The sequence below is a fragment of the Budorcas taxicolor genome, chromosome 11 (assembly GCF_023091745.1).
Source record: "Budorcas taxicolor isolate Tak-1 chromosome 11, Takin1.1, whole genome shotgun sequence".
Lineage (NCBI taxonomy): Eukaryota > Metazoa > Chordata > Mammalia > Artiodactyla > Bovidae > Budorcas > Budorcas taxicolor.
Genome location: NC_068920.1, coordinates 118,247,853 through 118,319,941, shown reverse-complemented (window position 1 = coordinate 118,319,941; position 72,089 = coordinate 118,247,853).

Genomic DNA, 72,089 nt, shown 5'->3' with positions numbered 1-72,089 from the left:
CCTGCAGTCACCTAGTCTAGGACAAAGGAGGCATGAGTATACAAAGAAGAAAAGACACTCTCAAGGAGAAACGACACTCTCTTCAATAAACAATGCTGGGAAAACTAGACAGTTACAAGTAAAAGAATTAAGTTAGAAAAATCTCTAACACCATACACAAATATAAACTCGAAATGGATCAAAAACATGAAATGATGCTTAATATCACTGATTATTAGTGGAATGCAAATCAAAACTACAGTGAGGTACCACTTTACAGGTCAGAACGGCTGTCATCAAAAAAATCTATAAGCAAAATGTGAAAAGGGCACTCTTCTACACTATTGGTGGAAATGTAAATTAGTACATCCACTATAGAGAACAGTATGGAGATTCCTCAAAAAACTAAAAATAGCACTATCATATCACTTAACGATTTCACTTTTGGACATATAACTGGAGAAAACCATAATTAAAAAAAAATATGTATACCCCAATATTCTACAGCACTATATATAATAGCTATGACATGGAAACAACCTAAATGTCCATCAACAGAGGAATGGATAAAGAAGAGATGGTACATGGTACACATATATACAATGGAATACTAATCAGCCATGGAAAGGAACAAATTAGTGCAATTTGCAGATGTGGTTAGAACTAGAGACTGTCATACAGAGTGACGTAAGTCAGAAAGAGAAAATTAAATATTGTATAATATTGCATATTTGTGGGATCTAGAAATATAGTAACGATGAACTTATTTGCAGAGCAGAAATAGACAAATGTCAAGAACAAACTTATGGATATCAAGAGGGGAAGGAGGGATGGAATGCATTGTCAGATTGGGATTGACATATATACACTACAATTTATAAATAGATAACTAGTGAGAATCTACTATATAGCAATGAGAACTTTACTCAATGCTCTGTGGTGACTTAAATGAGAAGGAAATGATAGCCTTAGCACTCAATCTTACTTAGTCAAGACTAGTTTCTACCTCCATCTCAAAATAAAATTATTTGTAGTGCAAATGTCCCTTCTTTAAATTCAAAAACCCTTGATTTTTAATCCCTAAGAGAACTATATTTGGGTTTCTACCTGAATCTGTCTGACAGGGATTGCAATTCTTTGATCACAAATAAATACTTTCTGCTTGATAATTGTCTCCTAAGTTTATTTAGATTGACAATTTTAATCTAATAAGTCTTGAGAATTTTATCTACTATAAACTTGTATGTTTCCTGCTATTTACAGAGCTGGAAGAATACTCTGGATGGATTATTGGGATGAATTGCTTGAATCTTACAAACTCAGCTTGGGTATACAGATTAAAACCTAGAATTCGAAGATGCTAAGACTATCATTCATACTTATCTTAGTGAATAACTCAGTAAAATGAAAGTCTGTTTTTAAATACATAAAATGCAAGATAGACAAAGTTTACGTTAATAAAGCATTCTATGCCATTTAAATGATATTGATTGTGGAAGTTGATGTTAGAAAATAATTTTTGATTATTAATCATTGTATTTTTAATCTAATTCTAAAAATCATTTAAAATCATAATTTAATAAAAACAAACCAAATGTTAACTAACATTTTGGCCTTTAAGCATCTGCTAGTTTAACATTATAAAATGCAAATGATTTTTTCACTCAATTGGAAATTTTCCTTCACTCTAAATCACCATCAACAAAACTATATATATGCAGAAAAAAACCTGTAGCAAAAAGAAAATTATGTTGTAGAAATTATACAGTGATAAATAAGAAAAATAGAAGTTAAGAAGAGGGCTTCTATTTTAAATTGGTATCTCAATACTAGCTCCTAATTTAACCTAGGCCAGATTTTGTGAAAATACTCCTTAAGCCTATGGAAAAAATTATAACCAAAGAAATTTCTAAAAATTTTCATTTTTAAAGGGGGAAATGATACTAATTGAAACTTGTATACTTCATTGTGCTAAAGCCTTTGACTGTGGGGATCACAACAATCTGTGGATAAGTCTTAAAGAGATGGAAATATCAGACTACCTGACCTGCCTCCTGAGAAATCTGCGTGCAGGTCAGGAGACAACAGTTAGACCCAGACATGTAACAACAGACTGGTTCCAATTTGGGGAAGGAGTACATCAAGGCTGTATATTGTCACTCTGCTTATTTAACTTCTATGCAGAGTACATCATGCAAAATGCTGGATTAGGTGACTCAGGAGCTGGAATCAAGATTGCTGGGAGAAATATCAATAACCACAGATGTGAAGAAGACACTACACTAATGGCAGAAAGCAAAGAGGAACTAAAGATCTTCGTGATGAAAGTGATAAAAAAAGCTTGAAAGAGCTGGCTTACAACTTAACATTCAAAAAACTAAGATCATGGCATCTGGTCCCATCACTTCATGACAAATAGATGGAGAAAATATGGAAACAGTAACCAACTTTATTTACTTGGGTTCCAAAATTGCTATGGAAGGCAACTACAGCCATGAAATTAGGAGACATTTGCCCCTTAGAAAATAAACTATGACAAATCTAAACAGCATATTAAAAATCAGAGACATTACTTGGCCAACAGAGGTTCATCTATTCAAAGCTATGGTTTTTCCACTAGTAATGGATGGATGTGAGAGTTGGATCATAAAGAAGACAGAGCCCAAAAGAACTGATGCTTTCGAACTGTGGTGCTGGAGAAGACTCTTGGGAGTAGTACCTTGGGCAGCAAGGAGATCAAATCAGTCAATTCTAAAGGAAATCAACCCTGAATATTCATTGGAAGGACTGAAGCTGAAGCCCCAATACTTTGGCCACCTGATATGAAGAGCTGACTCTTTGGAAAAGACTTTGATGTTGGCAAAGATTAAGGGCAGCAGGAAAAGGGGCAACAGAGGAAGAGATGGTTGGATAGCATCATTGACTTAGTGGGCACGGATTTGAGCAAACTCCAGGAGTACAGACATGAGGCTTTTCATAGCTGTCCCTTCTTTACCTAATGGAAAACACAAGTATATATAACGGCAATTCCTTTATGCTACAGTAGTAGACAAATCTGTTGTCTGGACATTCTTTAAGGATAATTTAAAACAAGATAAGCTACAACAACAACATTGATTCCATGGTTAAGGGAAGAGAAAAATAAAAACTTCATAATTTGAAAGTGATATTATCTCTGAATATCAATGAATCGAAACTTCAGAAGGAAAACAGAAAATTGATATATCAAATAGATGGTAATAGAGCGTGATCCCCATGAATCAGAAGCAGAGCATAAAACAGAGAAAATAGACTAATTAGGAAAATTAGTCTAAGTAATAAATTTAAAAGGGAACCAAAAAAGGAAGAATCATAAAGAAAGTAAAAAACAATAGCAAAAATAGAATCATTAATACAATTTGGAGACAACAGACATATTTCAGAAAAATGATACAGATAAATAAACATTTAAAAAAAATAAATTAGGTTAATGAGATGGAATAGGTTCAGTTCAGTTCAGTCCAGTTCAGTCCAGTCGCTCAGTCGTATCCGACTCTTTGTGACCCCATGAATCGCAGCACGCCAGGCTTCCCTGTCCATCACCATCTTCCAGAGTTCACTCAGACTCATGTGCATCGAGTCTGTGACATACTAAAGACAACAGTATACTGAAAATTAAAGTTTACAAAAGAAAAGATGAAAAATTAGAGAAGCAGAAGTTAAAAAGCAATGCTAAATTAGAAAATGATATTTATAATTATGGAAAAGATTGTACATATTAGTTGAAAAACCCATTGTCTTTTGGATAGTCTGTTTAACCCATCAACATATCATTGAAACTGAGCCCCTAGGGCTGCCCAAGTACAAAGGCCCTTCCATGGCTCCTGTCTTTGGTGTGCAGAAAATCTGGTTTCCCAAGCCTCTCTGAGTCACAAAAGAGCAGGCTTTCAGTTTCTGGTGCACATTTCTAGTTACTATAACTGACACTAGCAGGAAAAAGCTAACTACATGATAGCCAGCCTGTGTCCACAACATAAGCTGCTCCATCTTGAGCTATAGTCAATCTATGGTTAGCACAATTCCAAGAACTGGATTCAAGAGAATGGTAATAACAGTATTGCTCACAATAATCTATATGTTGTGGGCATCAAAATAATTGCAGCTTGCTTTGACCATATATGTAAGTGGGCAACTAAAACTGTCAGCAAGTTTATTCTACAGACCTATGTTGGCACCATTCACTCTAAGAATACAGTACCCTGTGTCACCATAAAATTACTGAAGCCAGACCTTTGCCCCAATCCTATAGAACAGAATGTTGTCAGACAAGTGAGGATTTGTAATCAACTTTTCAGCCCATTTAGTGTTTGCCTATTCTGTCTTTCTAAAACCTTAATTATACAAATGAAATCTCGAGGTAACATTTAACCTAACTCCTGATGTATGCTCTACTGAAGGCACACAATGCATTGCCTAACTTGTTGATTCTCTTCCTAGATTAAAAGAAGTAGCAATGAAGAATTAAGTAGCTCAAGAGTGACTAGCTCTCACTCCCATTATCCCCCATCAATCCTGAGAGCAAACCATACAGACAAGATAATATCTGAAGAAAAATCACGGGGAGCCTGCATTAATGGAAACAATGCAGAAACTGACCTCCTGCTTCAGTGTATCCTTTCAATGTACCTTAGTTATATCCTTTTCTTAAAACCAATAGTCTATGCATGGACTGGACAGGGGTGCACACAGAGTGGTAGCATTATGTACATTTTTTAACTTCCTTTCTTAATTCAGTTCTTTTTTTTATCCTTATCACAAAATCCTATCTTAATTTAGGCTCTAATATAAAATGGGTGCCTTTACTTTCAAAAGGAAAATTTAAAAGACAGTAGTGTTATAATCCCCAAATTTCTAAACTCTGTGTATGAAAATGGTTTGTTAAATGATTGTATCCTTTATTAGTTACATATTTGCATTTATATTGAGACCTCCATGCTTTCCTTATATGCTGCACAATTGCCATCTCCCTAGAGGTACTAGGGATCTCTTCAAGAAGACTAGAAATCTCTTCAAAAAAATTACATATACGAAGGAAACATTTCATGCAAAGATGGGCACAACAAAGGATAGAAATGGTATGGACCTAACAGAAGCAGAAGATTTTAAAAAGAGGTGGCAAGAATACACAGAAGAACTATGCAAAAAAAAACTTCATGACCCAGATAACAATGATGGTGTGATCACTCACCTAGAGCCAGACATCCAGGAATGCAAAATCAAGTGGGCTTTAGGATGCATCACTACGAGCAAAGCTAGTGGAGGTGAAGGATTTCCAGTTGAGCTGTTTCAAAACCTAACGGATGATGCTGTGAAAGTGCTGCACTCAGTATGCCAGTAAGCTTGGAAAGCTCAGTAGTGGCCACAGGAAAGTTCAGGAAAAGGTCAGTTTTCATTCCAATCCCAAAGAAGGGCAAAGCCAAAGAATGTTCAAACTACCACACGACTCCCCTCATCTCACATGCTAGCAAAGTAATGCTCAAAATTCTCCAAGCCAGGCTTCAACAGTACATGAACTATTAACTTCCAGATCTTCAAGTTGTATTTAGAAAAGGCAGAGGAACCAGAGATCAAATTGTCAACATCCATTGAATCATCAGAAAAGCAAGAGTTCCAGAAAAACATCTACTTCTGCTTTATTGATTACACCAACGCCTTTGGCTGTATGCTGCTGCTGCTGCTAAGTCACTTCAGTTGTGTCCGACTCTGTGCGACCCTATAGACAGCAGCCCACCAGGCTCCCCAGTCTGTGGGATTCTCCAGGCATGAAAACTGGAGTGGGTTGCTATTTCTTTCTCCAATGCGTGAAAGTAAAAAGTGAAAGGGAAGTCACTCAGTCATGTCCGACTCTTAGTGACCCCATGGACTGCAGCACAGCAGACTCCTCCATCCATGGAAGTTTCCAGGCAAGAATACTGGAGTAGGGTGCCCTCTCCTTCTTTGCTTTGACTGTATATATCACAACAAACTGTGAAAAATTCTTAAAAAGATGGGAATACCAAACCACCTTACCTGCCTCCTGAGAAATCTGTATGCAAATCAAGAAGCAACAGTTAGAAAGAGACGTGGAACAATGGACTGGTTCCAAAATTGGAAAAGGAATATGTCAAGGCTGTATCTTGTCACCCTGCTTATTTAATTTATATGCAGAGTACATCATGAGAAACACTGGATTGGAGGAAGCACAAGCTAGAATCAAGATTTCCCAGAGAAATATCAATAACCTTAAATATGCAGATGACACTGCCCTTATGTCAGAAAGTGAAAAGGAACTAAAGAGCCTCTTGATGAAAGTGAAAGAGGAGAGTGAAAAATCTGGCTTAAAACTCAACATTCAAAAAACTAAGATCATGGCATCTGGTCCCATCACTTTGTGTCAAATAGATGGGGAAACAATGGAAACAGTGACAGACTTTATTTTCTTGGGCTCCATAAACTGCAGATGGGGACTGCAGCCATGAAATTAAAAGATGTTTGCTCCTTGGAAGAAAAGTTATGACCAATCTAGAGAGCATATTAAAAAGCAGAGACACTACTTTGCAAACAAAGGTCCATCTAGTAAAAGCTATGGTTTTTTCAGTGCTCATGTATGGATGTAAGAGTTGGACTATAAAGAAAGCAGAGTGCTGAAGAAATGATGCTTTTGGACTGTGGTGTTGAAGACTCTTGAGAGTCCCTTGGACTCCTAAAAGAAGTCAGTCCTGAATATTCATTAAAGGGACTGATGCTCAAGCTGAAACTCCAGTAATTTTGCCACTTTTTTTCAAGGAACTGACTCATTGAAAAAGACCCTGATGCTGGGAAAGATTGAAGGGGAAGACAAAGAGGATGAGATGATTGTATGGTATCACCAACTCAATGGAGAAGAGTATAAGCAAGCTCTGGGAATTGATGATGGACAGGGAAGCCTGGGGTGCTGCAGTCCATGGTGTCACAAAGAGTTGGACATGACTGAGTGACCGAACTGAACTGGAGGTACTATCATAACTCTGATTAACCTTTATCTTAACCATGATCTTCCAATGCACAGTTGACAAAAATAGTGCTATTTTATCTCATGCTGATAATAACACATACAGAATCAAGATTATATGTTTGTGTTTTTAAGATTCCTCTTTGGAGGCTAATCTGAATTACTACTGACAACTTGGACTCTGGGGCTTCTACTTAGGCCTGTCTCCAAAGTAGGCATATTGATTGAATTTCATAAGCAATGAATACATACGATTTTTTTTTTCTTGTTCATTTCTGTCTGAAATAGTAACATCTCAATGTTTAAAATCTGAGGAAAATCTTTCTTAAATATGAAAAATCCACATTATTCATCTCTTCTGCCATTTTTCATGTTTCTCAAAATAGTGTCCCTTCATTCTTTCTCTTGGTCACTTACTCTCAGTTTATTTACTTCCTGATCCCTCAGGGAAAACTCATGAATTATATCGGGAGGAAACATTTTCTAATCATAATATTAAGAAGGGTTTTGCTTCTCCATCAGTTGACTTTTCCCTGTTAATTTTTTAATGCCTTGTAACACCACTCTTATGGCAGAAAGTGAAGAGGAACTAAAAAGCCTCTTATGAAAGTGAAAGTGGACAGTGAAAAAGTTGGCTTAAAGCTCAACATTCAGAAAACAAAGATCATGGCATCTGGTCCCATCGCTTCATGGGAAATAGATGGGGAAACAGTGGAAACAGTGTCAGACTTTATTTGGGGGGTCTCCAAAATCACTGCAGATGGTGAATGCAGCCGACTAAGGTCTGTCTAGGCAAGGCTATGCTTTTTTGTGTGGTCATGTACGGATGTGAGCGTTGGACTGTGAAGAAGGCTGAGTGCCGAAGAATTGATGCTTTTGAACTGTGGTGTTGGAGAAGACTCTTGAGAGTCCCTTGGACTGCAAGGAGATCCAACCAGTCCATTCTGAAGGAGATTAGCCCTGGGATTTCTTTGGAAGGACTGATGCTAAAGCTGAGGCTCCAGTACTTTGGCCACCTCATGTGAAGAGCTGACTCATTGGAAAAGACTCTGATGCTGGGAGGGATTGGGGGCAGGAGGAGAGGGGACGACAGAGGATGAGATGTCTGGATGGCATCACTGACTCGATGGATGTGAGTCTGAGTGAACTCCGGGAGTTGGTGATGGACCGGGAGGTCTGGTATGCTGCAATTCATGGGGTCGCAAAGAGTTGGACACGACTGAGCAACTGAATGAACTGAAGCACTCTTACATATTTTGTGAACCAAAACAAATGAAAATTAATGAAAGCATATAAAAGACTGGAAGGAAAATCTGTGTGATTCGTTAGATATGGTGGAACTGATAAAAATCCTACTCTACACAAAAGTGAAAGTTTTAACCTCTCCATTGAGTCTGACTCCTTGAGACCCCATGGACTGTAACCCACCAGGCTCCTCTGTACATGGAATTCTCCAGGCAAGAATAATGGAGTGGTTGGAGTGGGTAGCCATTCCCTTATCCAGGGAATGATCTTCCCTACACAGGGATTGAAATCATGTCCCCTGCATTGCAGGGGGATTCTTTACTGTCTGAGCCACTAGGGAAGACCAATCTACACACATGTGAATGTTGCCATCATCAGTAGCAGTAACCATTAGGTGATATCTTTCCCGGTCATCAGTTCAGTTCAGTTTGGTTCAGTCGCTCAGTCATGTACAATGGTTTGCAACCCCATGAGTCACAGCACGCCAGGCTTTCCTGTCAATCACCATCTCCTGGAGTTCACTCAGACTCACATCCATCGAGTCCGTGATGCCATCCAGCCATCTCATCCTCTGTCGTCCCCTTCTCCTCCTGCCCCCAATTCCTCCCAGCATCAGAGTCTTTGCCAATGAGTCAACTCTTCTGTGGCCAAAGTATTGGAGTTTCACCTTTAGCATCATTCCTTCCAATGAACACCCAGGACTGATCTCCTTTAGAAAGGACCAGTTGGATCTCCCTGCAGTCCAAGGGACTCTCAAGAGTCTTCTCCAACACCACAGTTCAAAAGCATTAATCCTTCGGCATTCAGCTTTCTTCATAGTCCAACGCTCACATCCATATATGACCACTGGAAAAACCATAGCCTTGACTAGATGGACCTTTATTGGCAAAATAATGTCTCTGCTTTTCAATATGGTATCTAGGTTGGTCATAACTTTCCTTCCAAGGAGTAAGTATCTTTTAATTTCATGGCTGCAATCACCATCTGCAGTGAATTTGGAGCCCCCAAAAATAAAGTCTGACACTGTTTCCACTGTTTCTCTATCTATTTCCCATGAAGAGATGGGACCAGATGCCATGATCTTTGTTTTCTAAATGTTGAGCTTTAAGGCAACTTTTTCACTCTCCTCTTTCACTTTCATCAAGAGGCTTTTTACTTCCTCTCTACTTTCTGCCATAAGGGAGGTGTCATCTGCGTATCTGAGGTTATTGATATTTCTCCTGGCAATCTTGATTCCAGCTTGTGCTTTTTCCAGCCCAGCATTTCTCATGACGTACTCTGTGTATAAGTTAAATAAGCAGGGTGACAATATACAGCCTTGACGTACTCCTTTTCCTATTTGGAACCAGTCTGTTGTTCCATGTCCAGTTCTAACTGTTGCTTCCAGATCTGCATATAGGTTTCTCAAGAGGCAGGTAAGGTGGTCTGGTATCCCCATCTCTTTCAGAATTTTCCACAGTTTATTGTGATCCACACAGTCAAAGGCTTTGGCATAGTCAATAAAGCAGAAATAGATGTTTTTCTGGAACTCTCTTGCTTTCTTGATGATCCAGTGGATGTTGGCAATTTGATCTCTGGTTCCTCTGCCATTTCTAAAACCAGCTTGAATATCTGGAAGTTCACGGTTCACATACTGTTGAAGCGTAGCTTAAGAATTTTGAGCATAACTTTACTAGCGTGTGAGGTGAGTGCAATTGTGCGGTAGTTTGAGCATTCTTTGGCATTGTCTTTCTTTGGGATTGGAATGAAAACAGACCTTTTCCAGTCCTGTGGCCACTTCTGAGTTTTCCAGATTTGCTGGTGTATTGAGTGCAACACTTTCACAGCATCATCTTCCAGGATTTGAAATAACTCAACTGGAATTCCATCACCTCCACTAGCTTTGTTCGCAGTGATGACATAGGATAATAATTAATCACTCTGAATCTTTAGTGTACGTATATGTAAAATAGACCCACTACATTAACACAACCATTGGTTGTTGTGATATTAGTACACTTAGTCCAGTAGCCATTATAATAAACCTGAGAGGCAAGAGCTAGATCCTTCTAGTTTTCCCCTCTGACTTCTATTCATACTAAGCCTCAAGTATCTTTTCATTTCACCTTTTTTTTTTATTTGATTCTTCCTCTGAATTCATTCACTTCTGCAGAGAACTCCTTTCACTCATTCAACAAATCTTTCTTAAATGTTTATCATGTGATCAGAACTATGGAAAGAGGTGTTGAAGTTCGAGTGGTATGAAATTCAGGACACTAACCTGTGTGTGACAGTCTGAGCCACAGTCAGACCCTGCTAGTGACAATCGACATGCTTGTTCTAATTCATCACTTTTATTTCTTCTCTGTCAAAATAAGATATATAAAAGGCTTTGTCTTCTTGGGAATGTTAACTACAACTTCCATCTCTGATGTGCTTAATCACTCAGTCATGTCTGACTCTTTGTAACTTCATGGACTGTAACCTGCCTGTCTCCTCTGTCCATGGGGATTCTCCAGGCAAGAATACTGATGTGGGTTGCCATGCCATCCTCCAGGCAATCTTCCCAACCCAAGGACTGAACCCAGGTCTCCCACCTTGCAAGTGGTTTCTTTACTGTCTGAGTCACCAGTGAAGCCATTAAAGTTTGCTGGTTTCAGCCAAATCTACCAATCAACTTGTGACAATTATACTTTATCCTGGAGAAGAATAAAAGACATTGTAGTTTTGAGCAGGTGATTAACACTTTCAGTTTTGTATTTTAGAAACATTTACCTGGGGCAGGTAAATTATAGAAGGGGCAGGACAGAAAGGTCATATATATATATATATATATATATATATATATATATATATATATATAACTTAAAAGTTGCAATTTTTGTATTGTTTGAAGACCTTAATGAAGACTACAGCCCAGAAGACAGCTTCTCAGATACCACAGAGAAACTGATCTGGAAAGGTAAGGGGGAAGTCAGGATATACAGAAGTTTTGTTGAAAAAAAAAAAATGTGGTTGAATATCAAACCATTATTGCTAATTACAAAACCTGACAACAAACAAACACAGCTCAAGTTCATGATGTTAGTGCTTATCTTTTCATGGGAATGTAAGAATGGCTTATTGAAAATTATTCCTTTGATATGCATCTTAACTGTTAGCTTCCTTGATGGCTAAGTTGGTAAAAAGTCTGCTTGCAGTATGGGAGAACCTCATCCTCTGGAGAAGGAAATGGCAATCCACTCCAGTATTGTTGCCTGGAGAATTTCATGGACAGAGGAGCCTGGTGGGCTTCAGTTCACAAGATCACAAAGAGTCAGACACTGAGTGGTTATCACCTTCTTCCTTAACTGTCTATGGTTGATTCCTTTGTTATCCTGAATTTCCCCTAGAGCAAACCTGGGGGTGGCTGCAGGGTCTGAGGGCTTGAAGGAAGACAGCACCTGTTTTTTACCAGAAAGGCAGGCAACATTTGTGTTTACTGAACTGACAAGCAGGCAACTTATTATTATTTTTTGGCCACACCTTGAATAGTGACAGCTGAGTGCTGTGCTCAGCCATGTCTGACAGACATGGACTGTCACCTGCCAGGCTCTTCTGTCCATGGAATTTTCCAGGCAAGAATACTGGAGAGGACTGCCATTTATTACTCCAGGGGATCTTCCTGATCCAGGGATCAAACTTGTATCTCTTTCGTCTCCTGCATTGGCAGGCAGATACTTGACCACTAACACTATGTGGGATGACAGTTTAGCATATGTACCCTAACCTACTCAGACACTAGCCACTTCAGCCTGCTGATCTGATTTGTTTCCTCATTTTATCCACTCACTCCTGACATGCATAGTGGTTTCAACCAAAAGCTAGATTATATTAAGACAGATTGTATTACCCTAATATTATCTCCACACAAAGTGGCTCTGTCTCTTCCCTTTCCTAAAAACTGCCTGGTAGTAATTTCCTGATTTATTTCACAGACCCAGGAAATGGTGTGTATAGAAACATTTCCCTCACAACTTCAGGAATCTCACTGAGGATGTTGGAGTAGTTTCCACCTACTCTTGCCAACATAAATTCCCCTCTACTGTTATAAGAGTTTCCACGGGATAACACTAGTTACAGTAAGAGTGAACAAGTAGTTATTGAAAATACCTTCTTTCTCCCATAAAATGAAGACTGTGTTAAATAGTGTTCTTTACTTGTTTTATTTTATGCTCACAACAACACTGATTGGCATATTCTGACTTTAAACTGAAAATGTGTACCCCAGATAGGTACTTGAACTTATGCGCCCAGGACATGAATCTGGCCAAACTCCACAGTATTTTAACTGAGATCGCATACATGGGGTCAGGACTTACTAAAACCCAGATTCTTTGATGTCTCATTGCAGAACGAATTTAGTGAGAACCAAAGTGATAGGTAAGAAGTGAATTTATTTAGACAGAACACACTTCACAGATGGTGTGTGTCATCCTAGAATGCAAGAGTGTCCCTCAGAAGGCATGGCTACTTTTCATAGGCTGTGTGGATCACAATAAACTGTGGAAAATTCTGGGAGAGATGGGAATACCAGACCACCTGACCTGCCTCTTGAGAAATCTGTATGCAGGTCAGGAAGCAACAGTTAGAACTGGACATGGAACAACAGACTGGTTCCAAATAGGAAAAGGAGTACGTCAAGGCTGTATATTGTCACCCTGCTTATTTAACTTATATGCAGAGTACATCGTGAGAAATGCTGGACTGGAGGAAACACAAGCTGGAATCAAGATTGCCAAGAGAAATATCAATAACCTCAGATATGCAGATGACACCACCCTTATGGCAGAAAGTGAAGAGGAACTAAAAAGCCTCTTGATGAAAGTGAAAGAGGAGAGCGAAAAAGTTGGCTTAAAGCTCAACATTCAGAAAACGAAGATCATGGCATCTGGTCCCATCACTTCATGGGAAATAGATGGGGAAACAGTGGAAACAGTGTCAGACTTTATTTTGGGGGGCTCCAAAATCACTGCAGATGGTGACTGCAGCCATGAAATTAAAAGACAGTTACTCCTTAGAAGGAAAGTTATAACCAACCTAGATAGCATATTCAAAAGCAGAGACGTTACTTTGCCAACTAAGGTCTGTCTAGTCAAGGCTATGGTTTTTCCTGTGGTCATGTATGGATGTGAGAGTTGGACTGTGAAGAAGGCTGAGCGCTGAAGAATTGATGCTTTTCGACTGTGGTGTTGGAGAAGACTCTTGAGAGTCCTTGGACTGCAAGGAGATCCAACCAGTCCATTCTGAAGGAGATCAACCCTGGGATCTTTGGAAGGAATGATGCTAAAGCTGAAACTCCAGTACTTTGGCCACCTCATGCAAAGAGTTGACTCATTGGCAAAGACTCTGATTCTGGGAGGGATTAGGGGCAGGAGGAGAAGGGGACGACATAGGCGGGAGTTGGTGATGGACAGGGAGGCCTGGCGTGCTGCAATTCATGGGGTCGCAAAGAGTCGGACACGACTGAGCGACTGAACTGAACTGAACTGAACTGAAGTCAGATAAATATTCCAACTATTTTGAGGAACAGGTGGGGATTTCCAGGAGCCGGATCACCTCCCACTTTTTGGTCTTTGATGGTTGGCCTCAGAACTGTAATGGTGTCTGTGGGTGTGTCATTTAGCTTGCTGATGTGTTACAATGTGTGTATACTGAGACTTAAGGTCTAGTGGAAATAGACTAGTTCCCCATCTTGGACCTATTTTGTTCTTATCAGTTTATGTCATCATCTTTTTATGACAGCAATTTATGTTGTCATCTTTTAAAGTTTGTGCCCTATCTGCTTCCCTCCTATTTCAATTCTCCACAATTTATTTTTGCATTCTATCACAACTGCCTTAGAGGAAATCTTGAATCCTACTATTAATACTATTGAGAGCCATTTGCAAAAAAAAAAAAAACCTCAATATGTTCAGTGATTAAAAAGAAACATATTTAATATAAAAACCTTTAAATTATAAAATGAAAGACAGATTTAGCTACTATCCCATAAAATGATAAGAACCAGAAATGGTCTCATGGACGCCACGTTGAAGCAAAGAGAACTAATAGTATTTTGGCGTGATTATTTGTTTTTATATTAGATTTGTATCATACTACTTTACATTTAGAATTCATTTTTTATTATTTCTGATGAAAATTTTACTTCCATGATCTGAGTTTGCAGTGATGACTAGAAGAGTATGTCTATTTCTCTCTCCTCCTCTATTGTTCCTCTGGTGCACAGAAAATGAGCCCATTTCTGTTTAGCTCTTTTTTCCTCCTAGATGACTTAGAAAGTATGTCTAAAATAGTTTTTATATGATTTCACCTGTTCTCATTTCTGGTGAGTCTTCTATCTTTCATTTTGTGAGGTGTTGCTAGGCAATGTCTAAACTATCCTTTATTTCTTGTGATTCCTTAGCTTCTCCATGTTACAGAATAAGTTTTGAGTAGAGGACACAGAAACACAATTTGCCATTTTTACCCCGTGTTTGCATCTCTCTTGATCCCAGAATAACCAAGCTTAATATGAAGGGAATGGGGTACTATTTGTTTAAAGATTTATTAGCAAAAGTTCTACCTAACAGTTCAAACATAGGGAGAAACATAATTACATGAGTGGATTGTCAGCTGCCTCCTGATGCCTCTGTGTCTCACGGGACAGAATAAAAATGACTGGCAATTATAGTTCAAATTTCAGAGGGAATTGTTTTGATAGCTTTAGCAATAGCTTTCTTATTTTTTATAAAGTTATGTTCATAAATGAATGTCTGTGGTAATTTGTGCAATATTACACTTTGTTAGCAGTAATTACTACTTAATATAATCTATGTGACATAATGACATAAAAAAGCTTTCTGAGACATACACTATTTCAGGGTAAAACCTCATGAAATATTCTTATTTATGAAATATTTTGTGGCAATATTTTATCTACTTTATTTTTAGCAATAGTTTATTTCCCTAGCTATGACATATTTTTCAAATTTAATTACTTTATTGCATAAATTTAAAATCAGAAATTATCAACATTCAATAGTTATACAATTTCAGAGCATAAGAATCATCCATTTTCTTAAAAATCTGTTTGGATATGCAAATTTAAATAGAAAAGTACTCTTGCAAAGAAGTGTCTATTTCAGAGAATATTAAAAATATGTAGTATAATTTTTTATAAAGGTTTATATTTTCTCTGTTCAGTTCAGTTCAGTCCAGTCACTCAGTCATGTCCGACTCTTTGCGACCCCATGAATCACAGCACGCCAGGCCTCCCCGTCCATCACCAACTCCTGGGGTTCACTCAGACTCACGTCCATCTTCTCTGTTAACCTTACACAAACAAAAAATTCAATTAGCTTTAAAAAAGACAAAGCCTTACATGTGTGGGCATGTATCCTGTTTAAAAGAAGAAAAAGAAAAGAAAAAGTCTGTCTATTTAGAGTTGTTTAACATGTTTTTCAGTTTACTGAAACTGGATATTTCACTGGATCATGGAAAAAGCAAGAGAGTTCCAGAAAAACATCTATTTCTGCTTTATTGACTATGCCAAAGCCTTTGACTGTGTGGATCACAATAAACTGGAAAATTCTTCAAGAGATGGGAATACCAGACCACCTAACATGCCTCTTGAGAAATCTGTATGCAGGTCAGGAAGCAACAGTTAGAACTGGACATGGAACAACAGACTGGTTCCAAATAGGAAAAGGAGTACGTCAAGGCTGTATATTGTCACCCTGCTTATTCAACTTCTATGCAGAGTCTAGCACTACAGTTTGAAGGAATCACTTCTTCAACACTCAGCCTTTTTATTGTCCAGTTCTCAAATACACACATGACTACTAGAAAAACAATAGGTTTGACTATATGGACATTTGTTGACAAAGTAATGTCTCTGCTTTTTAATATGCTGTCTAGGCTTGTCATAGCATTTCTTCCAAGGAGCAAGCATCTTTAAATTTCATGGCTGCAGTCACCATCTGCAGAGATTTTGGAGCCCCCCCAAAATAAAGTCTCTCACTGTTTCCATTGTTTCTCCATCTGTTTGCCATGAAGTGAGGGGACCAGATACCATGATCTTTTTTTTTTTTGAATGTTGAGTTTTAAGCCAACTTTTTCACTCTCCTCTTTCACTTTCATCAAGAGGTTTTTTAGCTCCTCTTCACTTTCTGCCATAATGGTGGTGTCATCTGCCTATCTGAGGTTATTGATATTTCTCTCAGCAATCTTGATTCCAGTTTTTGATTCACCCAGCCTGACATTTTGCATGATGTACTCTGCATATAATTTAAGTAAACAAGGTAACAATATACAGTCTTGATGTACTCCTTTCCCATTTTGTACCAATCCTTTGTTTCATGTTTGTTTTAAATGTTATTTCTTGACTTGTATACAGGTTTCTCAGGAAGCAGGTAAGTTCACCTGGTATTTTTGTCTCTAAGAATTTTCTACAGTTTGTTGTGATCCACAGTTTCAAAGGTTTTCGCATAGTCAATGAAGCAGAAGTAGATATTTTTCTGGAATTCTTTTGCTTTCTTTATGATACACTGGATGCTGGTAATTTGATTGCTGGTTCCTCTGCTGTTCTAAATCCAGCTTGTACATCTAGAAGTCCTCATTTCACATACCCATTGAAGCCTACCTTGAAGGATTTTAAGCTTTACTTTGCTAGCATGTGAAATTAGGGCAATTGTATGGTAGTTTGAATATTCTTTGTCATTGCCCTTTTTTGGGATTGGAATGAAAACTGACCTTTTCCAGTCCTGTGGCCACTGCAGAGTTTTCAAATTTGCTAGCATATTGAGGGCAGCACTTTAACATCATCATCTTTTAGGAATTGAAATAGCTCAGCTGGAATTCCATCACCTCCACTAGCTTTGTTTGTAGTGATGCTTCCTAAGGCCCACTTCATCTTGCATTCCAGGATGTCTGGCTCTAGTTGTCTGGCTGTAAAGTACATTGTAATCAGAAGGTATTGTTAGTTTAGATAACTTGGAGAACTTAAAATTAATGAACTAAGAGCAAGGGGTTCACTACAAGGGCTACATTATTAATAATTTATTTTAAAGTTCCATTAACTGATTCTCTTATAAGGCAAAAATGATCGGAGTGTCTTTGGTATGACTGTATTCACAGATAACGTCTAGGGGTCTCTTAAACAGACTGTAGCCAAACTTAGTAGAAGAACCCGTAGGTATAAATAGACCAAGGAACAAACCAGGCTTACTTAATCTCTAGTCCCAAAGTGCAGAAAAAGAGAAGTAAGCACTAACAAGTTCATACAGGAAGAGAGTCCCTAAGATCAACCTACTAAAGCCCGTTTGTAGTTTTCTCTTTCCGCTATTTCTCAGTGTATAGATAGAACTGCTAGATAGAAGGCATTAAATTCATCAGGTATACAGTGAATGTGGTGACTATAGAATAACTGAAATTCTCTCTGTAAGTAAAATATTCAGTCTCATTATTAGTAGTAGTTTGTCACTCATGTCCAACTCTTTGCGACCCCGTGGACTGTAGCCTAAGAGTACTGGAATGGGTTGCCATTTCCTTCTCCAGGGGATCTTCCCAACCCAGGGATCGAACCCGGGTCTCCCACATTGCAGGCAGACGCTTTAACCTCTGAGCCACCAGGGAAGCCCTACAGTCTCATTACATCTTACCAAACTTTTAATATGCCTAAATAGGTCAAATTGTCTCTGCTTTTTATATACTATGATGTAAAACTCACATAAGAGAGACATTTTTAAAACAGTAAAAGATGGAAAAGGGTTTCTGCAACCCCCTTAAGGCTTCTAATATGTATGAAGAGACTCTCCAGATAGAAGTGAAAGAAATATGTAGGGGGAAAAGCAGCAAGATTTATTAATGACAGAATGCCAGAACACTCGTGGACTTTATATTCATTACCTAATGGAGCTGTGATGAAGACTTGGGGGCACCGAACTTTCTCTTCTGTGCTGATTCCAGATTTCAGTTTATGAAACAGGAAGAGACCTGGAACAGACTCTACCCTCAGAGCACTCAGAAAGAACCAATTCTTCCAACATCTTGATCTTGAACTTCTAGCATCCAGAACTCTTAGAAAATAAATTTCTTTGGTTTAAGTCACCCAATCTGTGGTATTTGTTATGGTAGCCTTAGTAAATTAATCTAATGATGGTAAACTCATATAATTGAATTTGTTATTCTATCAATATTATCAGAAAAGAGGAATTTGCTGAAACTTTCAACACAGAATGTAAAGTACTGATCAACATACAACCTCGTATCTCTTTTATAGTTTAAGGGAAAATATATGTTTTAATAGGAAAAATTATAAGTAGCAGAAAGCTTTTTGATTAAAAGAAGGTAAGTTCTTTATTTAGGGAAAAAGTTTTTACCTTCTTATAGGGAACAAACAATTACTGAGAAATAAGCTAGTTTTATATCTCATATAAGAAGATACTCAAGATATGTTCTTAAAATAATATATAAAATAAATCACATTTGCTTTAAATTAAACAGAAAAAATGATGATATTTTCAGTTCTATAAACAGTTGGCTAAATTTGTAACAAGTGACAGTAATATAAGTATGGTTTATAGTATAACTATACTATGGCTAGAAATGCTAGTATTATTAAAAATATATAAAGTTGACTATATTCTAAAAATAAGATGATTTTTATCACCTACAGTTATTTTATGTCTATAAATTTTTCATGACATATAAGTGTACTTTAATTGCAATCTTGAAATGTTACTTAGATGGAGCTGAGTGATTAAATACAGAAAATAATTGTATATAGTGAATGCTTATTTTGATTTTTCCAGTTTTAAAATATAGATGATGTTAAAATATAAATCTTGTGTGCATTACCCACTGCAACTGAGCTCAATTCTTTTCTAGTGTCATTTTGAGTTCCCTGTTGCTATAGTTGCTGCTAAGAAAATACATTTTTCTAAAAGATTTATAAATAATGATTGCAATGTTTTTAGCTCTTTGTAGTGAAATACAATATCCGATGCCTCTGAGAAGAATATAAATCCAAGCACTAGGGAGCCATTCAGGTCACACTTGAGTCTTGTTACAAGTAGCACAAGAAAAGTGTCTCACTGGTATCCATTAATGTGTACTCTCCTGCCCACTCAAAAGATAAATTCCATGTATTTAGGTTCAGAAAGCATATATAAGACTGTCTTTAAGTTTTATATCTGCTTTTGTTACTCTAACATCTTGTCAAACAGAAAAAGACAGCATTTATTAACCCTTCTCTTTTCTAACATTACTTACTCTAATCATTCTTCTAAATGCTAAGTTAAAATATTTAATTTATGTGAACATGTTTTGCCAAGTGCAGTCTTAATTTTCTGAATATTAGGTAAATTCTAATTTTTTACTATAATAAAGAATCAAAGTTACCTATATTTGATAAACTGATATTCATTATGTCTCTTCATATGAGAGGAAAATTAATATTCAAAGGTCATTTCCTCCTCATTTCCTTCCAAACAAGCCACTATTTACTAACTGAATAATTGTTTGCTCTTCCACATTTAGTGTATGCTATCTGAAAGAGAAAATGCACCAAAAAAAAAAACCAAAACAAAACAAGAAAACAGACGATGCCAATAAAAATAACATAAAAGACTAGCATTCAGGAAAAAGGAAAAATTGAATGTTTCTGATATACACACACAAATAAATACACATATCTGATATAATGTCAGCAGTATATACACATTGATTATGTAGATTGTCCAGATTATGAAGCAGTAACAAAATCAAATTTGCATGGGCTGAAAAAACAAAGGTTTGTTTTTTCCTCACATTTATACTCAACTCTGTTCAGTGAAAGAGTTTGCTTTCCTTAGCCACTTGGGGACCCCTAAGACATCTGAAGTTCCATAGTCTTATGACACCTCCATCTCATCATGAAATTTCAGAGTTCACCGAGGGCTTCCCTGATGGCTCAGTCAGTAAAGAACCCGCCTGCAATGCAGGAGATGCAGGTTTGATCCCAGGGTCGTAAGATTCCCCTGGAGAAGGAAACAGCAACCCACTCCAGTATTCTTGCAGGGAAAATCCAATGGACAGAGGAGCCTGGCGGGCTATGTATTCCACAAGGTCACAAGAGTTGGACATGACTTAGCCATTAAACCATCACCGTGGTAGGGGAAGAGGTTAGTGCTGCAGGCACTCACATGAGCAATTAAATGCTTCGGCAATAGTACATTACTCACAGTTGGTCAAATCACCTTGACTAATTAAAGGTGATTAAGTAATATTCCTTCCGTATGTCCAAAATGAGAGTGAATGTCTATCAATAAGCATTTGAAAGATCAATCACAATGTTTTGCACAACTACCTCATATGCAGATGACACCATCCTTATGGCAGAAAGTGAAGAGGAACTAAAAAGCCTCTTGAAAGTGAAAGAGGAGAGTGAAAAAATTGGCTTAAATCTCAATATTCAGAAAACCAAGATCATGGCATCCAGTCCCATCACTTCATCGCAAATAGATGTGGAAAAAGGAGAAACAGTGTCAGACTTTACTTTTTTGGGCTTCAAAATCACTGCAGATGGTGACTGCAGCCATGAAATTAAAAAACGCTTACTCCTTGGAAGGAAAGTTTTGACCAACCTAGATAGCATGTTGAAAAGCAGAGACATTACTTTGCCAACAAAGGCCCATCTAGTCAAGGCTATGGTTTTTCCAGTGGTCATGTATGGATGTGACAGTTGGACTGTGAATTGATGCTTTTGAACTGTGGTGTTGGAGAAGACTCTTGAGAGTCCCTTGGACTGCAAGGAGATCCAACCAGTCCATTCTGAAGGAGATCAGCCCTGGGATTTCTTTGGAGGGAATGATGCTAAAGCTGAAACTCCAGTATTTTGGCCACCTCATGTGAAGAGTTGACTCATTGGAAAAGACTCTGATGCTGGGAGGGATTGGGGGCAGGAGGAGAAGGGGACGACAGAGGATGAGATGGCTGGATGGCATCACTGACTCGATGGACGTGAGTTTGAGTGAACTCCTGGAGTTGGTGATGGACAGGGAGGCCTGGCGTGCTGCAATTCATGGGGTCGCAAAGAGTCAGACATGACTGAGCGACTAAACTGAACTGAACTGAACTGAACTGATTCATTCTCTTATTACTTCTCTTATTCTTTTTTTTATGTTTTATTTATATCTTGACCAAGAGTGTCAGTAATAATGTTGTCATTTTTATGTTAATAGATACCCGGGGATTTCTTCGGAAGGAATGATGCTAAAGCTGAAACTTTAGTACTTTGGCCACCTCACGCGAAGAGTTGACTCATTGGAGAAGACTTTGATGCTGGGAGGGATTGGGGGCAGGAGGAGAAGGGGACGACTGAGGATGAGATGGCTGGATGGCATCACTGACTCAATGGACGCGACTCTGTGAACTCTGGGAGTTGGTGATGGATAGGGAAGCCTGGCGTGCTGTGATTCATGGGGTCGCAAAGAGTCGGACACGACTGAGTGACTGGACTGAACTGAACTGAACTGAACTGAGATACCTATATTATCACCTTAGTGGTTTCCTGATTTTCCATTATATAGATTTCAAAAAAAAAAAAAAGTTCCGTTTTATCCATTCACCCATTTCCCTGTTTTTTCTTTTAATAGGTTGAAATATGGGTCACCGTGCTTGGTACATGGTATATCTAATGAATCATACATTTTAAAATTCTCCTTCTGGTCTTGCATATGTTTGCATATGGCACACCTTAAGTTCTCAAAAATGTTACCTCTTATTATTAATACTTTTGGTCATAATAACTTTTTCTTATTTGAGTTTCATTTTTAGTATATATAGTGAAAATTCTTCCATTTCTTCTTTGATGTTTTTCCCTCCTGATTTACATTTTGTTACTATTTCTCCAAAATGTCATATTTTCCAATAGAATCCCATGATAATATGAAAACAAAAGGAATTAAGTACACAAGCTCACAGTGTATTCATTGTGTGAAATTTTTTTTTTGTGCAAAATTTTTTAATAAAAATTTTCCTCTTGACAAAATGTGGTAAATTCTGAAAGTATACTGGACTTACATGAGATCTGGATTTAGCTTACAATTCTGTTAATAACTAAGAATGTGTTTTTAAGAAATAATCTATTAGAGTTAAATATTTATTATATCATTCAAATAAGTCAGTGAGTAACAAAAGTAGCTAAGATATATTATGATAAATAGAAAAATGTAGAGATCATGTTAAAATATAAGGGACTCTTAATACAGGTTTATTTTCTTCTTTTCCCCAAATTTTCTCATTCTGAAATTTTAAAGCACACAGAAGCTCTGTTAAATATTTATATGTGAATAGTGTTATACTGCTTTTAAGCTTTTGATCTTTACTGGCAAACACATAAGTTGATATCAGTGGAAGTAATAAGACACACTTATGTAAGTATAAAGGAATTTAGTTGTATGATTTTTTAAAATTTTGAATTTATTTTTCCTTTTATTTAAAAGAACAGTTTATTTTTATTATGTATCTTTTCATTATGTTATTTTTATAATAAAAATATCTTTTTATTTATTTTTCAGTAGTTTTACATTTATAAAACACTAAGATTGAACTGAACTGAAGATAGTAATGAAAGTTTCCATATAACCTGCACCCAATTTTCTCTATTACTAACTTCTTATACTAGTGTAGTAAATTGGTTACTATTAATAGATTAATATTGATACATTAGTATTAACTAAAGTTCATACTTTATTTAAACTTTCTTAATTTTCAACCCATGTCCTTTTTCTGTTCCAGGGTCCCATCCAACATAGCACATTGCATTAGTCATCGTGTGCTATTCAGCTTCTCTCACGTTTGCTTTTCAAAAGCAAAATCAGAGCTCCTCCATGGCTCCTGGTAAATTAGTTTCTTCTGCTTCTAATCTTGTTTCCTGGCCCCATACACAATGAAAAGTTTAATTTTTAAAGTATGCTTCCTAATGCTGTTCTCTGTAAAATTAGAAGACAACGGGAAAAAATAATAGTCCAACACTCAAAAATCCAAAGCACTAATTTACCTGCTACATACTTAGTTCATGAAGTTTATATAACAATCCAATAAGGTAATCTGTATGGAGTCTGCAGAATCCTCATTTATTTATTTATTATTATTACTTATGATAGAAGAAAGCATGCATTCTTGCTCTTTTATTCCAAGTTTCTTTTGTGATTCAAATTTACCTAAAGGGCAATGTAATAGAAAAATATTTGGCAAGGCTTCAAGGAAAGTTTGTATAATATACAAACTCTCTTGGCATTTCACTTTCCTCTTTATCATTTGCCCTACCCCATGATTTTTATGTGGAATATCAAAATTCATTTTGATTGATAGAAGGATAGACTCTATTTTATATATTATGGATGAAAGTCAACAGCTAAATTGGAATAAGAACATAGAAGTAACAAAGACCATTTTTTATATTTTTGTAGCTTGTATAAGCCCCAACAGTCTAGCTCCATAATTTTTGTGTTTTGAAAAAATAATTTTCTAATTTTGTCAGCACTAGTCAATTGTGTGACTGCTGCCATTAACTAAAATCCTAGTTGTCATTCTAAATTAAATCTTAAGAATAAGGCCTGGTACTTTGATATTTTTAGTAGATATTGTTATGAAAACATCTACCAGTTCAGAAAATTAAAGCTACCAAAATATAAACACCCAGAATATATTAAAATTTGTTTTTCCTTAATAAAAAATATTTACATTAAATATTTTTATACAGAATGAACAAAGTGGGTCATCAGCCATTTCCCCATACACATGACGAAAAGAGAAACATTGCTGTCTCCAGGACAATAGTAACTCACAAGCCAAAATACAAGATATGGAAAAAGAGGAATACTTCAAAAGAAAAATAGAAATTGGACAATACATATCCTCTAAGAGCAATTATTGAAACCAAGAAAAAATAATTTAAAGTAAGCATAATAAATATATTTAACTAAAAGAAGGAAAGTATTACCAAGTTAGATATGAATGAAATGAAGAAGACAGTGGGAGAGATAAAATGTGGAATGAAAATAGTTAAAAAAATGAATTTGTGAGATGAATGATCACATTGAGATAAATTTCACAAAAGATGGTGAGAGTAAAGTGATTTAGAAAACAAAAGAAAATTTAAGTTTAGAGGATAAAAAGCATAAATATCCCAATTATATGGTTATCTTACAGAGAAAAATAAAATTAGAAAGGTGAAAATAGTGTGGTATTAACGGAGTAAAAATTGCCCAGATTCAAATAAATTTCATAGATCTTAGACTAAATGGTTTACAGAGCACCTTCTAGGTGAGAGAAGGAAAAATTTAACTTAAATATATAGTAAAGCTTTCATACACTGATTACAAATTAAAAATTGTTAACCTTTTTTTAAGCCATACAATATTGTTGATTATAGCCCTCTCCAGCAACCGCCTATTTGTTCTCCTTATCTATGAATCTGTTTAATTTCTTTATATTGCACACTCTGAATAGGGCACCTTTTCTACCTTATTCAATAGATTAGAATATAAAGCTATCTATGGGCTATGATAGCAGAAAAAGAGCAGGTAACCCAGCAATAATGCATTCCCACATGAGGTGTGTCTTACACTGAAATAGGAAGATGCCCAGGCTGAATGATCACTGGAAAATCAGGGCTCAGAGATGTTTTGGGAAACAGACAGAACATGGAAGAACACAAATTTGAAGAAATGTAAATAATTGAGTATAGCTGGTGCATTTTGAAAATCCTGTCACTGTAGGGAAAGCAAGAAGAAAAAGAAGCTAAAATTATAAGTAGGGCCATATTGTGAAGTGAATTCGATGGTAATACTTCCAGTGGTCATGTATGGATGTGAGAGTTGGACTGTGAAGAAGGCTGAGCACCGAAGAATTGATGCTTTTGAACTGTGGTGTTGGAGAAGACTCTTGAGAGTCCCTTGGACTGCAAGGAGATCCAACCAGTCCATTCTGAAGGAGATCAGCCCTGGGATTTCTTTGGAGGGAATGATGCTAAAGCTGAAACTCCAGTACTTTGGCCGCCTCATGCGAAGAGTTGACTCATTGGAAAAGACTCTGATGCTGGGAGGGATTGGGGCAGGAGGAGAAGGGGATGACAGAGGATGAGATGGCTGGATGGCATTACTGACTCGATGGACATGAGTCTGAGTGAACTCCGGAAGTTGGTGATGGACAGGGAGGCCTGGCATGCTGCGATTCATAGGGTCTCAAAGAGTCGGACACGACTGAACGACTGAACTGAACTGAACTGACCTTAGATGAATACCTTTCTAATTCCAAATCTCCTTAAGATGGCATACCAAGTTTTGTTAAAACATGTCTTCTAACATCCCTGTGTAAATGCAAATAAATATGCTGTGTAAATTAGCCAATTATTTTATTCATTCATTATGGATTAATTCTTCATATGTGGAGCATCATCATGCATATGTATGAAAAGAAGGAACATTGCTAATGTACATCAATTTCTGAGAACATTGGACCATATAAACTGAGGTTGAAACAATGCACATAAAATTCAGTTGTTTGAGATTTTAATTATTGCTTTATACTCAGAACTAGTTAATTCAGCACTGATACAACATCAATTGTCTAGTTTTCTTCATTGACTAACATATGAATTAGGCTATTTTATTTACCTCTTGTTAAATTTCTTATTTTTTTAATATTATAAATTCAAATCCTACATATATACTACAGAAATTGAATTATAAACAATATTTTTGTTCTTTATTCTCCAGAATATGTTTAAAAGCATGCTTGAACTTAATTTAAATTCTGAGTGAGACTTACTCTTTCGTCTAACTTCATATGTCTTACAAAGACTCAATATGGGTAGTTCCAAAATAAATGATTTTAAAACAAAATATTTTTTAGTAAACTTCTTCCTCAACTTTGCACTTCATTTATTAAAACTGGTGCCTGAAAATAGTTTCGCAGTTTGTATACATTGTGCTAAATGAAGTGCTTTAGCCACTAGCAATTTCAGGTATTTAATATTCAACAAACATAGTTCTAAAAGTCTGTGCATGTTTTAAAATTTTCATTGCATAGCCATATGTTATTGCTGAGCTCTTAAAATCATTGCTTTGTTATACTACTAATGTTAGGGACCAAACAATGGGCTCTAGGACCTGAGTCATGTTTACCAAAAAAAGACAGGACATGTGCTCATCCTGCCTGGCCAATCATGTAACGCCAGCTACTCCTGTAACTGAGACAAAGAACTGCCTGTATATAAGCCGCCATACTCCTTTGTTCGGGGCTCTTGTCGGATTCCACTGTGCTGGAAGAGACTTGGGCCCTAGCGCACTAGAAATAAACTCCCTTCTTGCCTTTGCATTACTGTCGTGGACTTGCTCTCTCGGTCGGTTCGGAGATACGAGCTCGGTGCATAACACTAAAAGTTGGCAGATGACGTTTTCATATGATACTCTAAAATTTTAAAGTAAAAAAAGATTGATGTTGTATTTTCTGAAAGTTGTGCAGTGATATGCTTAAATAGTATGACAGAATTATCTCTATGTTCTCATAATAAAATAACAACCCAGTACACTCTAAGCTTCCAAAAAATATATGAAATCATTACTGCTGTTTCAATATATTTTATTCTGAAAATTTAAATAAGGCAAAATAAAAGTATGTGCATATTTGTGTATACAGAATGGATCACATCATTTGAAATCTGTATTTTCCTTATGCTTATGTGTTATAACCATGTGTCTACATCTCTACCTTTTCATAAAGGATGCATATTATACTTTACCTTGCTGAATAATAATTTGTTTATTCAACCCAAAGTTATAATTTTTCAGAAAGAATTATAATATGTATTGCTTTGTAATTTATTAATTAAAAACAGAAATCAGGTTCTGTGCCCTTTTGCATCCTGCAGCATCTGTCATGTCACTCATCAAAGACAACTGCAGGGACAATAACCCACATCAGGATGGTGTGTAACCTTCTTGCAATAGTGCTATTGCAATTTACCATAGCTTTCAGATATTGCTGATGGGTCTCCTGTTGCAAAACCTTAAGATAGTTTCCATTAAGTTGCACCTGAGGCCTTGGGAGAAGATATGTCCCAAAATTATATGCAAATATGACAACGCTAGTATTCAAATTACTATTCAGCTTTTGCAGCTGAAAATTCTTACTATCTCTTTTCTTGTCTTCTCAAAGCAGCTAATCGAAGGCCAATTAGAGATCATTTTAATGCAATTTTCTGTGATGCAGTTACCTATCCAAGTTGAAAATATGAGAAACAACTATATTTGGAGAATGGTTCAATACATGTGACCTGCTTTCCAATTTTTTTGATTCTTCAATTAGGTTATAAAATAATGAAATAGAAGAGAAAAGTCAGATGCCAAACAGTGAATTGCAACTGAGGAGATGAAAGCTCTAATATTCTTTAATCACTTAAAAAGGAAGATTACAAATTATCTGTCATTTTATCCAGTTTCTAAAATAGTAGCTATATTCTGCTTTTATATATTTTTGTAGTCTACATTGGGTAGTTAAATTGTATAAAATAAAATATAAATGGGTTAGAGATCAGCTTGAAATTTTCTCTGAAATATGAATTACCAGTTACTTTTTGCTTCTTAATTGTCCTTGTTTTATCTATCCACCAAGTATCTCAACCTCAGATTTCATTTATCAATGATATACCTTTTTTCCATATATGTTATGATGTTTATAATTTGCACTTATTTTTAAAATTTAATGATTCAATAATATATGTATACACATATATACCACTTCTAACACAAGTATACAAATACATACTTTAGCATGTTACTTGCTTCTGTATTGGAAAAAAAAGTTTAAAAAGCATGAATGTTTATAATGAAATATTTGATGTTAAATGGGAAGTTTCTTATATTATTAACAAAATGCAGTACACATTTGAAATGGGCCCTTCCAGATTCAAATTCTGTCTGTGTCCCTCCTCACCTCTCCGCCCATTTCTTATTTGTAGGAACTATGCTTCATTCACCCTCCTTGACCTTCCTTGAGTTCCAAATGGCAGATTTAACTAGTTACTTGTCAGGAAAGGGAAGGAATACAGAAATGAAGGAGGAACAGTCAAGAAACAATAGTGCAGTGATACAGCACTCCCCCTTACGGAATGTATATTACAATATCTTTGAGTTCTTCTGTAGGAAATAAAGTCTACCCAAGTGGAGGATGCTGCATATCAAAGGAATGATTTCAGTGGGCTCAGAACTTTGCATCTTTTCATGCATAAAAAGTAATAAATTCATTAACTTGAGATGCCTTATTTTCTTTAATTAACAGTAGTCTTTTGATGTTCTGTGGTGACAGCTTAAGTCACTAAGTGGTGTCTGACTCTTTTGCAACCCCATGGACTGTAGCCGACCAGGCTCCTCTGTCCATGAGATTTCCCAGGCAAGAATACTGGTGTGTGCTGTGCTAAGTTGCTTCAGTCGTGTCTGACTCTGTGGGACCCTATGGCCTATAATCCACCAGACGCCTCTGACCATAGGATTCTCAAGACAAGAATACTGAAGTGAATTGCCATGCCCTTCTCCAGGGGATCTTTCTGACCCAGGGATTGAAAACGCCATCTCTTACATCTCCTGCGTTCATAGGTGGGTTCTTTACCACTAGTGCAACTGGGATGTTGCTATTTCCTTCTACAGGAGATCTTCCCAACCTGTGGACCAAACCTGCATCTCCTGCATTGCAGGTGAATTCTTTACCAACTGTTATTGCAAAAACTCCTAAGTATCCTAGCTCCTTCCTTTCGTCTTCAATGAAGTCCTTCAGAGTTACCTGAGAGGTTATCTACCAGGCTTCAATTCTTACAAAGTTCACTGAAAAGATTGTGCAGTTCTGTCAGTCAACAAGTCCAAATTACTACCTTCTGTAGTAGACTTTCATATTATGCTTTATTCCAGAGTTTGGGATCTATGTCAAGGACATCCTAAAGCTAAGTAGAATGTACAAGTTTTGACTCAAAAAATAAATAAATACCTAACAATAAATGTAAAATTACAAAAAGGATTTAACTTTAAATTCTGAATCTTCTGGCATTAATAATTGCAAAAACAAGCAAAAATATACATAAGGCACAAGAAAACAAAGGCCCAAATTTCAATAATAATAGGGCAAAAATAAACCCATTAATGATTATTCTTTCCTGTTTCGAATTCAGAGAGGAAGAAACTGGAATACAGTTCAAAAAACACACTTTTAAAAGACATTACAAGACTCTGATGCTGGGAGGGATTGGGGGCAGGAGGAGAAGAGGACAACAGAGGATGAGATGGCTGGATGGCATCACTGACTCGATGGATGTGAGTCTGAGTGAACTCCCGGAGTTGGTGATGGACAGGGAGGCCTGGCGTGCTGCGATTCATGGAGTCGCAAAGAGTCGGACACGACTGAGCGACTGGACTGAACTGAACTGAACTGAACTGAACTGAACTGAACTGAACAATAGCAACATGTCCTGAAAAATCAGCTGGACATGTCTTTAAGGAGGGGTGAAATGACAAAATCTGACTCCCTCTTTCCTTTTCTTTGGACTTAGTAAATGTGAAAACTTCAGTGATCTTCCAAGTTTTATAAAGAAATCAAATGTTGAAAATTTTGTGTAACATCTTAAGGTATGCTGCTGCTGCTAAGTCACTTCAGTTGTGTCCAATTCTGTGCGACTCCATAGACGGCAGCCCACCAGGCTCCCCCGTCCCTGGGATTCTCCAGGCAAGAACACTGGAGTGGGTTGCCATTTCCTTCTCCAATGCACGAAAGTGAAAAGTGAAAGTAAAGTCGCTCAGTCATGTCCGACCCTCAGCAACCCCATGGACTGCAGCCTTCCAGGCTCCTCCGTCCATGGGATTTTCCAGGCAAGAGTACTGGAGTGGGGTGCCATTGCCTTAAATGCTATCTTGTAATTAACCCTGCTGAGGACACACCTGAGACAATATAGTGGAGGAATTCCACAGTTCACAGGGGCCCTCTGGTTGGGAAGAAGCCCTGGAAGTTCTATCAGGCTGGGGAGTTATTAACTGGTAGGAAATCTAGCCCTCAGGGACCCTAGTCACAACACTAATAGGCATAACTGCAGTGGAATCCTTGGCAGTACAAGAACTTTATAAGAGAAACCTGAAAGCACAGACCCCTTCAGAGCAAAAGGCTTAAATAATCCATGCCACATCCATATCATGGAACCTTCTGCCAATGTTAAAATAGCAGTGTAGGTCACAGATGGGCAATTATGATCCACAAAACACGGTTACTTGAGATGCTGTCTCCTGAGCTTGAAGTCCTTCCTTCTCCAGGGGATCTTCTCAACCCAGGGGTTGAACTCTGGTCTCCCACATTGCAGGCAGATTCTTTACTGTTTGAGCACCAGGAAAGCCCATAAAACATAGCTCTCAACTTTTTGGTTGTGACTATTTTTTAAGTCAACAGAGGTATATTTATGAACATGGAAACATTTTTGTTAAATAATATTAAGTGGAAAAGGAAATTATAAAACTATGTATGCCAAGCTCATATATTTTTTAATACCTAAAAATGTGTATGTGTATGTGTAAATATATGTATGTAAATGTGTTTTTGTATGTGTGTGTTCATTTACACACACATTTGTGAGCTTATAGGAAGGATAAATATCATCTAAGCAATGGTTCTGGCTATTAGAAAGGATTATTAGTGACTTCCATTTTGCCATTATCTATTTTTAAAATTTTTCCATAAAAAAATTACATGCATTAATACATACAAAAATTTAAAAAATAAAGAAAGTGAGCAAAGCCTTTGAGACATTGTTTACCATTGGTTGTACAGTTGAATTTTAGAAAAGGAAAACAGACTCTTCTTGTGCTTCAGTAATGTGGAGCCTGCCAGCCTCAAGTAACATGTAGGCTTCATTCTAGTGCAGGGCAGTCTGCAAATTATGTCAAGGTTCTATGAGTTTGACAGCCGTTGTCTGGAAGGGGACAACTGCTCATTTTCAACTGTGGTCTCACAAGCATGGAGAGACTGTTATTTTCCTCTGTGCTCCTTCAATCGAACACAGAACATCTGTCACAAGACTAATGTCTGATGTGGTAGCAAAGGTTTCTCTTGATCTAAGAGCCCAGTAGCTGCTACAGGAAAGGGATCGGATGTACAATCAATATGTCAATATTGTACCAGACTTCCATGATTAATTAATTTTTTAATGACAATAAACATTGAAACATTGGGAATAATGATCATGGCAGTGTGTGCATTATACATATATATTTTTTAATTTATATATATAAATATATATATTTACTTAGATTGTGTTGAGCCTGTGTTTAACAAAAATACTCCTGTTCTTAAGGGAAGAATGTAATAATATATTTCAAATATCTCTAATAATTAATGCTATTTATTTTCAGTATGAATTTAAGCCTTTGACTTCAAAGTTTGCTTCTCATTATTCAATGTAAGATTGCAAATATTGTCATAAATATCCCCAAATTATTTGAGAGTACTAAGGTTTTGTTTGTTTGTTCTGCAAAAATTGAGTTGAATTCAAATGTAACTATAAAACAAGGTGAATAAATCTTACCCAAGATTTGTGCCCAAGATTAACAAATTAAGGTGCAAGAAGTTTGATGAATTTTAAAAGCCTTGGCCTTTTAAAAAATGTTATCTATATATTATATTTGATTTATTAAACCTCTCCCACTTTATGCTGGCTACAAGGAAAATTATAGATGAAATCTGGGGCTCAGAATGAATTACTTAATTGAGGGTACCTGAGGGATGAATGTTTAACAAAGTACCCAAGTTAAGAGCATAATCTCTGGAGATTGGGATTGAATTCTACTTACTGACTTTGAAAAATCAGGCAAGTTTCAAGCCCTCAGCTTGCTTATCCTGAGAGTGTAGGTAATTATACTATACCTGTCTCCCTCATAAGTTTATTTAACAGTCTAATAAAAGTGTTTAGCTCAGTAGATGACATGTATCAAAGACTGTGTATATTACGTACTGGTTAAGTAAATCAAGACAAATGTGAGGTTTATTTGTTAGGTCATAATGAACCACCAATGTAAAGTCACTGGAAAGAGTGAACATGAATAAAGAAACACTTAGGAAGGGAAGATGAGCTTTCGATTGCAAGGTGACATCAGACACAGAATTTAACAAATTCCCAAAGGTACAAGACTATTGAGAACTCTGAATTTGATAGAGGATGTGATGACTAAAGATTGAAACAGTCTAACAAAATATTGAGTTGTCTGGAGAAATGTAAGCAAATTTTGTTCTACTCTTACCCTGGCCCTTCTGAATGAATATGAGGTAATCCATGCAAGGGACAATGAACTCTGATTTTTTTTTTCCTCTGTATATTCCACAAATGACCAGCAAGTACATTACATTTTTCTTTTTTATCATCCCTCACTGTGAGAGTGTTGGTGAATTCCCATATCTCCACACATACCTCAAAGCCCCACCTTGGACACCCAAGCTACTGAAACAAGTGATGCATCTTTTAAAGGTTGTTTGACTTCAATTCATTTCACTGCCCACATATCCTTGTCATTAATATGAATTTCTCCCATTTATTTCTCAGTAGTGTATTCTATTCCACAAAAGTACATAATTCCTAAGAGTTAATTGGATATCATTTAAAACTTCCTAATGATGTGAAACTAACCTGCTTATTCACGATGTATTTCCACCTCTTTTGGATTGTGATTGTTTCAATTAGTGAAAAAAACCACTATTAAATCCTATCAACAAGTTATCAACACAATTATGTAGATGTGATTTTATTTTGTGGGCATTACCAGATAATTTTAGATTGCTATGCACAGCTTCAATTATCCACTTTGTACTTCAACTTAAAAATCTAAAATTCAAAGACAGAAATATTCTCAATTTAAATATTTTTGTTAGACAATATACAAGTATTTTTGTCTATTTCTCTATGATTTACAAAACCTATTACTTCATATTATATCTACTCTGCATAATTACCCATGTGATTTTTAAAGCACACACATAGCTATACACACATAAACACACATATACACACACATATACTTTCATAATATTGCTTAAACCTTAAGTCCTTTCTAAAATCTTACCTAAGTAAATGGAAATCCATCATCTGATAAGCTTGAAAACTGAAGTTAAACGGATACCAACTCGAATAACTCAAAGACTTAAATAAAGATTTGATGTGGCCCTTTTAACAGAACTATCCAATTTTAATTTTGAGATGTTGAAATCACAAGAATAAGGTCAATTGGGTCAGTACCAAAGAATCGTCAATGATTAGAGTTCTAGAAGTGAAGGGGAGAACTCTTGAGAAAGACAAAGATGCATACGTAAAACTGGAATGCTTAATTTTATAGAATAAGTAGGTGTCATCTCTGTAGGTTGTTTCATTTATTTCCATCATTAAGAAAATCTAATCTAAATCATAGAGGTGGATTTTCAGATTTTTTAAGTCAAAATCCACCATCAGAGACTAAACAGCTTCCTGGAAGCTCTTGCTGTGATATCCCTCTATAACTTTTTGTTTCATCCTGGCATCCTTGACCATCCTTCCTGATGTTCTTTTGTCCCATATTCCTTTTTATCCTCTTGAAAGACTTAGCATACAACATCTCCCTTGTTTATTTATTGCTATTCTTATCATCTGAGTGGTATATTTAACCCCAGTCTTCCTCCATCTTGGTTTATATCACATACTATTGACATTGTTCTTTCTGAAACAATGCCAACACACTTCTCTTTGAACACAAAAAAATACCCTTAAACTTCAATAATTCCCCAAATTACTACCCAGTAATATCTAAATTTCCTAGAAAGCTAGCTCCACTCAAAATCAAGATTTTTATTAATAATGAATTATTATACTCCTCTTAAAATGAAAGCTTGTTATTTATTTTACAAAAGTATAACATAAATTGAAAACAAATTATTTCAGTGGAAATAGCTATTTACAATTTTAAACCAAATTTCCTTTGCTATCTCTGAATGTTGGTAATGTAACATAGTATCCTCTGGGGCCAAATAGGTAATTTTTGGAAGACATGGGCATTTCAGGTGATTGTAGGAAATAAAATTTCACATGCTTTAGATCAAGCTTATTTATAGTCAGTTAATGTAAATTTTAACTATAAATAAGTAAGCTTGATCTGAAGCATATGAAAATTTGTTTTTAGTCAAATCATCTAAAATTTGGGGCTTCCCTGGTGGCTTAGGTTCAATCCCTGGATGAGGTGGACCTGAGTTTGATCCCTGGATGAGGAAGATTCCCTGGAGAAGGGAATGGCAACCCACTTCAGTATTCTTGCCTGGAGAATTCCATGGACAGAGGAGCCTAGTGGGCTACAGTCCATGGGGTTGCAGGGAGTCAGAAATGACTTAGTGATTAATTTCTAAATTTGTGTTCATTTTGTTTTCTTGAGTGATTGAATACTGAAAAAAAAAATTGTAGTAGAGGTTTCTACAATTATAGTATTTCTCATATTCTAGGTACATTTTGCTTGGACTTCCCTGGTGTCTCAGTAGTAAAGAATTCACCCTCCAATGCAGGAGATGCAGGTTTGATCCCTGGGTTGGGAAGATTCCCTGGAGAAAGAAATGGCAACCCACTCTAATAATCTTGCCTGGGAAATCCCATGGACAGAGGAGTCTGGCACATTACAGTCCATGGAGTCACAAAAGAGTCAGACACAGCTTAGTGAGTACACAAGGAAAATAACACAGTATTATCAGTCCAATGCATGCTTAAATACTAACTAACAAAAATAAGAAAATAAATTCATCCTATCAAATAGAGGTAAACACTGTTCAGATCTTGGTTTATCGCCTCATATAAATGTTTTTTATGTATATAAAACAGTTTTCTAAAAATAAGATTATAATATTCTTTTTAATCAGATATTGCTCACTACATGTTATATGTTCTATGTTTGGGAGATTTACCAATTAAAAGTTTTTCTGCAAGATCATTTACTAGCTTTGTGACCATAGGGGAGTAAGTTAGCATCTCTTTGATTAAATTTTCTAGTCTGAAGTACAGAGATGAAAACTGTACCTTCCTCTTGGGCTCCTGAGAGGATTAAAAACAAAGTATTATAAAATACAGTATGCACTGCAAAATAATAATAACAACATGTTATTTCAGATCTTCCTCAACTTACCCTTTGGGTTATGTCCAGTGATCCCACCTTTAATTGAAAGTAGCATACACTGAAAAAGCATTTAATACACAAAGCTACAGAACAGCATCACTTAGCCTATCCCCTTGAAGGTTCTCAAAATACTTACGTTAATTTACAATTGGACAAAATCCTGTAACACAAACCCTATCTTATAATAAACTGTTAAACATCTCATATAGTTTACTGATACACTCTACTGAAAGTGAAAAACAGAATGGATGTCTGGGTCCAGAATGGTGATAAGTGTATCAGTTGCTCAACCTCAGTACCATGTGACTGACTGGGAGCTGCCTGTAGGTCACTGCCCAGTACTGTGAGAGGGCCTTATACTGCATATCACTAACTTGGGAAAAGATGAACATTCAAAATCCAAAATCCGGTTTCTACTGAATGCATATTACTTTTGCACTGTCATAAAGTCAAAATATTGTAAGTCAGGGGCCATTTGCATTATTGTGCAAAGATATATGTTTTTTTCTGGAGTAGTGTATGGTTTGTACACATTTTTATTGTTTCATTGCAAACAATCTATAGGAAATAGTAGAAGCTTGCTTAAACTGCAGAGTGTCAAATAGAAATTTAGAATGATATTCTAAAGTATTGTTACTTATGAAGAACAATTTTTAAAATACGCTGTTGATTAGAAAAAGTAGGTAACAGATTTACATAACACATGTAAATAATTAGTCTAAATTTAGGTTTCCTGCCACTCAGTTGTTTCTCATTTTTCCATAACAAATATAGATTGCTAGTGTTGCAAAAATTTACTAAATTGTAAAGTGGAATACATTTGCTGAAAATTATTTGTGATAATTATGACTAATAGAGTTAATTTCTTTGAATATCAAAGGTCATTTAAGTTATCAAGACAGCCTTAATATTTATTTTAGCTTGGCTAAACTTTAGACCACCTTCTTTCTAACTCTAAGCCTCTAATTTCACATTTCTGAGAGTGATTTAATTGTGAGGGCAAGGTAATAGTAAATCCTTTTTCTACCCAAAGCCTCCTGCCAGTTTCATAAGCCAAAATTGTCTTTCTCAAGGATTAGAGAAACTTCTTTTTGACACAAAAACATCAAGAAATGCAGCTGAATTTTTTACTGCTTGATCTATAATTTGGGACAAGTTTTATAGCTCAATTGGTAGAGAATCCGCTTACAATGAAGGAGACCCCGGTTTGATTCCTGGGTTGGGAAGATCCGCTGGAGAATGGATAGGCTACCCACTCCAGTATTCTTGGGCTTCCCTTGTGGCTCAGCTGGTGAAGAATCCACCTGCAATGCAGGAGACCTGGGTTCGATCCCTGGGTTGGAAAGATCCCCTGGAGAAGGGAAAGGTTACCCATTCCAGTATTCTGGCCTAAAGAATTCCATGGACTGTATAGTCCATTGGGTTGCAAAGAGTTGGACTGGACTGAATGACTTTCACCTTCACTTTAATGATTACGCTTCAACTTTTGATTTGATTTGTAAATAGGAATTTACAACATCTCCAAAGCAAGGTGGTTGTTACAGGATTAAAGAAGATAACACAATATGTAAAGGGTTATTGGGGCTTCCCAGGTGGCTCAGTGGTAAAGAATCTGCCTGCCAATGCAGGAGACACAAGAGACGTGGGTTTGATCCTTGGGTTGGAAAGATCCCCAGGAGGAGGAAATGGCAATGCACTCCAGTATTCTTGATGGAAACATCTTGTGGACAGAGAAAGGTAGCAGTCTGTGGGGTTGCAGAGTCGGACATAATTGTGCACACATGAAAGTATTGTGCAGAATGATACATAGGAAGTGCTCAGTAAAGATTAGATACAAGGCAACTAAGGTTTTAAATAGGCAGTTGCAAAAATAATCTAAAAAAATGTTTCATGTCAATTGTAAGTTTCTTTTTAATGGAAGTTGAAACAGTAAAATGTTAGTTTCTAACAATCAAAGTGCCATATATATATATATATATATATATATATATATTAATGTCTATACAAAGTTGGCAGACTTTTGGCAAAGCAAATATTCTCATATATCAGGAGTGAAAATATAAATTTCTGTTTTATTTCTGGAGTAATATGACATTAAATATAAGAAATATTTAAATGTGCATGCTTACAATTCTGCTTTTAAGTTTAAAATATAGTTCAACACTAGTGAATATTAAGCAATACAGATGTTTATCTCACCTCTACTTCTAATATAATTATATTATTATTTTTATTATTGGAGCCAAACTTAAGAAACCAAATTATAGGAGATAAATAAAGCATTGTTCAACTATTCAAGGGAATGTGTTATATAAATGTTTAGAATCACATTTAAGAACCTATTATAGGCTGAGAAAATTTTCCTGATAAATGTGAAGCGAAGAAAAAGTAAAACAATTTGTACATTGTAATCCACACGTTCTCAACAAAGAGAGCTAGTTAGCAGTCTAAAATACACAATTAAAAAAAAAAAAAACAACCTTCACTGTGATGGTCATCTTTGTATTTTTCTGCCATTTCACAATTAATCAAAAAATATGTAAAAATGATTAAAGTAATCAATTTTGGTATTCATCTGCTAGTTAAAAAGAAAGATTTTCTTCTAGGTCACTATTTTTCTAGAAGAAATTAAAATAAATATTTGTATACTATTTTATGCTATTTGATGTCTTCCTTTCAGGCATTGTTGACTGCTTTCTTCTAGCATTTTGACTTTATTCCCGTGTGCAAGCCTGCACAGTTGTTTCAGTGCTGTCCAACTCTTTGCGATCCTATAGACTGTAATCCACCAGGCTCCTCTGTCAGTGGGATTCTCCAGGCAAAAATACTGGAGTGGGCTGCCATGCCCTCCTCCAGGAGATTTTCCTGACCCAGCTCGAACCCGGGTCTCCTGCACTGCAGGGGAGATTCTTTACCTCTAAGCCACCAGGGAAGCCCTTATTCTCATGAACTCTCATTAACTCCTTTATACAGGCCTATAGTAAATTGTGTTATCTCACTATTAATATAATATCTTCTATATTTTTATATTTGTAAAACTGTCCCATATCCCAAAGAGACAATCTTTTCTTACATATTCTCTTTTTGTTGTCAAGTGATATTCTCAAAGTTATATAATGCTATCTATGTATTGTTTCCAGAGAGTCAGTAAGCCATAAGTCAGTTCAGACAGTCCACTGATGATATGAGGACTAGAAGGAAGCTAGAAGGCCATCTTTTTCTGTTTGACTTTTAATAAATATGTGTGATATATTTCTTTTCTCCACATAGATAAATGTAAAACCACTGCCTGCATGCAGTATATTGAAAAAAAAAAAAAAAAACCTGGAGGATTTTATTTGTTTACAATATGTAAAATAGCTAATTGTAATTTAATTACTGTTATAATTATATAATTATTTTCCTTTCCAAATCAACATTTTCATTTAAATTTCTAATAATTTTATTCAAAGCATATTTATGTGGTAAGTTATTTAGCATAAATGATGTTGTTAAATTGTTACATATAACTCATGTGGAGATACTCAGGAAACTCAAACTATACATTTATGAACTTAGAAACACCATAGGAAAGCAAATTCAGAACCAAAATTTCCATACAGCTGCTGTAGATCACATTACCTTTAGCTTAAAATGACACCTGGAAAACATAACTACCCTTTTCAAGGGCCAGATCTGAAATCTAATAAACTCCTTACTTAATATCATTTTGGCTTGAAACAGAATAGTCAATCGAATTTGGGTAAAGGAACAGGCAGTATCAATTTATTTATGTGGCATATATACTGTTCTCTTTGATATCATAATGATAATTATAATTTTATAAAGGGTAATTTCTTAAGGTAATTTCTTTTTACCAGGTTTCATTTAAAGCTGCACTATTACAACAATTTGTAAGTAAGGACACTTGAGAACTAAAGTAAATCTGATAGACTTCTAAATTCTGAGCATCACAGATTATTTATACACCCATCTGCTCATTTATTTTTTATTTTGAAATAATGTCAAACTTAGAAGTTGAAAAAATAGTACAGAGTGCCTTTATACTTTCACCTAGATTCTTCTATTTTTAACAGTTTATAAGACCACAGAACAATGATAGAAGCTAGGAAATTATGTTAATACAGTATTTTAAACTGACTGACTGATATTCTTTGAAACTTGCCAGTTTTCATGTCTATGTTAGTCCATTCCAACCTCCTACATTGCCCATAGGTGTCACTTCTCCTTAGATTCCTCCTCTGATAATTTCTTAAGATTCCTTCTTCTTTATGATTCAGACAATTTTGATGAATACTAGTAAATTATTTTGTATAATGTCCCTCAATTTAGGTTTATCTGATATTTTCTTAAGACTAGATTTAAATTGTGGATTTTGGGTAAGAGTAGCACAGCATCTCATCATGTATATATGATGTTATTCTAACTTACTTAATCCTTGTTCTTCAGAAGTAGGTTACACCCTTGAAAATATCATAGAAGTAACTCTTCATCATTATTCCAAAACGTTCACATTGAATAATTCATATTTATGCCTATGATGCCTGATCAAAAATTATCATTAAGAAAGACAGATCAAATTGCCAACATGCATTGTATCATAAGAAAAGTAAGAGAGTTCCAGGAAAACATCTATTTTGGCTTTAATGACTATGCCAAAGCCTTTGACTGGGTGGATGGCAACAAACTGTGGAAAATTCTCAAAGAGATGGGAATAGCAGACAACCTTATCTACCTCCTGAAAAGTCTGTATGCAGGCCAAGAAGCAGCATTTGGAACTGGACGTGGAACAACGGACTGGTTCCAAATTGAAAAAGGAGTGTGTCAAGGCGATATATTTTCACCTAGCTTATTTAACTTATATGGAGAGTACATCATGTGAAATGCCGGGCTGGATGAAGCACATGCTGGAATCAAGATTGCTGGGAGAAATATCAATAACCTCAGATATTCAGAGGACACCACCCTTATGGCAGAAAGTGAAGAAGAACTAAAGAGCCTCTTCATGAAAGTAAAAGAGGAGAGTGAAAAAGCTGGCTTGAAACTCACCATTCAAAAAACTGAGATCATGGCATCCAGTCCCATCACTTCATGGTAAGTGGATGGGGAAACAACGACAAACTTTATTTTCTTGGGCTCCAGAATCACTGAAGATGGTGACTGCAGCCGGTGACTGCAGCCATAAAATTAAAAGACGCTTGCTCCTTGAAAGAAAAGCTATGACAAATCTAGACAACATTAAAAAGTAGAGACATTACACAGACATTATACAGATGTATAGAACAATCTTTTAGACTCTGTGGGAGAGGGCAACAGCAGGATGACTTGGGAAAATGGCATTTAAACAAGTAAATTATCACATGTGAAATGAATCACTAGTCCAGGTTTGATACATGATACAGGGTGCTCGGGGCTGGTGCACTGGGATGACCCAGAGGGATGGGATGGGGAGGGAGTTGGGAGGAAGTTTCAGGATGGGGAACACATGTACACCCGTGGAGGATCCAAGTCAATGTATGGCAAAACCAATATGATATTGTAAAGTAACATAAATAAATAAACAGAAAAACAAAAGAATCCAGCACACACACACACAAAAAGCAGAGACATTACTTTGTCAACAAAGGTCCGTCTAGTCAAAGTTATGGTTTTTCCAGTAGTCATGTATGGATGTGAGAGTTGGACCATAAAGAAAGCTGAGCACTGAAGAATTGATGCTTTTGAACTGTGGTGTTGGAGAATACTCTTGAGAGTCCCTTGGAAGAAGATCCAACCCTTCCATTCTGAAGGAGATCAACCCTGGGATTTCTTTGGAAGGACTAATGCTGAAGCTCCAATACTTTGGTCACCTGATGCAAAGAAGTGATTCATTGGAAAAGACCTTGATGATGGGAAAGATTGAAGGCAGGAAGGGAGGGGGACGGCAGAAGATGAGATGTTGGATGGCACCACTGACTCAGTGGACATGAGTTCTAGCAAGCTGTGGGAGTTGGTGATAGACAGGGAAGCCTGGTGTGCTGCCATGGGGTCGCAAAGAGCTGGACACAACTGAGTGACTGAACTGAACTGAACTGTGCTTTCAGAAGTTAACTCCTCATTTTCCACATTTCAAATTATAAACTTCAACATTTTTCTATTAAGCTGAAAGTGAGGCTAACGTATGACACCAATAAACAACAAAAAAGCCATAGTGCTGCATCTGTCTTCCAGAATGAAATGTCTGTAGTGATATTTGAGACTCTGGGGTTGATAGAAACCTACTAGCATATATATAATTCAGTTTACTAAGAACTGTGTGAATTCAAGCACAGTTTAAATGGTGTTTTGATATTAATTTTTGGTGTTTTGACTTGTGTTTTAATATTAATTTTTAGCAATGCCAAAAACTATATCATAATTATATATATTAAAGAAAAATACTTAATATTGAATTTAGAGAGATGTCTAGTTTGGTCAGTTAAATAGGGAATAATAGAAACTATGTACAAACTGTCAGTTCTAAGTACCAGGGATGTAATACACATGATTAATGTAATTAACATTGCTATATATTTTATACAAAAGTTGTTAAGAAATTATTTTCAAAACATTTTCTCCAAACTCAAATGAAATATAAAGAATAGATATAAGAAAATGGAATGTTTTTAATAGTTGAAAATTTACCATTACTCATTGTTGGAAGTCATCCCTATCCAATTTTAGCAAAGACGCTGAGTCCCTTGACATAGTTGAGATGCCATTTATTTCTTTGAAATGTGGTAGCCAATATTAGAAGAGCATAATATATTTAGGTTGATATAAGATGAAGGACGGCCACAATTAAAAAAGAGGCCAAGTAAAACATGCCAAGAGTAAATGCTAATATTGTTTAACAGATCAAAAATCTTAACTTTCTGACAATTTTTCCTATATGAGCTTTTAAAATTTTAATTTTTAATATTGAAAAACTTTATCTACACACAGAAAAATGTTACAAAGTCAGCATGAGTTAAAACAGTACATGTGAGTTTATCTGTAATTGGAGTTATGCTGTCACTTAGATTACTTCAATTTTGTAAGCATTCAGCATTTGAATAAATTACTAGGCTATAAGACATATCAATTTTAGCTACTTTGATATTTCATCTCTCACTTTTTGACAGAGACCTGATAGGAACACTGAAAAAAAACTGTGCTGAGTTTTGTGAGGATTTACGTTAAAAACAACAATAAATACAGATTGTTTCATGTCATGGCAAAATATTACTTTCTCTCATTTCTGTTTAGTTTTATTTTAAAAAATCTACAGAAAGGATATTCAAGTAACCTCATAAATTTATTACTAAAAGCACCATCTACTGGTTAGTAGAAACTGATGCATTTCAATCTGTCTGTCTTCAGTTCCTCTGATAAAAAAATAGAAGCTAATTTCACTCTTGCATGCCTGCACAGTTTCTCCTCTGCATACTGAAGCATAGAGAAACAGGAGGTAGATTTCATTGGTAAAATGTTTTAGTCTAAGTGTGTGTGTGTGCAATGGAAATCAATTTTTAAGCTTGCCTTTTATAGGAAACCTTCGGTATATAAATGAGAGTATTTTCTCTTCTAAATCAGTCTTACATTAGCAAATGGCAATTTTCAGTTTAGTAAGTGCAAAGGCCTGCCCCACAGGAGACATTACAGCATCTAAATTGAAGTTTTTAACTTGTCTAGCCTGTAGCCTGATTCCAGCCCACAGTAGTTTCTAAATAAGTATTGGCTGAATGAAGTAAGGAAAGATAAATACCTGCTCTGACAAGGATGTGAGATAAGACAAGAATGGGGGAACCTCATATTTTATATTCATTAGATAGATTTTTTTAACCATGACAAAATTTGATGTGTGAATTTAACATTAGCAAGAGAAGAGTGAAGCATTTTATTTTTAAAGCAAGATTGTCATACAAAGAATAAATTTAGAATATTTTGAACTTTCAAAACTGTAGCAAGGTATTATTTCTGGGAAGTGTAAAAGACTTTTAGTATGAACATTTTACCTAATGGATTGCAAACACAGAACAAAAAATCTGTTGCTATGTAGCTTTGTTGTAAATTCAATAGAACTCATTTGCTATATTCTCTTGAGAGGCTTAAGTTGATTATTTCAAGCTGAAATTTAAGAAATGAAATTTCTAGTTTTAGGAGAGAACATTTTGTTTTATTTTGATATTAATTTCTTCTAATTACAGATGGACAATTTGAATTTCAAGGATAATCAAGGCAATGTCACATCACAAAAGTAGAATTGGTAGACATTTGAAATCAGGCCTTTTGCTTATAAGATAATTTTTCAAATTTTTGAAGAAGAAGCTCAATTATACCAGTCAATCTGCTGGGAGGTGGGTAGCTGAGAGTGAACCCTTGTTGTTAAGTGACCCCATGGACTGCAGCACTCCAGGCTTGCCTATCTTCACTATTACCTGGAGTTTGCTCAAATCCACTTCTATTGCTTCCGTGATGTTATCTAACCATCTCATTCTCTGCTGTCCTTGTCTCCTGCCCTCAGACTTTCCCAGCATCAGGGTCTTTTCCAATTAGTTGGCTCTTTGCATCAGGTAGCCAAAGGACTGGAGTTTCAGCATCAGTGTCAGTCCTTCCAATGAGTATTCAGAATTTATTTCCTTTATGATTGACTGGTTTTATCTCCATGCAGTCCAAGGGACTCTCAAGAGTCTTCTCCAGCACCACAAATTTGAAGGCATCATTTCTTGGTGCTCAGCCTTCTTTATGGTCCAACTCTCACATCCATACATAACTATCAGATACTTACCATGTAAATAGGCAATTTCCTCTAACTTTTACTAGGATGCTATTTCACCAATCATCTTATATGATCCAAATATACCTCATTAAGTAAAACAAATTGACATTAAGAATATTTCCTATGCATCTGGCTCATCTAAGTAATTTGAGGACAAACTCTCAGTGTTTCAAGATGTGATTCCATCTTAGTATAGTTAAAGTCAAAATGACTGTGCATTCACTAAAAGATAGGCAAATTTAACAATTCATTCCACAGATACTTTCCCAAATATTGAAACATTTCTGAATCCAGTGAGAAAGGGAAGAATGAATTCATACAAACTCTGTAGATGACTATTAAAAAAATGAGAGAGAGAGAGAGAGTTTGGCATGGCTTTAGGGAGAAAAAATGGCTTCTGTCAGGAACACATACCTAGCTCTAGGGTAAAAATAACTTTCACAGATCACAATATAAATAAGAGATCTTCACCAAACAGGTATCAAACTTACTTTAAAAAGTGAAACAACTAGATTCCACACAAATTTTTATAAACTCCATCTGATTTTGGTATGCCTGTGCCAAAGAAGGTAAAAGATTGAGAGGTAGGACTTTTTTAAAATTTAAATTTATTTATTTTAATTGGAAGCTAATTACTTTACAATATTGTATTGGTTCTGCCACACATCAACATGAATCTGTCACGGGTGTATACGTGTTCCCCATCTTTAACCCCCCTCCCACCTCCCTCCCTGTACGATCCCTCCGGGTCATCCCAGTGCACCAGCCCCAAGGATCGTGTATCAAACCTGGACTGGCTATTCATTTCTTATATGATATTATACATGTTTCCATGCCATTCCTCCAAATCATCCCACCCTCTCCTTCTTCTCCCACAAAGTCCAAAAGACTGTTCTATACATCTGTGTCTCTTTTGCTGTCTCTTATACAGGGTTATTGCTACCATCTTTCTAAATTCCATATACATGCATTAGTATACTGTATCGGTATTTTTCTTTCTGGCTTACTTCACTCTGTATAATAGGCTCCAGTTTCATCCACCTCATTAGAACTGATTCAAATGTATTCTTTTTAATGGCTGAGTAGTACTCCATTGTGTGTATGTACCACAGCTTTCTTATCCATTCATCTGCTGATGGACATCTAGGTTGAAAGGTAGGATTTTGAAACTAAATGACTCTACTCTCCCCCAACCCCAAATGGTTTGCTCCAAATATCCAGTTGTACAAAACAAAAACATTAGCAAGCAACGCCTGTTACATAGATATTTATATTAAATCCAAACACAATAAAGGCGTTACATAATATTTAGTGAAAACTCATTGCTTGTCTCCCAGTAGGATCCAGAGGTTCCTTGGGTGAATCATCCTACTTTCCACTGTGTCTAAAACATAAGGTGTGGATGGCATTGACTTCTTAGGAGAGCTATGATTATCATACACCAGCTACTGCTCTACTCTTCATTCCTCAATGGGCAGTAGCCAAGATATTTGCAATTGTCTCATGGCAATCATTCAGGTATGACCTAAATCAAATCCCTTATGATTATACAGCAGAAGTGACAAATGGATTCACAGGATTAGATCTGATAGAGTTCCTGAAGAACTATGGGCAGAGGTTTATAGCATTGTACAGGAGGCAGGGATCAAAACCATCCTCAAGAACAAGAAATGCAAAAGGGCAAAATGGTTGTTGAGAAAGACCTTATAAATAGCTGAGAAAAGAAGAGAAGCTAAAGGAAAAGGAGAAAAGGAAAGATATACCCATCTGAATGTAGAGTTCCAAAGAATAGCAAGGAGAGAAAAGAAAGCTTTCCTCAGTGATCAATGCAAAAAAAAAAAAAAAAAAGAGGAAAACAATAGAATGGGAAAGACTAGAGATCTCTTCAAGAAAATTAGAAATATCAAGGGAAGATTTCATGCAAAGATGGGCACAATAAAGGACAGAAATGGTATGGACCTAACAGAAGCAGAAGATATTAAGAAGAGGTGGCAAGAACACACAGAAGAGCTGTACAAAACAGATTGTAATGACCCAAATAACCATGATGGTGTGATCACTCACTTAGAGCCAGACATCCTGGAGGGAGGTAAAGTAAAGTGAACCTTAGGAAGAATGACTATGAACAAAGCTAGTGGAAGTGATGGAATTCCAGTGGAGCTATTTCAAATCCTAAAAGATGATGCTGTGAAAGTGCTGCCCTTAATATGTCAGCAAATTTGTAAAACTCAGCAGTGGCCACAGGACTGGAAATGGTCAGTTTTCATTCCAATCCCAAAGAAAGGCAAGGCAAAGAATGTTCAGTTTACTACACCATTGCACTCATTTCACATGCTAGCAAGGCAATGCACAAAATTCTTCAATCTAGGCTTCAAAAGTACAAGAACTTCCAGAGGTACAAGCTGAATTTAGAAAAGGCAGAGGAACCAGAGATCAAATTGCCAATATCCACTGGATCATAGAAAAAGTAGAATTCCAGAAAGAACATCTACTTCTGCTTCCTTGACTATGCAAAAGCCTTTGACTATGTGGATCACGGCAAAGTGTGGAACAGTTTTAAAGAGATGGGAATACCAGACACCCGACCTGCCTCCTGAGAAATCTGTATGAAGGTCAAGAAGCAACAGTTAGAAGTGGACATGGCACAGTGGATTAGTTCAAAATTGGGAAAGGAGGATGTCAAAGCTGTTTATTATCACCAGCTTATTTAACTTATATGCAGAGTACATCATACACACAAAATGCTGGGCCAGATGAATCGTAACCTGGAGTCAAGACTGCTGGGAGAAATATCAACAACCTCAGATATGTACAATATACCACTCTAATGGCTGAAAGTGAAGAGGAACTAAAGAGTTTCTTGATGAAGGTGAAATAGGTGAGTGAAAAAGATAATTTAAAACTCAACATTCAAAAACCTAACATCATGATAGCCAGTCCCATCAGTTCATGGCATATGTACTGTGCTTAGTCACTCAGTTGTGTCTGATTCTTTGTGACCCCATGAACTGCAGCCTGCCAGGCTCCTCTGTCCATGGGGATTCTCCAGGCAAGAATACTAAGTGGGTTGTCATGTCCTCCTACAGAGGATCTTCCCAACCCAGAGATCAAACCCAAGTCTCCAAATTGCACGTGGGTTCTTTACTGCCTGAGCCACAGTTGGGGAGAAAACGGAAACAGTGACATATTTTATTTTTCTGAGCTCCAAAATCACTGTGGACTGTGACTGTAGCAATAAAATTAAAAGACGCTTGCTCTTTGGAAGAAATGTTATGACAAACTTAGCATATTAAAAAGCAGATACATCACTTAACTGACAAAATCCATCTAGTCAAAGCTATGGTTTTTCCAGTAGCCATGTATAGATGTGAAATCTGGACCATAAAGAAAGCTGAGTGCCAAGGAACTGATGAGTTTGAACTGTGGTGCTGAAGAAGACTCTTCAGGGTCCCTTGGACTGCAAGGTATCAAACCAGTAAATCCTAAAAGGAAATCAACCCTGAATATTCGTCAGAAGGACTGATGCTGAAGCTGAAGCTCCAATACTTTGGTCACCTGATGGAATGAGTCAACCAATTGGAAAAGAGCCTGATTCTGGAAAAGATTGCAGGCAGGAGGAGAAGGGGACAACAGAGGAAGAGATGATTGGATGGCAATATCAACTCAATGGACATGCATTTGAGCAAACTCTTGGGAGATAGTGAAGGACAGGGAAGCCTGGTGTGCTGCATTCCATGGGGTGGCAAAGAGTCAGACATGCCTGAGCAATTGAACAACAACAACAAATCTCCTGTTCACTTGATTCTTGACTACAGTTATACCGAACAGAGTAAATCCCAGAACTTCCTTCCCCAAAATTTGCTTGGTAGTTAAAGGAAAAACACTCTCACTCTAAACCAGAAAGAAATGAAAAGTGCTTTCATTCTCTGCCACTATCTGAGAACATAAAGGAATCTAACCTTTAGATAAAGCTGCTAGTCCAGAAGAGCAATATGTTGGAAAAATCCTGCACCCTGGGTCACAATGATCTGACCCTCGCCTGGAGTCCACCTTACATTGGATTTTCAGCTACATGAGCCAGCTATTTCCCTTTATCATGTATGCCAGTTTGATTTAGCATTTCTGCTAGTTGTGAACAAATATATAATCATAATACAGTTGCAATGACATTAGTTATTATTATTTGAGTATTTCCTAATTGAAAGGTATTGTGCTAAATGCTGACCTGGGAGGCAAGTGCTTTTCTTGCTTCCATTTCATAAATAAGGAAACAAATTTGAAGAAGTTAAATGACTAGCTTAGGATCTTACATCTACTAAATTGTTAGAGCTATCATTCAAATGACATGTTTCTAATTATAAAGTCTATAGTTTCAAACCTTAAACCAAGGGAGCCCCTAATGAGAGCATGAGTGTTAAGAAAATTAATCTCAAACTTAATTATTGTCTTCACTATCACTAGCTGTGTGATCTTGGGCACATTATTTGGCCTCATTGCCTCTCAATCTCTTAAAACATAATTTTTGGAAAAAGAATAGATACTAACTTATATGAGTATTAAAGTTGTTAATACATATGAAGTGCTTAGAAATGTACCTATATAATAGTAATCACTCAAAAGTACTGGCTCCTTTTATAATTAATAGTGAAAAAGTTAATTTGTGTACCAAAATGGAGGCTGCCCCGGGGCCTGACATACATCACAAATATAAACCTAAGCCAACCTACACTTCTAGGGAACACCTGTGAAGGAAACCTCAGTTCAGTTCAGTTCAGTCGCTCAGTCATGTCCGACTCTTTGCAACCCCATGAATCGCAGCACGCCAGGCCTCCCTGTCCATCATGAACTCCTGGAGTTCACTCAGACTTACATTCATTGAGTTAGTGATGCCATCCAGGCATCTCATCCTCTGTGGTTCCCTTCTCCTCCTGCCCCCACTCCCTCCCAGCATCAGAGTCTTTTCCAAAGAGTCAGCTCTTCGCATGAGGTGGCCAAAGTACTGGAGTTTCAGCTTTAGCACCATTCCTTCCAAAGAAATCCCAGGGCTGATCTCCTTCAGAATGGACTGATTGGATCTCCTTGCAGGCCAAGGGACTATCAAGAGTCTTCTCCAACACCACAATTCAAAAGCATCAATTCTTCAGCACTCAGCCTTCTTCACAGCCCAACTCTCAGATCCATGCATGACCACAGGAAAAACCATAGTCTTGCCTAGATGGACCTTAGTCGGCTAAGTAATGTCTCTGCTTTTGAATATGCTATCTAGGTTGCTCATAACTTTTCTTCCAAGGAGTAAGTGTCTGTTAATTTCATGGCTGCAGTCACCATCTGCAGTGACTTTGGAGCCCAAAAAAATAAAGTCTGACACTGTTTCCACTGTTTCCCCATCTATTTCCCATGAAGTGATGGGCCCGGATGCCATGATCTCCGTTTTCTGAATGTTGAGCTTTAAGCCAACTTTCTCACTCTCCTCTTTCACTTTCATCAAGAGGCTTTTTAGTTCCTCTTCACTTTATGTCATAAGGGTGGTGTCATCTGCATATCTGAGGTTCTTGATATTTCTCCCGACAATCTTGATTCCAGCTTGTGTTTCCTCCAGTCCAGCGTTTCTCATGATGTACTCTACATATAAGTTTAATAAGCAGGGTGACAATATACAGCCTTGATGTACTCCTTTTCCTATTTGGAACCAGTCTGTTGTTCCATGTCCAGTTCTAACTGTTGCTTCCAGGCTTGCATACAGATTTCTCAACAGACAGGTCAGGTGGTCTGGTATTCCCATCTCTTTCAGAATTTTCCACAGTTTCTTGTGATCCACACAGTCAAAGGCTTTGGCATAGTCAATAAAGCAGAAATAGATGTTTTTCTGGAACTCTCTTGCTATTTCCATGATCCAGCAAATGTTGGCAATTTGATCTCTGGTTCCTCTGCCTTTCCTAAAACCAGCTTGAACATCAGGAAGTTCACGGTTCACGTATTACTGAAGCCGGCTTGGAGAATTTTGAGCATTACTTTACTAGCGTGTGAGATGAGTACAATTGTGCAGTAGTTTGAGCATTCTTTGGCATTGCCTTTCTTTGGGATTGGAATGAAAACTGACTTTTTCCAGTCCTGTGGCCACTGCTGAGTTTCCCAAATTTGCTGGCATATTGAGTGCAGCACTTTCACAGCATCACATTTCAGGGTTTGAAATAGCTCAACTGGAACTCCATCACCTCCACTAGCTTTGTTCATAGTGATGCTTTCTAAGGCCCACTTGACTTCACATTCCAGGATGTCTGGCTCTAGATGAGTGATCACACCATCGTGATTATCCGGGTCGTGAAGATCTTTTTTGTACAGTTCTTCTGTGTATTCTTGCCACCTCTTCTTAATATCTTCTGCTTCTGTTAGGTCCAGACCATTTCTGTCCTTTATCGAGCCCATCTTTGCATGAAATGTTCCCTTGGTGTCTCTAATTTTCTTGAAGAGATCTCTAGTCTTTCCCATTCTGTTCTTTTCCTCTATTTCTTTATTTCTTTGCATTGATCACTGAAGAAGACTTTCTTATCCCTCCAGCTATTCTTTGAAACTCTGCATTCAGATGCTTATATCTTCCTTTTCTCCTTGGCTTTTCGCTTCTCTTCTTTTCACAGCTATTTGTAAGGCTTCCCCAGCCATTTTGCTTTTTTGCATTTCGTTTCCATGGGGATGGTCTTGATCCCTGTCTTCTGTACAATGTCACGAACCTCATTCCATAGTTCATCAGGCACATAAGCTGGAATCAAGATTGCCGGGAGAAATATCAATAACCTCAGATATGCAGATGATACCACCCTTATGGCAGAAAGTGAAGAGGAGCTAAAAAGCCTCTTGGTGAAAGTAAAAGAGGAGAGTGAAAAAGTTAGCTTAAAGCTCAACATTTAGAAAACAAAGATCATGGCATCCGGTCCCATCACTTCATGGGAAATACATGGGGAAACAGTGGAAACAATGTCAGACTTTATTTTCTTGGGCTCCAAAATCACTGTAGATGGTGATTGTAGCCATGAAATTAAAAGACACTTACTCCTTGGAAGAAAAGTTATGAGCAACCTAGATAGCATATTCAAAAGCAGAGACATTACTTAGCCGACTAAGGTCTGTCTAGTCAAGGCTATGCTTTTACCAGTAGTCCTGCATGGATCTGAGAGTTGGACTGTGAAGAAGGCTGAGCGCCAAAGAATTGATGCGTTTGAATGGTGGTGTTGGAGAAGACTCTTGAGAGTCCCTTGGCCTGCAAGGAGATCCAATCACTCCATTCTGAAGATCAGTCCTGGGATTTCTTTGGAAGAAATGATGCTAAGGCTCTAAGTCCAGTACTTTGGCCACCTCATGCGAAGAGTTGACTCATTGGAAAAGACTCTGATGCTGGGAGGGAGTGGGGACAGGAGGAGAAGGGGATGAAAGAGGATGAGATGGCTGGATGGCATCACTGACTCGATGGACGCGAGTCTGAGTGAACTCCGGGAGATGGTGATGGACAGGGAGGCCTGGTGTGCTGTGATTCATGGGGTTGCAAAGAGTCCTACACGACTGAGCGACTGAACTGAACTGAACTGAACTGAACTGAGAGAGGGCTACCAATGGATTTGTGAGGAATAACTAGTAGAATATATTATATATTAGAAGAGCAAAACTATTAACATGAACAGGTAATGTTAGAACGATAGAGGAATGTAGCTAAATCAATAATTATTTAAACATTTGAGTTAATGGTCTTGGTGACCCACTAGATATAGTTGATGGAATAGATACTGTGGCTCTCTCTGGTTCTGCTTTCATGCTCAGCTGTGTCTGACTCTTTGAAACCCCATGGAATGTAGTCCATGAAATTGGTGGCCTACTCAAGTCTGCTCTACCGGGCAGGGTACTGTTTAAATAGGTTGCTGCTGCTGCTGCTGCTGCTAAGTCACTTCAGTCATGTCCGACTATGTGTGACCCCATAGATGGCAGCCCACCAGGCTCCCCCGTCCTAGGGCTTCTCTAGTCAAGTACACTGGAGTGAATTACCATTTCCTTCTCCAATGCATGAAAGTGAAAATTGAAAGTAAAGTCACTCAGTCGCAACTCCATGGGACTGCAGCCTTCCAGGCTCCTCCATCCATGGGATTTTCCAGGCAAGAATACTGGAGTGGGGTGCCATTGCTAGCTTACTCCTAATCCCTTTAACAGAGAAATTCAACACCTGCTTGAAAGTTAGATACCACTCTTAATCCTTCATACTCACACACTAAGTTAATGACTGTCAATCTCCAAAGGACTGTCCCCCTTGTCACAGAATTTTGTGCATCCAAATCCCTATCTCAATCTTTGCATCTAGGAAACTTGAAATAAGATAACCAGACAATTGTCAAAGGGAAAAATACTCCCAGGATGATTTTTCATTCTTCTGGCCAAAGCAACTTGGAAATACCACTGGAGGTAAGACTGAGTATGGGGGTTATATGCAAGTTCAGCTGGAGACATTAAGGATTTAAGACCTGTAAGTACCAACCAAGTAGAGATGTAAAGTTGTTGCTTGGCTGAAGCAGGGAACTGGTCCTTTATGGACCTCAGAAAGGAAAGGAAATAAAATTTGATCATGTAGATATCATAAAAAGTAAATGCAACTTGGGAATGAGAGAGACAATAACATGAGAAAAAGGGTAGGCTTCCCCTCAAAGATTTGGAATTACAGGGAGCCATTTGCTGACAAAATTTTCTCCACTTCTTCTCTGAGGTTCCTTTCATGTTGAAGTTTGGGAAATTTACCCTTGGGTTTGTTTTGGTGAGGGCACTATTTCTGAAGTGCTACCAACTATTTTTGCAGCTTTCAGCTCTTTGTACTTTGTACTGGTAAAAATTGTTGTGAAAGCTTTTTTCCTTAGGCAGTGCATCAGCTTTATCTGGGGTTGATTCTGTCAGTAGAAATATTGTCTGTCATGTTCAAACCACTCATAGTTTACCTTTTTTATCGTCCAAATAGATCACTGCTCTGCCTGTCTCTACTTTAAATAGAATCTATAGAATCTAAACTTATTTCCAGCCAATGGAATGAAAGATACTGCATTCCATCTTAGTGGAATGGGACTAGTTTCCCTTTCTCTGTTACCATCTTATCACAAAAGTGCATGCTTGCTTCATGCAGACTTGAAGCTATCATTTGACACATTTTCACCTCAATTTTGCTTATAAGTTTCCATTTCTCTTTTCTGTCTGTATTAATTTCAGAATGCAAAAGTTTTCCTAAACCTGGGTCTGAGCTGTCTCTGCTGCAAGACATGTCTTAGGTAAAAGGAAGATTTATTTCATTTGCTTTTTCACCTTGGTTCTCTTCTCTAAAGTGGATACAATGTAGGAGTAAGGTAGAGTTTCTTCCTAAGTTAAATATAGAGGACATCTCATTACTTGAATGCAAGGATGGAGATCAACTATTTTATGATATTAAACCAATATATACACTCTGGAACTAAAGAGTAACACCGTATGAATCAAATGTGTGGGTCTAAGCACACTGTCCAAAATACAAAGAAGTACATAAATAATAGCTTAAAAGCCTGGGTAACTTGAGAATGTGATAGAAATTGTTTTTTATATAATTTCAAATCTCTCAGCTCCTACATTTCCCCAATATTATACACTACTTAGGGAGGGATTGGAGGCAGGAGGAGAAGGGGATGACAGAGGATGAGATGGCTGGGTGGCATCACTGACTCGATGGACGTGAGTCTGAGTGAACTCCAGGAGTTGGTGATGGACAGGGAGGCCTGGCGTGCTGCGATTCATGGGGTTGCAAAGAGTCAGACATGACTGAGCAACTGAATTGACTGACTGAGGTGAGTATAGAGTACTTATTTCCACACTAATTAGTAAAAATACCAATAACAATGAAGATCTATTTTGCTATATATAAAAAAAACTATTATGTAAAATTGCTCTTAAGTGATGGTACATTTTGTGTTTGAAAAAATAACAAGTTCTCTGTAGGTAACAGAGGGAATGAAGAACAATCGGTTATAAGTTGGGCAGGTAGAGATAAAGGAGAGAGGAATTGAAGGATTCTTTATTCTTCTACATAATTACAGTAGTTTGGACTGGCATTATCTCTCATTTGCTTTGCATTTTTCCTTAGTTTAATTTTAAGCAAGCATACTCACTCCACTATTCTTGTCAAGAGAATCCCATGAATAGAGGACCCTGGCCAGCTACAGTCCAAGGGGTTGCAACAAGTTGGATACAACTTAGCAACTGAACAACAACAAATCTTCCCTAGGTAGTAGTGTGTTTTGGGAGAATAGGGAGCCCAATAATATTCACATGGTTATCAGAAATGATTTCAATAGCTAAAGTGTAGAAGGAAAAATGTAAAGAAACATAGAATAAAATATTGTTAAATGGGAAAAAAACAGAAAGAAGGAAAATAAAAATTCAACTGAGAATGGAAAGAATAAAGGAAGTGAAGAAGTGAGAGGGAGGGAAAAGAAAAAAGTGACTTAAAAGGGAGTGGGGAGAAAAAGACAGTCAGAGGAAAGAGACTGGTAGAAGGAGATCAAAGAAGAGAAGTGAAAACAAAGAGGGGAGGAAGGGCTACTAGGGATTTTTCATTTCACAGATTTATATCCAGAATCTGCCTTTTATTAAAACACACGTGTTAAAAGAAACAGCATTGCATTTCTTAATACATACTGTGCTAAACCCTCAGTGACCTCTTATTTTTGGTAATAAAAGATGATTTCAGGAAATAGGTTTCATCCTTTAACTCCATAGCCTACTTGATATAACCTGAGATTAAGCTAAATTTAAAGTCTAAGTCAGTTCAAAGGTGTAGATGAAGGATGCCTCTACTAGGCCTAACTGAATAATAGATCTTTGTAAAACCCCAGCCTTGTGAAATCCCTGCTCTGGCAGTCATAGCAACCTCGTCACTTCAACTGTGATTGCTACCAGAGATTTTGCTGATTTTTCCATGGAAAATCCTGAAGCTTGCTGTGTGAGTTGACATTTTTATAAAGGGGGAACTTTCCAGTAGTGGGGAGTGGTATCATCTTTCTTTCTCCCCCTTTCTCCCATTCTTTTTTCCTTCTTTCTCCCTGAATCTCTCATCCTCTTTCTTTCCTTGACCACAACTATTCCATTAGGACATATTCTGGTCACAGGGTGAGGGTATAAGGATTGGAACTGTACAATGATAGTTTCCTAAACTGTAACTTTCCACATTCATGAGCAAAATGTGAAGCCCTGGGGGAAAGTGAAGTGAGTTATGATCTATGGTTTACAAGTACTGTCGCTGGGAGAAGTTACACAGGAGTCTTCATGTAACTGGGAAGGTGATTTATTTCTATTTGGGGATTTCAGGAAGCACCATAGGCACATAAATTGAAATAAACTGATAAATGGCTTCTATACTTCAGCACTCATGCTCACATTTCCTTCTCCAGTGCATGAAAATGAAAAGTGAAAGTGAAGTAGCTCAGTCGTGTCCAACTCTTAGTGACCCCATGGACTGCAGACTACCAGGCTCCTCCATCCATGGGATTTTGCAGGCAAGAGTGCCATTGCATTCTCTGGATGCTCACAAAAGGCATTGCAAATGCTCTAGATATAGAATCACTTCAGCAGAGATCTCTTGAGGACTAGGTGAGACAGCAACAGCCAAAGGGTTCATCAGTTACCTGGGAACCTTGATCTTTGGTGTTTCTGAACTGAGGTTTCTCACTTGTAACATTTAGCCAGGATTTTGTGAAGCCCAGATGAGATGACCATTAAATGTTAACATCAACAGAGTGTCTTCTTTTGATGTTAGAGCACTTAGGTGGCTTGCCCCAGTATGAGACTAATCTTAGTCCAGCCACCCACTCATCACAGAAGTGACTGTGGTACTCCATTGTCTGGTTAAAATGCATTCAGTATGAGTAATTTTACTGAACTCAGTCCAATTTACCAGAAAATTCCTCATGTAAAATTGTGTCTTTACCTCTGTGTCCTCTTACTTTCTAATCAAATATAGGTTTTCATTCAATAGATATTTAAGTGAGCAACTAATATGTGCTGGTCTAGGAATTCTTCCAGATAAGAAATACTGGCATGAATACATGGAAATAGAGTCTTATCCTTGGGGAGTTTAAATCTCTAGGTAACTGACAACTGGAAAGGAAAAAACAGAGATGTACTAATAAAAGCTATACTATGTTTAACAGGGCTTAAATGCTACAGAAAAAAGTAAAACCAAGGAGGGCTTGGATTTAACTGATGTTCTAAAGCTGCCCACACCATAGTTGCTGGCCTGAAGCTGCTCAGTTTAATGAGGGGGTTAGGTAAAACAACAAATATGATGCATGGGTCATAGATTCCCTCACAATAAGATGCACAGGAACATGTTGGAGGAAAGTGATGAGAATATTTACCTGTAATGTGTGTGAGGCAGAGAAAAAAAATTGAGAAAATTTTCATAGAAAGAGTTAACATTTGTTTGGGATTTTGAGAGTGTATAGAATTTTTCCAGATGACAATATTGGCCAGTATGAACATGTTATAGGGGTAAATAATAATTCCATTATTATTAGAATAAACTGAATAATCCTGTTTAGCTAGAAGTCCTGAGTTTAAATAGGCAAGGAACAGTCAGGAAACTAAAGGAACGGACAGCTATTTGGGCTTGACTGGAGGATGAGGAGGGATGGGAAGACAAAGAAAGTTAGAATCAGATCACCCAGATTTTTTACCTCTGAACAACAGACTTGATTTGTTTGGAACCTTGGATGATGGAGTGACTGGCTCATATTTGTATTTTAGAAATGCCACTTGGTAAATGTTACTTGGATGATCTTGAGGGGCAGGGTTGTAGGTGGGGAGAACATTTGCTTATTACTGATTAGGCATTCATTAAAAGTTTTAGAGTTGTTTTGATACTTAATTGTTTGCTTTCCTAGACTTGGTTACTTATAATGTGCCCACATAGTTCAAATGACTTGCTAATTTTCCACAGAATGAGCTGACATGCATCCAATTAATAATGCTTTATTCAGTAGAGCTGATTGCAATCTAAATTGTGATATTTAAATATTATTAATTGTTTATGTTTTGTTGAGTGGGGAGAAATTAGTCCTTCAAAGAGTTTCATCCTACACTAAGTGAAGAGTAATAAGTTGATAAGCTGCCATCCCAAATTATGTTTTCAAAATTTTTAATAATATAAGGAAATTCACATGTTGTACCATATGAAATAAAATGAAAAATTGTATTTATAACCTAGTTTCTATTTTATGTATGTATCTGTGTGTATCATATATATATATACAATAAAATATGACATTTCATAATTGATATCTTTAATACTTGCATATTGGATTTCTCTTTTTTATTTATACTTATGTATATAATTAAAAAACTGTTCTAAACTTTCTTATCAATCAAACTACTTATTTAAAAAATAGAATTTAGGAAATTTCATGTATTTAGTTCTTGTTAATGATGGAATCAAATTCAAAGCCCAGTGCTTCATAATGCTTTTTTATTTTATGGGAAAAGGAGGTAATTAAATTGTCAGAATATCACAATGGCGCTTTACCTATTATAGAAATAAAGCAGGGTGACTCAATTAGAGGTTTATTTATTAATTTTTGTTCATTAAGACTCTGTAAGGGGGCAATAATCTATTTGTTAAACACTGGTTTATGTAATTTGAAAGACAAAACATCCAACTTGGATGGATCTAAAAATTCAAAGAAAATAGTACTTTAGGGATCTAATTCAGTACTCAGTATTTTTATCTTGTTTTCTCTTATTATCTCTCTCTACAGTTCTTTTCCTGATTTGCTTTTTTCTTCTTACTGAGACTATTCTCTCTTACTTCAGGTATGTATTCCTTCCATGATACAAGTTTAGCCATTTCACTAGAGGAAAAAAAATCTACCTTCTAAGAATTATATAGCGATTTCAAAGAAGATTCACTGACCTTGTTTGATATGCATTCCCTTCATTGTACTAGTTATTATAACTAGGGCAAAGTGATGAGGGATGATGATTGCCTAGGCCTACTTGTAAAGTTTGGAGAGGGAAAATACTATAATTAAAAGTGTATGACAGTGAAAGTAAAGTCGGTCAGTTGTGTCTGACTTTTTGCAACCCTGTGGACTGCAGCCTACCAGGCTCCTCCATCCATGGGATTCTCCAGGATACTGGAGTGGGTTGCCATTTCCTTCTCCAGGGGATCTTCCCAACCCAGGGATTGAACCCGGGTCTCCCGCATTGTGGGCAGACGCTGTAACCTCTGAGACACCGGGGAAGCCCTTAAAAGTGTATAGTCAACAATGAAACCTCAAAAAAGTGTCTAGTCAATATTTAAATAGCAAGTCTGCAAAATGTTCTCTCCTTTTATTAGGTGCTGTCTTAGAGAAAGGGCACAAAAGTTATGAACCTATATGAGTGAAAATGGAGAGGTTGCATGATCAAATTGACTTATAGTCTGTAAGTTATGTGATTGCATACAATGAGTAAGAACCTCTCATGTTAATCTGGGCCTGAATGTGACAAGAGAACATCTGGGAAATGGTATTTGAGGTCTCAGAGTTTTCCCTGCATTGAGTCTACCTTGTGGTTACTCTAGAACACTCCTAGAAATTTTAATACAATTGATACTGAGAAAGATCTTTAATTTTGGCAAGAGTAATTGACCATTCTGTCCTTTGTGTTAAGCCTTGCCAAAGCCATATGGAAAGGAATTGGGATAGTTCTCTAAAGAAATAAATGGGCATACACAAGTAAATACATTTTTATGAAAGATCTCTGAAGTGAAATATGTATTGAAAACCTTATGCAGACCGACATAAAGTATATTTTTACTAGTTAAAATCAATTTTAGTTTCAGGGCAAAGGGACAAATATTGTCATAAATAATAATAATAATATCAATTTGTTTCCTAAGAAAGGCTAGCATTCCTAGTTTTTTAGGAAAAAAAAAACTTAAATATTGTAAACTGGCTAAATTCCAGGACTTAATTTCTTCAAAATGTAAGGACTATAAAAAATATTGCAATCTGATATGAATAAAATATACAATAAAAAAGTACAAGCAAATTTTTAAAGATTTATTTGCACTCACTCCTCTAAATTCCAACTTAGACACTTGGAATTTGACTTATAAATAAGCCAAACAATAAATATGGCAATCCACAAAGGACAATAGTTGGATGTTTGGGAAATTCTGGTGAGAGTGAAAAAAAAAAAAGAGAGAGAGAGAGAAGAACCAGGAGCTTCATAATAAGTAAATAATAACCTAAGGGCTCAGCTGGTAAAGAACTCAGTGCAGGAGACACTGAAGATTGCAGTTTGATCCCTGAGTCAGGAAGATCCCCTGGAGAAGGAAATAACACATTTTTTTATTAAGAAGCAAAGGCATCATGTTGACAAAGGTCTGTATACTCAAAGCTATGGTTTTTCCAATAGTCATTTATGGATGTGAGAACTAGACCATAAAGAAGGCTGATCACCAAAGAACTGATGTTTTCAAATTGTGATACTGGAGAAGACTCCTGAGAGTCCCTTGAAGAGCAGGGAGATCAAATCAGTCAGTCCTAAAGGAAATCAACCCAAATATTCACTAATGCTGGAGCTTAAAATCCAGTACTCTGGCCACCTGATGCAAAGAGCCAACTCATTGGAAAAGACCCTGATGCTGGGAAAGATTAAAGGCAAAAGGAAAAGGGGATGGCAGAGGATGAGATGGTTAGATAGCATCATTGACTGAATGGACATGAATTTGAGCAAACTCCCAGAGATAGTGAAGAAGAGGGAAACCTTCTGTGCCACAGTCCATGGGGTCTCAAAAGAGTGAGACATGACTTAGCAACTAGAAACAAGAACAAGTAGCTAAACTAGTCAGAGGGCGTGCAGTTGGGGAACTGATTGGAGAGGCTGACACAAAACAGATTACACTGCATTTTGTAGACCATTTTATAGATTTGTGAATTATTCTATGAGTTAGACATGACTTAGTGACTGAACAACCATAATTATGAACTTGGTTTTTCTCTAAAACATAGTATGTATTAATGCTCTAATAAAGGGATATGTGAATAATAATAAATCTGAAGGGGTTCTTCCCTTGGCCAAAGTGAAAATGAAAATGAAAGTCTCTCATTTCTGTTCAACTCTTTGCAACCCCATGGAATATACAGTCCATGGAATTCTCCAGGCCAGAATACTGGAGTGGGTAGCCGTTCCCTTCTCCAGGGGTTCTTCCCAACCCAGGTATCAAACCCAGGTCTCCCACATTGCAGGCAGATTTTTTAGTAGCTGAAACACCAGGGAAGCCCTTGGCCAAAGCATATATCAAATTCTGCCTGACTTCTACCTTTAAATGGGCTTCAAGAAAACATTGTTAATCATATTCATTCTTAAAGTGCAATTATGGAAGGGTCAGATTAGAGTTCCAAGCATTTTTCTCAGTAATAAAATCTCCAATATCCCTAAATTTATTAATTTTTTTTTGCATTTACTTGGATATACAATTTGCATAGTGTACCATTTGCTAGTCTTTGTGCTGCATTGAATCTCATACCTACATTGGACAATTGTGTGGCTTTAATTATTTACAATTCTATTTATACATATTTTAATTTTTGGAAGCACTAAGCTTCCACTGAGTACAGTTACATTCTTACTTAGTATATTTATCCTTTTCTCTACTATCTGGAGTCTTCCTTGGTGGCTCAGATGGTAAAGCATCTGCCTGCAATGCGGGAGACCCAGGTTCGATCCCTGGGTTGAGAAGATCTCCTGGAGAAGGAAATGGCAAACCACTCCAGTACTCTGGTGTTCTATTTAGAGATAAACTATATTTAGTCAAAGACAGGATAATTGTCTTTATCTTTTCTTTTACTTTTGCCACTCACCCACCACAGGTACCATTACACATGATAGTTTCTTAGGTATAAAACTACCTTGAACCTTATCTTCAAAATAGAAATAATAACTCTCTTGCATAGGTGTTTTTACCAATAGAGTATCTAAAATACAATTATAGTAGCTGGCATGAAATAAATGTTTAGAAAATGTTACTTTCCAATGCTAATACACTCTTTTCCCATTTAGGTAGTCTTGCAAATTCTTTCCTTAATTTGTTTCTTTTACTTTCTTATCTTAATAGCTCTAAATTCTTATCAGTAATGTAAATGTTACCTTTTGCTAGTAGTTTATATTAACATGAATATTGTGAGATACTCAGCTTTGTTATAGAATCTATCAATGGCTCTAAAATGAAATTGGAGATTTTGGTGTATTTTTTTATGTTCAATCTGTTTATTTGATCAAAATCTTCAAATCACTTCCTACTTTAGATTAAAAACCATTGCCTTGCAATGGCTACATGCATGAAACAATCTGAATGAAACAGAGACCTCTACTCAGCCTTCTTTGTCCCTTTTCAATTGGGTTAGTAAGGCTGGGTTTGTCCCTGCTGACCCTTTAACAGGCAGACATATCTGTTTCAGGGCCTTTGCACTGTCTTTTCTCTCTGCTGGAAATTGCAGATACTTCACAGTTCCCCTAGCTGCATTATCATCTTCTTCAGCTGTTTGCTCAGATTACTCCTGTTTCAGTTCAATTCAGTTCAGTCGCTCAGTCGTGTCTGACTCATTGTGACCCCATGAACCGCAGCACACCAGGTCTCCCTGTCCATCACTAACTCCCAGAGTCCACCCAAACCCTTGTCCATCGAGTCAGTGACACCATCCAACCATCTCATCCTCATACTCCTATTTAGGAAGGACTATCTTCATCATATTCCAGTTATTCCTCAGTATCTGAGAGAGATATGTTGCAGGACTACCTCCTGCCCCCGCTGGGAACCAAAATTTGTAGGTGTTCAAGTCCCTTATATAAAATGGCATAGTATTTGCATATAACCCATGAATGTCCTCCCATATACTTTAAATTAACAGTAGATATTGCTTCGAATATTTATTACAATTTAAATGCTATGTAACTAGTTGCAAATACAAAGTGAGTGCTATGTGAATATTTGCCAGTGCATGGCAAATCCAAATTTTGCCTTTTGGAACTTTCTGGAATTTAAAAAATATATATTTTTTATTGCACTTGGTTGAATCTATGAATGCAGAACATGTGAATTCCAAGAGCCAGTTGTATGGAAAACTGCACCTTGTCCAAGTATCTTCACTTTTCTTTATCTTTTATAATCTGTTCTTGTATTGAACACAAATAATTTGCTTATTTTATTTATTATATCTAAGTGATATATTCTTCAGTGCTTCCCAGGTGGTGCTAGTGAAAAAGAACCTGCCTGCCAATGCAGGAAACACAAGAGATGTGTGTTAAAACCCTGGGTAGGGAAGATCCTCTGGAGGAGGGCATAGCAGCAGCTTCAGTATTATTGTCTGGAGAATCTAATGGACAGAGAAACCTGGCAGGCTTCGGTCTATAGGTCCATAGCGTTGCAAAGAATCAGATACAACTAAAATGATTTAGCACACATGACATCAGTTCAGTTCAGTCAGTCATGTCCAACTCTGTGACCCTATGGACTGAAGCATGCCAGGCTTCCCTGTCCATCACCAAATCCTGGAGCTTGCTTAAACTCATGTCCATTGGGTCGGCAGTGCCATTCACCCACCTGATCCTTTGTTGTCCCCTTCTCCTCCTGCCTTTAATCTTTCCCAGCATCAGTCTTTTCCAGTGGGTCAGTTCTTCATATCAGGTGGCCAAAATATTGGAGTTTCAGCTTCAGCCTCAGTCCTTCCAATGAATATTTAGGACTGATTTCCTTTAGGATAGACTGGTTTGACCTCCTTGCAGTCCAAGGGACTCTTAAGAGTCTTCTCCAACACCACAGTTCCAAAGCATTAGTTCTTCAGCGCTCAGCTTTTTTTATAGTCCAACTCTCACATCCCTACATGACTACCGGAAAAACCATAGCTTTGACTAGACAGGTGGGTTTCAATCCATAGGTCCATAGGGTCACCAAAACACCAGACACAACTGAAAGAACTTAGCACACATGGTATATAATTCATTTATTTATCATAATTCTTGTTCCTATAATTTAAACTCCAAGAGGATAGGAGGTTATGCCTGTTTTGAACAATGATGAACACAAACTGCACAGGCCATAGGAAGCACTAAACAATCATGTTTTGAATGAATGCATAAATTGACCCCAAATTCGGCTTATTTTCATAATTGTGCCTTGATTATACTAAATATTAGGGTTATCACATATGTCTATCTAGTGTTGATAAGTTTAATATTGATCTTAGTATTTCCTCAAATAGCTCAGAATTCCTTTAAAAGATGTTTCAGTGGAAATACCTCTTCTTCATCCTATGTATTCTCAATACATATTAAAGTAAATCATTCAAATATTTTTATCTCACTTTTTCATCTCTGAAATGCTTACAGATACCATCAATTGCTTATATGTGAGTCTTAATTTAATTTTTTTTCAAAAAATGTATAAATATATATTTCATTGTTTAATACTAGTACTATAAAAAGCATGGACTTTTTTCATTTTCTTTTAATTTATCTTAATTGGAGGACAATTGCTTTACAGTATTGTATTGGTTTATACCATATATCAGCATAAATCAACCATCAATATAGGTATGCCTCCTCCCATTTGAACCTCTTTCCTACCTCCCACCCCAGAGGTCTGGCAAGCTTGGATATGAACACAGATTATAACATTTCCTAGTGAGTTGGTCTTAAATACTCTTAACTCCAGTTTTCTCATCTTTAAATAGGATTGATATAGTACTTTGTCCATGTGATTTGTGAGGTTGAGTGAGATACTGCAATAAAACACTTAATGTGATGCCTCCTACGCTGTAATGCTTAGTACATGCCCTTGCCATAAAGAGACATTTGCTGACCTAGCACTGCAGAATGTAGTGAACAGGTCCATATTTCCTTGGCATGCCCTTTAAGACCGAATTTGTCATCTCTACTTCAGTCAGGAGTTTTCAAATAGAAGTAATTTTGAGCTTCTTGCAAAATATCCCCCATTAATTTGTCATGTCTAATAGTCCTTGTACTCAACAGGTTAGGGGTTAGTGCAGGGGTCAGCAAACTTTTTCCATAAAGGAGCAGACAGTAAATATTTTAGGCTTCCTGAACTATGTAGTCTCTATCACAGTAACTCAGTGCTGCTGGCATAGTGCAATAGCAGCTGTAGGCAACACATAAACGAATGGGTGTGGCTGAATTCCAATAAAATTTTTCTTAGAAAACACAGCCAGTGAACTGGATTTGGTCTGCAGGCCAAAATGTGCATGTCCCTACTCCAGTGATAGTACAGTTCTTTTGTAAAGTTATTTGTGAATAAAATAAACAAGAGAGGGACAGAAGGGGGAAAAGAATTTAAAAAAAAAAAGCAAACACTTCTTCAGAATACCTTATGAAAGCCTTGGACTTTCAACCATTAGCTCATAAATGAATTTTTGACAAAAACTGTAAATTATTTCCTAAAATTCCTTTTAAGATACATCAAAATACTTTCAAGAGTCTCTTCAAATTACTTTTCATGTAATATTTTAAATAGTTTCATTTCTTTTCTAAAACGAATAGTCAGGATATATAATTTTTTCTCTCTCTGCCATCAGGATTTGGGAGGTCAATGAAGGTCACTGATCTTTGTACAGTGGTACAAAAATCTCTCAAAATCAGTCCCTTATTGTAACTGTAGCCAATTTTAGTACATCTGCTTCTTTGTTTTAAAAAGTAAAATGGGTTTTCAAGCTTTAAATAGTTTAAAATAGCCTTAAATGTTTTTTGACTAAACTAAATAAATCCTCTCTCACAAAAACTTTCCTTTTACATCTAGGTCAAAAAAGAATGTCATATCAATGTGGTCATAATTGAAGTTTATATTGTTTAAACATGGTATAAGTTTGTAGTCACCCATCTTTTTAAGGGAAAGACAGAATGCTTCTGCAACTGCAAGGACATTTTACCAATCATTTTCTTATTCTTTTTAACTTGTAGTGATTTAAAAAGTAGTTGACATATAACTAATAAGACCCTGCCTTGAAATGGCTTTGTGAAATGATTTGACAAGCCTAAATTTAATTGTGCCACCAACTTATAAGTGACCAATTATTCACAGAACTGAATAGATATTACGTAAGCACCATAAGTTTTTATGGCTTCCCAGGTGATGCTAGTGAAAAAAGAACCTGCCTGACAATGCAGAAGATGTAAGAGATGTGGGTTCCCTGGGTTGGGAATATCCCCTGGAGGAAGGCATGGCAACCCACTCCAGTATTCTTGCCTGGAGAACCACATGGAAACAGAGGAGCCTGGCAGCTTACAGTCCACAGAGTTACAAAGAGTTGGACACAACTGAAGCGACTTTACACACAAGTATTTGTCAGCATTAGAGGGCCCTGTGCATATGCCTGGATGAACTAGAAGTTTCTGATCATCGTTGTTCACCCTAACTTTGCTCTCTATTTCACCTGGTCTCTTTATTCCAGAAAATTGGCCTGTTTCCCTCCTGTGACACCCACGTTCTGAATAAATTTGAATAGACTTTACAAAATAAAATATACATATAACACTTCACAGTTCAGAAAGCTATGGCTTGTTCTATCACTTTACTTATGCCTCATTCAAAATCTAGCTTCTCAGGAAAATCTTCCTTGCCAATCCTATCTAAACTATCCTACTCTGTTTCCCCATCAGTCTCCACTCCTCCCTTTTTCTCTTGCTTTATTTTATGAGGCAATTATTACTATCTGATAGTATGTTTACATGTATAGGTCTTCAGTTAGATAGTATTTTTTCAGTTAGTAAAGAATCTACCTGCAATGTGGGAGACCTAAGTTCGATCCCTGGGTTGTGATGATCCCCTGGAGAAGGGAAAGGCTACCCACTCCAGCATTCTGACCTGAAGAATTCCATGGACTAGTCCATTGGATCACAAACAGTCAGACAACCACTGAGCGACTTTCACTTTCACTTTATATATTTATTCACTTGTTTACATATTTATTCAGGTGTTTAATAAATATTTTTAATGAATAATTAGGTAAACTTTGTTTATTGGAGATGTTGTGTTTGTGGGCCCTAAAATAGAAATGAGGAAAATGAGACTCTTGATGTATAAAGGATGTGGTTGAGACCATATAGCTCATTATTAAGGTTTCCAGACACTTTCAGAAAACTAAGATCATGGCATCTGGTCCTATCACTTCATGGCAAATAGATGGGGAAACAGTGAAAACAGTGGCTAACTTTATTTTTCTGGGCTCCAAAATCACCACAGAAGTTGATTCCAGCCATGAAATTAAAACACACTTACTCCTTGGAAGGAAAGTTATGACCAACCTAGACAGCATATTAAAAAGCACAGACATGACTTTGTCAACAAAGGTCCATCCAGTCAAGGCTACAGTTTCTCCAGTGGTCGTGTATGGTTGTGAGAGTTGGACTATAAAGAAAGCTGAACACCAAAGAATTGGTGCTTTTGAACTGTGGTGTTGGAGAAGACTCTTAAGAGTCCCTTGGACTGCAAGGAGATCCAACCAGTCCATCTTAAAGGAGATCATTCCTGGGTGTTCATTGGAAGGACTGATGTTGAAGCTGAAACTACAATACTTTGGCCACCTGATGCAAAGAACTGACTCATTGGAAAAGACCGTGATGATGGGAAAAATTGAGGGCAGGAGGAGAAGGGGACGACAAAGGATAAGATGCTTGGATGGCATCACTGGCTTAATGGACATGGGTTTGGGTGGACTCTGGGGGTTGGTGATGGACAGGGAGGCCTGGCATGCTGCGGTTCATGGGGTCACAAAGAGTCGGACATGGCTGAGCCACTGAACTGAACTGAACTGAGACATGTTTCCTTAAAAACTCTCACTTTATTAGGCCACTTTATCATCCCCAATGTGAGATGGGTCTGAAGCAGATGTATGGAGACTGGATAGAAGGAAGAAAGGGTTACAGCTGTATCTCCTTTCTCAGAGGCTGGAAGCAGTGTGACAATTGAAGGAGAAGAGAAGACTCAATCCCTAAGCAGAACAAAGCTTTCTGTCAAGGAAACTTATGTACTTTTAACCCTCATCATTGGTTTTATTCCCATCAGTGAATGTTGCTTTCTTTCTAACTAGAATGATACCCACTGATAATTGTGACCAAAGAAATGGGCAACACTGAAAGACTATAAATCTGTAGTCTGAATGTGAGTTTATATGGATTTAAAGGATTCCTAGTTTAAAATAGATTTCATAGAAATGTGATGCACCATATTCTGTTAGATTTTTATGAAATCAATTAACATATATCCTCAAGATATATGTTTCATAGAGTAAACTTCATTCTTGCCAGGAAATTTAGCATGCATCTGTTTGGTTTTAAGTTCAGTTCAGTCGCTCAGTCATATCCGACTCTTTGTTACCCTATGGACTGTAGCACGCCAGGCTTCCCTGTCCATCACCAACTCCTGGAGTTTACTCAAACTTGTGTCCATTGAATCAGTGATGCCATCCAACCATCTCATCCTCTCTTGTCCCTTTCTCCTACTGCCTTCAATCTTTCCCAACATCAGGGACTTTCCAAATGAGTCAGCTCTTCCCATCAGGTGGCCAAAGTATTGGAGTTTCAGCTTCAACATCAGTCCTTCCAATGAATATTCAGGACTGATTTCCTTTAGGATGGATTGATTAGATCTCCTTGCAGTCCAAGACGCTCTCAAGCATCTTCTCCTATACGACAGTTCAAAAACATCAATTCTTCAGCATTCAGCTTTCTTTATAGTCCAACTCTCATATTCACACATGACTACTGGAAAAACCATAGCCTTGACTAGACAGAACTTTGTTGGCAAAGTAATAGCTCTGCTTTTTCATATGCTAAGTTGGTTATAACTTTTCTACCAAGGAGTAAGTGCCTTTTAATTTCATTGCTGCATTCACCATCTGCAGTGATTTTGGATCCCAAAAAATAAACTCTGCCACTGTTTCCCCATCTATTTGCCATTAAGTGATGGGACTGGATGCCATGATATTAGTGTTCTGAATCTTGAGCATTAAGCCAACTTTTTCACTCTCTTTACTTTCATCAAGAGGCTCTTTAGTTCTTCACTTTCTGTCATAAGGGTGGTGTCATCTGCATATCTGAGGTTATTGATATTCCTTCCGGCAATCCTGATTCCAGCTTGTGCTTCTTCCAGCCCAGAGTTTCTCATTATGTACTCTGCATAAAAGTTATATAAGCAGGACCACAATATACAGCCTTGACATACTTCTTTTCCTATTTGGAACCGGTCTGTTGTTCCATGTCCAGGTGTAACTGTTTCTTCCTGATCTACACACAGATTTCTCAAGAGGCAGGTCAGGTGGACTGGTATTCCCATCTACTTCAGAATTTTCCACAGTTTGTGGTAATTCACACAGTCAAAGGCTTTGGCATAGTCAAAAGCAGAAATAGATGTTTTTCTGGAATTCTTGCTTTTTTGATGATCCAGCAGATGTTGGCAATTTGATCTCTGGTTACTCTGCCTTTTCTAAAACCACCTGAACATCTGGAAATTCATGGTTCATGTATTGTTGAAGCCTGGCTTGGAGAATTTTGAGCATTACTTTATTAGCATGTGAGATGAGTGCAGTTGTGTGGTAGTTTGAGCATTCTTTGGCATTGCCTTTTACTAAAATATAAATGTTAAATATATACCCTCAGCCATGCACTGTTATAAGTAATAGCATAGAACAGTGGTGAAGAATGTGGCTTTGGAATCAGAAAGGAGTGTATCCATAATTTATGAAGTCACAGATATTGGGCAGAACAACCATACTATATTGGTGTCTTCAACTATAAAATTTGGTTTATTAAATAATCTACTATATAAGACTATTGTGAATATTATACAACTCAGTACTTGTATGAGTTTATTACACTACCTGGAACACTGTAAATCTTACTAAAGTTTAGGTATGTCTGTTCAAATAATCAAATGCATACTTAAATGCTGAAATAACAATAAATTAACCATACTAAAACTCTTCACAGATTGTTGACTTTTTAGATACATTCATTGTCCTATGCAGAAAATGAGGGGTGCTTATACTTGGGGAAGAATTGGTAGGGATGGAATTGTGAGTCAAGAGTCCTAATTAATGGAAAAATAAAAGAATCTATGGTGCCACTGTGCTTGTAGTGCCTTCCTTTATCATTTATTGAGACCAGAAGTTATTTTAATTTGGCCTCCATAATTCACTATTTCAATATTCTTTTAAGGCATTTGACTCTACAAGTTTCTTAATATAATAAAAATATGGACCTTGCTCAGGGAACATGATCTACATTTCAAAGTTAAAGAAGTTAAAAAAAAAAGTTATTTGGTGAGAGTATACAGAGGAAATTTAACAGTGCATATCACATAACCTCATAAAATACCTCTGAGTCAGAGACATTCAGGCAGCATAAAATCCTGACATAAAGCATTTTGAAATTCTAATTTCGGGTATTCTGCCAATGAAATGAAATTCTTCATATTCACAGTGATGTACATACAGATCTCTTATTATCCCATAGATCATCAAGATTATAAGTGGTTCATTTAATCAGAAATATCCTGTGAACAGCTAACACTCTGCTAGCCACAGGGGCAGAGGTGAAGACTAAGGACACAGTCCTTAACATCTGGCTGACATTAAGTTGGAGAAATACATCATCTCGAAGTGAAGAAATACATCATCCCCAGGTGGAGAAATACATCCGTACTTGTACTAAATTCCTCTTCACATGCTCAAAACCTAAGATAAATTCCTCTTAGAATTTTTGTTTGTGTTCCAGTTCTATGAGCAAAACATGTTCCCTTTTGCCTCTGAGCACTTGTTCATGTTTCCTTCCTGTTTGTGACACTCCTTTCCACTGCCACCTCTTTTGCTGTTTTTCTTAGAACCTCGTTAGCTCTGAGGTTAAAAGATTTCATGGAAAATAATGCAAATCATATTATTGAATTAAAATATTAGAGATTTCTTACCCTTAAGTTAGTTATGGGCTTCCATTCAAAGTATATTTAACTTTTTAAGACCAGTAGTTCTCAAACTTGTAATAATAATTTTTATTCTGTATCCTATTTCTAATTTTAGTTCTACAGGACTAGTAATACTTCTGTAACTTGTACTGGTGTTTACCAGAAATGTCTGGTAAAGCCAAAAATAAAAGTTTAAAAATTTGAAAATATTATGACTGTAACCATTATGTACTCTAAATATAGAGTAATAAAACAATTTTAATTATGTAGAGTAAATTTATTAGGCATGTGCCTACTATGTTCTGGTTATTATGCTGCAAAACTGTTTTTACATTAATGGTGAAGACACACGATGAAATAAAACCCTTGAATTTTAGTATAATAAGGTAATAAAAATGTGACATAAATATATATGTAGGCATACCTCAGAGTGATTGTGTGTTAAGTTCCAGACCAACACAATAAAGCAAAAATTGCAATAGAGTCATTTTATTCATATATTTTAAATTTATGAATTTTAAATATATGAATATTTTTGTTTCCCAGTGCATATAAAATTTATATTTTCACTATATTTGAGGTCAATTAAGTGTGGAATAGTATTATGTCTAAAAAATTATATGTCTTAATTAAAAAAAAGATTTAATTGCTAAAAAATGCTAGACATCATCTGAGTCTTCTGAGTTTTAACTTTTTGTAATAGTAACATTGAAGATTATTGATTGAAGAATTACTATAAAAATAAAATAATAATGAAACAGAAATATTGGGAGAATTACCAAAATGTGACACACAGAGTCATAAAATGAGCTTTTGGAAAATGATGCTTTTGGAAAAATATCTCCCATAGTCTTGTGCTGGTGGATCCAGGGTAATTCGAAGGGTGGATGGCATGGTGAGGAAAAACTTATTTATTTAGAAATATAAGATTAGATTAGGAAGAAATAGTATAGTAGGAAAATTAGTAGAGAAAAGAGGCTGAATAACTTGGTTTACGTGGAAAGCCAATAAAGTTCCAGACAAGGAACTTGCACCATCTACGTTAGGCCACCGGCGTCCTCTTGAATAGCGGGGGGTGCCTGACCTTGGGCTCCCTCTCGTGTGGATCTTAGAAGCCAGGGCAAGTAAGTAGACATGGCTAGCCTCCATGCCCCAGATGGGAATTCAGCCAGAAAATAGAGTAAAAAAAGAAGACATGGGGGGAAACCAGTCTTTCCAATGACTGGCCCATCCTCTATTGTTGTGAAGCCCTTTTATACCTTTTTTTTTTTTGTACATAGAGATTAATGGATAATATAAAATTATGCAGCATCAGAGGCCCTGACTCTTATTGAGACCAGGTTTTCTCTCTGCATACATAGTTGTATACACAAGTCTTAGGTGATTTACATCATCTTCTGGCCAGAAGGCCAATTAACATTTTACAGCCCTTTTCTGATAAGGGTTTGTCAACAAGAAGACTTATTTGTGTTGTTCTTCCCAAAGTCTGGTGCCACTCTCAGAAAGCACTAAACAAAGTTACATTCTTACAGAGCAAGGATACAACAATTTGTAACAAGTAAAAGGAGTACAGTGATTTATAACAAAAAGAAAAGTAATTAACTCAAAAGTCTAGTGTTGCTAACATCAAAACTACTATATTCCTTTTTTCTATATCCCAATTATGTTGATTAATATCCTTCAGGTGCCTAAAAGATAAAGAATATGGAGGCCTGGCAGCAGTCATTGACTCAACAGTGAAAACCCGTCACCAATATAATTTTTAGCTCTTTAGAAAAGGCTCTGTATCTTTAAGATGCTTTAAGCTTTGTGCCTCTCGTGGTTGGGGGGCTGTAAGCAATTCACAAGTTGTAAAAAGTCCGAGGGAACCTGTCAGGCAAGTTACAGAGCCAT